The following is a 72,089-nucleotide window of genomic DNA, read 5'->3' on the forward strand; positions in this document are numbered from 1 at the left end:
CTTCCCCAGGGCTCCAGAAGGCTTCAGGGACAATTTAAAGAGCCCGGGGCAGTAGTGGCGGCCGGAGCCCTGCTGCCGGAGCCCTGGGGAAGCGGTGGTGGGCCTCTGGGGACGATTTAAAGGGCCCAGGGCTCCGGCCGCCACTACCACCCAGGGCCCTTTAAACCACTACCAGAGGCCCCGGCTGCCACTGTTACCCTGGGGCGGGGGAAGGAGGCACTTGCCGGTACTGGGTGGGCCGGGGCTGGCTCTGACCTCCCCAGCCCCGCCCCTTCCAGGGGCCAGAGCCGGCCCCAGCCCAGCCCCGTACCGGTAAGTCCCTAGACTTACTTTCACCCCTGCCTGAGACCAAAATTTTCAAGGGTTCACCCAGGCCTCAATTCCGTAATGTGTAGAGTAGGCAGATTGTTGTGCCCACGCAGAGTCCCATTGACATCTGTGAGGCTCTGTGTGGATGGAGCAGTCAGCCCGATGTTACAGATTGGCCTAGTAGCAGATGCTTCAGTTTTGGGTGCCCAACTTTGGACACCTCAGACCTAACTTTCAGAGGTGCTAAGCACTTGCATCACCCTTTGATTTCACTTCACCACAGGTAAAAAGTAACCAAAACATCTGCTTTAATCACTTCTGATTTTGCATTGTCTTAGCACCGTCCCGTCCCCCCCAAACTCCACCAGGCAAAAGGGAAAGTCAATATGAATTGACAACTAACTTTGGTTTCCCAGCACTCTCCATAGACTCACATTCCGGGCTGGCATTCTGTACTGTTCACATGGGCCTCCCCTTCGGGTTATGTAATCACCGATTAGTCACGTAAAGCATTCATTCTCGTCAGTGTGAGTTGGCCTTGTTTCATCTCCAAGAAAAAAAAAAGAGCAACAAAAATGTGGCCACGCGAGTTATCACATAATTGCACCAGTGTCTGACTATGACTCAACAACAAAGCCTGGAGAAAATAACTCGGCAGGCTTGGTCTACCAGCAGGGCTCTTCATTCCTGAGCTCCCATTGTTTGAAATTCAACACTGCTGGTTCCCACCCCCATCCCCACCCTCTCCTGCTGGACTTCCAGTAACATTCCATTGACGTCTCAGGACATACCGGGTACCTAGTACGTTCAGCAATACGGCAGGTGTATTCTACCTCGACCTCCCTGAAAAAGTTCAGCAGGGGGCAGGCAGCCAAATGGCTTAGTTGGTGACATCTGTGAATGAAAAATGTGTTTGTGGCTACATTCATTGCGTTATATGCTCTCTCGTGGAAAAGGGATTGTGAACTTGTAACTAAACTACCCCATCTGAACGGCAATGTGTAAAATGACGCAGGAATATTCCACTGGGCCTTGCAAATCTTTGAGGAACAAAATCCATTTCCTATACTCACGCTAATGTCTTGTTGCAGCTCATGAAGCGCTGGGTGGATCATTGGTATTGACACTCATCTTTTGTAAGAACCAATGTAGAAAAAAAATGGAAGTGTCTTTATACTGTTTTGCATTCTTTCCTGCATATGCATGGAAATGATTTAGATAGACTGATCATTCTTTTTCTTTCTAGGCTGAAATCGTGACCCCAGTGAAGTCAATCCGAAAACTATTATTGACTTCAATGCGCCATGATTTCACCCATGATATAAGGTGATCACTATATGCCACCATTTTATCCTAGGAGCACTTTATAGGCAATACTTATGCAGCTTCGTAACATACTTTGGAGGTACATAAAGGATCAGAAAGAATCACATTACCCACCATGAAATGCAGCCACTTCTGATGTGGAAGATGGCAACTGTTTTGAATGCAAAGCAGTTGTATCTCTCATGTGTCCATGTCCCAAAGCTTCTTAAGTACGTTGTTGTAATATATCATCTCACATTTAATAGAATACAGGTTAATACAGGTTCAATAAGGATAAGTGCAGGGTCCTGCACTTAGGACGGAAGAACCCAATGCACAGTTACAGACTAGGGACCGAATGGCTAGGCAGCAGTTCTGCGGAAAAGGACCTAGGGGTGACAGTGGACGAGAAGCTGGATATGAGTCAGCAGTGTGCCCTTGTTGCCAAGAAGGCCAATGGCATTTTGGGATGTATAAGTAGGGGCATAGCGAGCAGATCGAGGGACGTGATCGTTCCCCTCTATTCGACATTGGTGAGGCCTCATCTGGAGTACTGTGTCCAGTTTTGGGCCCCACACTTCAAGAAGGATGTGGATAAATTGGAGAGAGTCCAGTGAAGGGCAACAAAAATGATTAGGGGACTGGAACACATGACTTATGAGGAGAGGCTGAGGGAGCTGGGATTGTTTAGCCTGCAGAAGAGAAGAATGAGGGGGGATTTGATAGCTGCTTTCAACTACCTGAAAGGGGGTTCCAAAGAGGATGGCTCTAGACTGTTCTCAATGGTAGCAGATGACAGAACGAGGAGTAATGGTCTCAAGTTGCAGTGGGGGAGGTTTAGATTGGATATTAGGAAAAACTTTTTCACTAAGAGGGTGGTGAAACACTGGAATGCGTTACCTAGGGAGGTGGTAGAATCTCCTTCCTTAGAGGTTTTTAAGGTCAGGCTTGACAAAGCCCTGGCTGGGATGATTTAACTGGGAATTGGTCCTGCTTTGAGCAGGGGGTTGGACTAGATGACCTTCTGGGGTCCCTTCCAACCCTGATATTCTATGATTCTAATAAAGGTTGGATAAAGGGCAGAAAGTAATCTGTGGAAAAAACTTCATATATCAACTAATAAAGCATTTGTCCAGCGTCCTTCAGACAATGTGTTTGGCTCTACTATTAACTTAATCTGTCTGTCATAATTATATACAGCTTGTATCACGGTAGCCTCTAAATGGTTATTGATCTGAACTGAATCCTAGAGAGAACTGATGGAACAGAACCCCTGGTTAATCAGGTTGGCCAACGTGCACTTTATGGAGTTTTCAGCTTTTCTCTGCTATAGGAAACTCTGCTTTGTGGGAGGAGAGGGATAGATTCTTCCCCCCCCCCCCCTTCTGTACCATTCTGGTGGGAAAGCTTTTTCCAAAAGGAATGACTTGCAGCTAAATTGGTCAGACTGGGTTATTTAAATCACCTTTGGAAATTCAGTCAGGGTGTTCCAAGAATATTTTTTAGTTTCTAGTATCTCCTGCAGCAGTTTCTTTTCTCCATCAGAAAGATTATGCACGTGAATCTATGACTTGGCTTTTGTGACCACAAACTCTCCCATGCTACAGGGGCCAGGTGGGTGACACATGCCTTGGCCTATTAGTGATAATCATTAGCATTTGGTTTTAACTGAATTAAAAACAAAAACGCCTCTTGTGCATAACTGACATATAAAAAAATAGTGGAGTGAGTTATCCATATCACCTGTAATGTGATACTTACAACAATGGGAATTTTCTCCTCTCTCTCTCATGATGTCTGAAGCAAAGCCCATGAATTTATTCCTAGGGTATACAGTATCAACACATACTCTTCACTCCACAGAACATATTCCAAGCTCAGTCTCACTAGAAAATCTCTCCTATCATAAATGGCAAATTAAACCTAATCAGGTTTAAACCCATTTAGGAAGACAGGAAATATCCAGATATAATTAAATTTGTCAGAAAGCCTAAGGACCATGCTGATGATCCAGTTTTCTTCCTCCCTGCCCTGGCAGCAACTTGTGTATTGGAAATAGAAATGTGCTGACAACTATTTCCTAATAATTTCCCTCTTGCTGTGACAGCTTCTATGAAATACTCCTGTTCCTTTCTGTCTCATTCCACTTCAGAAACATCAGGTGGTTTATCTGCATTGCCCAATCAGGATAAACAACTCACTCCTTTGATAGCCTGGTCACATGGGAGCCCAAATTTTCAGGTTGCTGTTTCCTCCTAAGCAGGCAGTAAATAATAAAGGTTAGAGAGAGTTAAATATTAGAGAGAAAGGATAGTCCAGTGTTAAGGGACTTGGGAGACCACGGTTCAGCTCTGTTCCACAGACTTCCTATGGGTCCTTCGGCAAGTCACTTTCTACCTTAGGTCCCCATAGGCCTCAATTTTCCATCTGTAAAATGGGGCTAACAGCACTGCCTGGCCTACCAGGGTTGTTGCATATAAATGCATTAAGGATTGTGAGGTGCTCAGATACTAAGTAATAGGGAGCCATATAAGCATCTTAGTTAAATAAAACTTACAAAAGCGTCTACTTTATGAGGTTCTCAAAGTACTTTAGAACATAACTTCAGCCACCCAAAGCCTTAGGTAGGAAACAAAGTATCTCCATTTTACAGATGGGAAAACTGAGGCATGGAGTGGTTAAGTGACTTGCCCAAAGTTGCACAGGAAATCAGTGGCAGAGCTGAGAGCAGGGCTAGGACTGTATTAGCCCATGCTGTCACTGTACTTAGGGAAAACCATCATTCAGTTAGATTTGATGCCCTGACCTGCTGTTATAGCCCCATTGGCTTCTTGCAAGAAGTTGATGTCTCTAAAATGAGAGGATGAGACAAACTAAGAAAAATAATGCCCTCTTATTTCATGCCTCCTATGCTGTTGATGTGTACTTCAGTGTCATTCATTCCGGGGTGGGTCATGCCATTTGAAGGTCAGCAGAGCATGTTAGCCCCCTGGAGGGCAAACACAAGTGCTTGTGGGACCCACAAATTGTGTGGTGGCGGAGTTGCTAAACTGAGGCCTCCTTAGGAACAATGGGAGCACTGTATTACGTGTGGGAATCAGAAGGTAAGAGCCTGGAAGGAATCGGTGGGGAGGGTACCACTGAAATGAACTGTGGCCTAACAAGCTTCTTGCTTGTCAATATTCCAGCTAAATTGAGATGTTCGATAACAGCATGTGGTGTCTTGGTGTTGCTTGCTGCCTGCATGGGTAGAAACTGGCACTCACTGATTGATCAAATCCACAGAGGCCAATCTTCACAAATCAAATACAGACATGCTTTTAGTAGGGATCTTATATTCTTCTGATGTGGGCCATGCACGTACCCAGTACTAGATGGATTCAGAATTTACTTTCAAATGGGACTTACCCCCACTAAAAAATACCCTTTGTAACATATATTGAGCCTAGCAAGACTAGGTGGGTGAGGTAATATATTTTATTGGACCCACTTCTGCTGGTAAAAGAGACAAGCTTTCAAGCTTACACAGAGTTGGAGAAAAGCTCTGGGTAAGCTTGTAAAGCTTGTCTCTGGCACCAACAGAAGTGGGTCCACTAAAAGATATTACCTCATCCACCTTTTCTCTCTAATATCCTGGGGCCACCATAGCTACAACAACACCGCAAACATACATTGGTCGGACACTAATTGTAGGTCCTCAGTAGACCAGTGCTGTTGTGTCTGTGTGAGCCTGTTCTGTTACCTCAAAAAGTTAAGGTATGAGCACCACTTGACCTTCATCACAGCAAGGACAGAAACAAAACCCGTGGGCCACGGTAAGTGCTCCCTTCACATACTCATGGGTGGCAGGTGAACCGCCCCTCCAGGGAGGCTAGCCCCAGGCCTGGCCCAGCTGCTTCTGTCCAAGACCCCCACAGCCCCGCGGCCGGGGAGCCCTGGCCCACCCGCATCAGCTGCCTCACTGCAGCTGCGCGCTGGCTGGCCCAAGCACCAGCACCGAGCCGCCCTGGGTAGCCCCTGGCCGCCAGATGGAGCAGAGCGCCCACTGGTTTCAGAAGGGAGGGGGAGCGAGGCTGTGTTGTGGCTATTTCAAAACCTACGGTTAACCTTGGTATAGCAAATACCAGGGATAGGAAAGTGAAGCTGGCTGCTCTGTCTAGGCCACCATCCAGGCTCTTACTACTCACAGCATCTGTTTAATCCTCAGCCACCACAGGCTCCTTTCTGCTGCTCTTTATTTTATAGGTAGTAAGTAGGAGGAGGTAGCTGTGATCTGATGGAAAGTCTGAAGACTGGGGCGTAACTGCTGGTCCTATTACCAAAAATAACCTTTCCTTCCAGTTCCCTAGAGGTAAGCACACATCTGACAATTCAGTGAGTGTTCCCCTGGGGCATGCCAGCTGCTGCCTAGGGAAGGCACTTCCTATTTCGGGAGGGGTCACCCTGAGCACGGATGGGAGAGCCCAGTTCTGAGAAATGCTTGACGAATTCCAAGAGGGCACGCACATGAAAGATGAGGTGGTGTTCTGTTTGGCAGGTCCTGGGTCTGAAACCCTCAATGTGAAGAGAGACCTGCCTTACACCAGGGGAAAGAAGGAGAAACTATTCCTATTGGGAGCCAGTTCTGTGATGAAAACACACTAGCACCTATGACTAATCATAGTGTAGGAAATGCTTTAAAAATGAGGCTTTGTCAAGAGTATTAAACAAAGGGCCAAATTCACAGGGGATGTGTGAGGAAATGTAAATTAGACACTCTTGCACTCAGACTTTTTTTAACCAAAATAGTTAAATTAGCACAACCTGGAGAGTGGAGGAATAAGCTATGCCAGTGTGAAATTATACAAACACTAGCTTGACAAGCCCTGAGTAAGTTGGTCTGTCTAAAGTTTAAACAGGTGTAAGTTAAATACTAAGAAGGTGGACATTGTGGCACACTTTAATGCACACTTCCTTGCTGTACTCCTTTCTCCTGTCCGAGGCTCATCAACTTAGGCCTGGGCTACACTTAGAACTAATTGCTATGTCAGTCAGCGGTGTGAAGAAACCCACACTTCCTAGTGACATAGCTATGCCAACAAACCCCCAGCTGTAGGAAGAGAGCTTCTTCTGGCATAGCTAACATCACATGGAAAGGGGGTTTTTACTTCACTGGCAGAATACCACCTTCTTTCATTGGCGTATGCTGCGTCTACATTAAGGGGCTATGCCACCATGGGCTCTGTAGTGTAGACATAGCCTTTGACTCTTACCCTTATAAGGCCTTGTCTACACTGGATGTTTAGTCTCAGTGTAGTTGCACCATTGCAACCTCCTAGCACAGACAAGATTTACATCTGTGCATCATGATCTATGCGGTTCTAAACAGGGTAAGCTGGACTGGTGCCAATAGTGCTGTGCCAGTGTAAACAGCGCCTGTGCTAATGGTTGGCACTAATGCAGCTGCAGCCAGGACTAGAATCCCAACACAGAAAATGTGGACCAAATTCAGGGTAAGGTGAGGCTGTAAGATGCGCATTGGTAAGAGGGAGTGTGTCTAAGGTATTGTAACATACACATTTGGTCTGGCAGAAAGCGTTAAATTACCTCAATCTAGACGCTTTGCTGAACTTGTCCCACAATTTCACATCCCCTACCAACCTATCCCTTCTTTTATAAGCCATTACGTTCAGCACCAAACCACACGTATGGGGTTAGGCTATAAGTCACGAAAAACACAAGGTGTTAGCAAGCCGGGGATGGTGCTGCAGCATGAAATATACTTGAGGATTCCAAAACTAAAAGTTTTTTTTGTAGATGTCGCCAGGGCAGGGCATGAGCAATGGCTCAAAGCAGTTCTTTAGTGCTTCTGACACTTGCTACTCTGTTTGATCTGGGGTAGTGTACTTTCCATGATAGCCTTGTTCTTTTTCTGCCAACAATAATGATGACTTTAATGAGCCAGCCAAGGAATGTGTTTTGCAATTTCTACCTGGGCGAATTCAGTTATGAAACATTTCCAGTTCATCTAGGAGCGCTGCAAATTACAGTCATGCTGTTTGTGCTTCTAGCATCAGAGAGCATCAGACAGAGTTGCTGTGCTGAAAATATCTTCTGCATTTCATTCCTCCTAGAGGGCGAGTGAGGGAAATTCTCAGTGTAGAAAAAAGTTGTGTGTTGTTGAGATAGGAAGACCCCAGTGTATGTGGCTTTCTCTGTCGCCAGTACTGAGGGACTTCATGCATGTACAACAATCATATAGGCAGTTAAGGACATTTAAACTTATTCCTGCTCTGTTTTACCAGGCTCACCTGAGGCTGGGACCATATCTAAGGCCATTTGTGTACAGCACTATAAACATGCATGGTGTTTAGAGCCCCTGATCCTGTAATGAGTTCTGTGCAGATCGACACCCTGAGGTGCAGAGTCCATTAAAATTAATGGGGCTCAGTTGGAGATGCACCCTGCAGGGAACTCATTGCAAGCGCAGAATGAGAGAGAATAAAATTAGTGACAGAGCAATCTCCTGCCTGCCACGTTCTTTCATGGTATACATGATTTCTGTACTTGGCTGCTCTCTTGCTCATAATCAAATCTACCATCTTGATACTATTTATAGGGTATGGTGGGAATAAAATGTTTCAAAGGATGCTGATTAAGCCTCAGTGTGGTCAAACAATACACAGTGTGTGTGTGACATTGAGTCATACTCTTTGTCAGTACATTAAGGTCGCACTGTTCAAAGGTTTTGTTCCATATACGTTCTACATTAATTGCATAACATGAATGTGAACTCCCTTGCTTGAGACATTAAAAACTAATCTGCATATATTCAGTGGCAGATTAATGCACAGGCCCATGGGGCCCTGGCCAATTTGGGGTTCCCCCACAGGAGCACTGGAACCTGTATAGAAGTGGGGGGGCCACCGGTGCCGGAAATGTAGCCCTGTGCTCCAGGCCAGGTAGGAAGCTGGAGCGGGGCTGTGGTAAAAGCCGCTCAGAGAACCTGGGCCACTGTGAGGAGCCCCAGACCCACCACCTGCCCTAGGTGAGGGGGCTGGGATGCCTGAGATCAGCCCCTGGCATGTGTTCCCTCCCCCACCCCTGGGGCGCGGTGCCCAGAGCTGGTCCGTGCATAGGTGTAGATTTGGGGGGCGGGGGCATTGCTCTTTTTCAAGTGGCCGCAGGGCAGGTCTGGCAGTGGCGGGGTCCTGGGTGGAGGAGTGGGGCTGGTCTCCCTGGTGTTACCAACCCCCACACCATGTCTGCACCCGGCCCTGACCCCTTTGCCTGGATAAGGCCCCAGGGCTCGTGCAGAGCCACCCCAGGTGGGTAGCGCAGGTGCTGGCCGGTTGTGGGCAGTGGGAGCTGGGGCACTGTCCAGCAGAGCCTGCACTGCGGGGAGCCTTGCTATGGGCCAACTCAGGGCACATCCCACTCCAGCGGGTCACGGTGGCCACGCTTGAGCAGAGGGGTAACTGAAGGCCTTGGGCTCCCCTGTTGAGCCCGCTTATCCCCTCCTCACATCACCAGCAGCTCAGGTACCACTCCAGGCAGGGGGAGCGAGCCAATGAGCCAGGGGAACCAGCTTCAGAACATGCATCTGTGTGTGCACAGGCCTGCCTCACCATGCGCCCCGCCCCTGGCCAAATATAGCAGTGAAACTACACCTATGGGTCTGGGGCTACCCACAATGGCCCAGGCTCCCTGGGTGGCTCTTACCATGGTCCAACTTCTGGTCTGGCTGGGGCAGGGCCTGGGGGAAGGGAAGGAGAAGGGGGCAGGGCCCCACAGTAAGAGGTGTTTGTGGGGGCCCAAATGTTCTTTGGGCCCAGGACCCCAATAAATCGTAATCTGCTGCTGCATACGCTACTAAAAAGAGTGCAGGGACTAGGCCGGGGTGGCAGGTTTGTATAATTTTTGGTGATGCCCAGAATGGGTCCAAGGCCCCCCAACCCCTGCCTTGTAAGCCGCCCCCCACCCCTGACTTGTAAGATATATATATATATTAATAACGTAAAAATGGACTTGAAACAGTAAGTGTTTAACAGTTTCCCTATACTCCACAATGTGGGTGGTGGGATGGGGCAGGGGCTGTGGGGTGGGGCTGGGGATGAGGGGTTCAGGATGGTGCGCAGGGCTGGGGCAGAGGGTTGGGATGCGGGGTGTGTGTGTGTGAGGGCTCTGGCTGGGGGTGTGGGCTCTGGGATGGGGCTGAGGATGAGGCCTTTGGGGTGCAGGCAGGTGTGGGGCCAGCGAGGAGGACCCCCCGGTAGCACACTCACCCCGCACCACTGTCACTGCACGTGCTCCTAGGGCCCCTCTTAGGTCCAGGGGGTTACACTTCCCCAGAGCAAGAAATCCTCATTCAAAAAACAAGAAAGACAAGAGTTCAGAGGGAAAACTGACAATCAAGAAACTTTTCCCCACCCTCAACTCCGCAGAGAGATTACGGGGAATGGGGGCGGAGACTTCACCCAGGGAGACAGAGAGGAAAGAAGCTGGCTCAATTTGGGGGTGGGGGGGGCGGGCACGATGCAGCGTTGTTGTTTGCAGCACACCAAAACAGCCCGCTTTTCTACCCAAGTGTAGATGGGGAGGAGGCAGCGTTGGGGGCAATTGGCGTGCCCTGGCTACAGCCACAAAGAAGGGAAACTAGCAAAAGAAAAGCGGAAGCGAGGAAGGGAAGGAAAAAGCCCAAAGCAGGCTGAGCAGCCAACCAGGGGCTCCCTGAGCTGCTGCAGTCACTCACTCACTCCTCTGACCCTCCACCCAAACCCCTCAGCAGCGGCTGGCGAGGGAGCACAGCATGGCGAGGCAGGGCTGTCGCCCGCTGCCCCAGGCCCAAGCCCAGACACTTGGGGGAGGTGCACGGGGCAGCAGGCGGGCCGGGGGAGAGACCCAGCCCCAAACATTGGTGGAGCCGGGCCTCCGGACCCTGACTATTGCTGGAGCACGGGCACCATGGGCTCATATAACTTGCCGCCCCTTGCTTGGTTGGTAAAATGGGTCTGATAACCACCTGTGTTGTTCCCATCCTTCATTGCCTCCGTTAATTGAGGGTCTAAGGCAATACTTGAAGGCAATACTTTAATTCCCATTGGCCATAGGGGTGCAGGCTAGAGCCATTACACCATAGCAGCACTGTGCATGACTCTTCATGGGCCCCCGCCCCCTCCCCCCACAAAAATGCAGGCCCTTGTCTGGAGTTGCTTTCGCTGTGAAGTCAACATAAGCAAAGTGGGACAGGGTAGGAGCGCAAGTACATGTCACTGCTGAAATCCTTATTATGGCTATAATGCGCTGCTTTCTCTCTGCATTTCTTTACTATGCTAGGGTGTGTTTGAAATGACAACTGGGGTGGAAGTCAGCCATGGAGGACTCAGTCTAGTGAGGAAGATCATTTGGATCATACTGATATAAAGAGTGTAGAGCTCAAAATTACCCTAGGCAGTTGTTATAAAGCAGCATAAGTGCCCTGGAGTTCAGTGGGGCTCTGGTAGTTGCAACAGCTGAATGCCCAGCTCATAATTTCCTTGATATTTGTCTGCTAGGGATGAGGGAAGGAGGAAGCTAGTTCCACCGATTGTTGCTGTTTGTTTTTCTCAGTATCTATCCTGCCATTGAATTTTTCTACTTTAAATGAAAAGTCACTTTTTTCCCATGGGCTGGCAACTGCTTCGCTAGGAAGAAGCAAACGTGATTAATTGATTTCTAAGCGCTCTCTTTTGGGAAGGTGTGGGAGGGAAGAGTTGACATGGGAGAGCATGATTTTCTTTATGGCAGATATTAATTGTTGTTGCCCTTTTTGACCCAAACACCTATGCAAAGTTCAGGGCCTGAGGGGTATTTCAGCTGGAAGTAGACATAGATGGAAGCTGGTATGCAGCATATCTTGGATGCCAGCTTGTTGGTTGTAAGTTCCTTATGAAGTAGGATCACGAATTTTGGTTACAGGTATTCCTGGAGGTTTCATCACATGAATTTAATTTAATTTTTAATTTAATTTTTAATTAAAGAGTAATCTTTAATTCCTGAAGACTCCAAGACAATCCTGGAGCAGTGGCAACCTTGTAAAGTCTTGCTCATCTGAGCACACAAGGAACCAAGAACAAAATAAGCCATTTAAACATAACAACAGCCCCAGGGCTCATTAGCAAACAGATCCAAAAGCTCTCTCTCGCTAGCTTTGCCAGGGTCACGCTGTGCTCAAAGGCTAGTGCTTGGCTTTTTTGCCTCTGTCACTTTCTATGGGTGTGTTTGCTCTCTTTCTCATAACACCCCACTCTTGGTCACAGTACCCATGGGAAGCCCCCACCCCCTTGGTCCTAGTTTCTGGGCAGACTCTACTAGACTGTGTGTATGCATGCACACACGGGTGCATCCATTTAACTATCTTAAATGAAGGGCATGTTCACCTCTCAATTTGAGCAATGTTTTAACTCAACCCCAACAAGATTTCATCCAGCTCATAACAGTAAATTTCATCTGTGCACCAGAAAGATCAGGCTATAATGCCACTCTCAGCTGAAAATTAAGGTAGGAATCTTTATCAACTTTCAGTGCCCACAGAACTCTGAGCTGCTGCTGTTGACAACAGCCCAGTGCCCCTAGTGAATTAGATACAACGGTGCTGGGAAAGGGAGGTGAGGTAAAGAGAATTAACTCTGAGATGGGCTAGTACTCAACATTAAAACTAAGCTCTGATTTAAAATGGTTCAAGAAAAAATGTCAATGATTTGGGCAAAAAAAGTGTATTTAAACGGGTCATAAAGTGACAGTAGACTGTGGAAAAATGATGTCTTCATTCATGCTTCATCAGCCACTAGATCCCAAACACGGTCGTTAAATATGGTCTCACAGCTGCATCCATGCCACTGTAGTATTTCTAGCGTAGACATAGAATAGGCAGGTTGGAAGGGATCTCAAGAGGTCATCTAGTCCAACCCCCTGCTAAAGCAGGGCCAACCCTAACTAAATCATTCCAGCCAGGGCTTTGTCAAGCCTGACCTTAAAAACCTCTAAGGAAGGAGATTCCATGGCCTCCGTAGGTAACCCATTCCAGTGCTTCACCACCCTCCTAGTGAAAACGTTTTTCCTAACATCCAATCTAAACCTCCCACATTGCAACTGGAGACCATTACTCCTTGTTCGCTCATCTGCTACCACTGAGAACAGTCTAGATCCATCCTCTTTGGAGACCTCCTTTCAGGTAGTTGAAAGCAGCTATCAAATCCCCCCCCTCATTCTTCTCTTCTGCAGACTAAACAATCCCAGTTCCCTCAGCCTCTCCTCAGAAGTCATGTGTTCCAGTCCCCTAATCATTTTTGTTGCCCTTCTCTGGACTCTTTCCAATTTTTCCACATCCTTCTTGTAGTGTGGGGCCCAAAACTGGACACAGTACTCCAGATGAGGCCTCACCAATGTCAAATAGAGGGGAACGATCACGTCCCTCAATTAACTCGACATAGCCTGAGTTAAACTGATGCTAGTTATAAAGCCCCATGACGCTGCTGGAACATAAAGTGGGAGTTAGGCCTTGTCAACATACAAAAGTTGTATCACTGTAATGAAGCTTATAGCAGTAGAGCTATTCCCACACAGGAAGAGGAATAAGCTATTCCGCTGTAACCATTTTTATACTAGTATAATTGCATGCACTCCAGGGGTTGTACCAGTGTAACTTTAAAGAAAAAAAAAAACACCCTTGACAAAAATAGTTATACCTATACAAAATCTGTGTGCAGGCCAGGCCTTAGACCAGGGGTTTGCGAGCTGTCAGCCTCCACCCTAAAGCCCACTTTGCATCCAGTATTTATAATGGTGTTAAATATATAAAAAAACCTATTTTTAATTTATAACGGGAAGGGGGCACACTCAGAGGTTTGCTATGTGAAAGGGGTCACCAGTACAAAAGTTTGAGAACCACTGCCTTAAAGCATAAGTGAGGCTTGCTTTACATCTAAAACTTAAGTTGACCGAGCTCCCTTGCTCAGGGTTTGAAAAATTCACAGCCTGAGACCCCCAGCTAAGCCCCACTGTAGAGACTGCTGGGTTGACGGAAGAACTCTTCTGTCCACCTAGCTACTGCCTCTTGGAGAGGTGGATTTACTGCAGTACCAGAAGACCTCCTTCCATCGCTGTAGTGAGGGCCTACAGTACAGCCGCACAGCTGCAGCGTTTCTAGCATGAACACACCCGAAGGATTAGCCCCTTTAACACAGACACTTGGTGCATAGCCTGGGTTTTCAATAAGCCCCTATAACCATACAATTAAAATGTCAAGGCCAAAATAAATGTACCAGCCACTCTGCATAGACTGAATCACACAAATAAGTGACCTGATTTTCAGTCGTGCTATAAACCAGCAGTTCCCACAAGCTTTGATGTGAGCCTAGGGTGACCAGATGTCCCGATTTTATAGGGACAGTCTGGATATTTGGGGCTTTTTCTTATATAGGTTTCTATTATCCCCCACCTCCTGTCCCGATTTTTCACACTTGCTGTCTGGTCACCCTGTGTGAGCAGCAGATGCATGGCACCTGTGTAAATGAGACAACTGGTTTAGGCATCTAAACACAGAGATGGGGGCCTCACTTTAGGCATGCATATTTGACATTCTTGGCTACGGCATCAATCTGAAAAGCGATTTCAAATGAAACACAAATAGAACCTCACTTTTTAAAGAAGTTGACTTTAACCCTTTTATTCAACCACAGAGATGCTAACCCGGCGTGGAGATGCAACTTTAAAGTTTCCTCAGAAAATTGTCATTCCTACATTTATTGATATACAAGTATCCCAGGGAAAGGAAAGAGAAACAGTAAAAAAAAAATAAAAAGCAATTAGGAAGAGCACTGAGCATATTACTGTACAAATCTTCCTTACAGGAACTCTGTGCTGCATGAGGAGAAAAACGAAGACACCCTCGTCTAGGTATACTCCTCCAGGGTTATGCTTGCTTCCTACAATGCAGGCAGCACATCCCTGCAGACATGGAGATGTTGTGAGGAGTTTATACAGGAACCACCACCACCACCCCCCTTTAGGACGTTTTTACAATAGCAAAGTGGTAGGGAAAGGTGATGATTTCTTCTTGCTCACTACAGTACACAAAGGGTGCTGGTCTGGCCCAAAGGATATTACCCCAAAGGCAAGGATGCAAATATCGCCTTATGAAATGAGTGCTACATTTTGAATGCACAACACTGTTTTCTTTACATTTGTGCATCTCCGAGTACTAGAACTGGGATGAGACAGGGAAGGCTTAATTCATGTCAGCAGTTTAAGGAAACAACCCATGCCTGCCAATTGTGCGGCAGTGAAGGTATATAAGAGTGAAGTGGGAGTGAAGGCAGCCGGCTTCAGCCCCAGGGTCAATATGTGTGAGCATGCTCAGTACCAGCCAAGCAGCAAATCGGGGAAGGGGGGGGTACATGACCCTGGAGGCCCCTCCACGCATCCCCCACCGCACTTAAAGTTTAGATCAACCTAGCTCCTTAGCCCTGTGGTAGTTATAGCTAACTCAACAGAAGAATTCCTCTGTCAACCTAACTACCACCCCATGGAGAGGTGGATTAACTTCAGTGACAGAGAAACCCCTTCCATTGCTTTAGGCTGCATCTCCAGCACAGGTAACAGAGCTGAAGCCGTGCCATTGTAGCCCCTGTAGGATAGGCATGGCCTCAGTCATTTCATCTTAGAAAGAAAGGAAAGGAGTCACGTGCTGCTGGATGATAAAAGAAGCATTTGCAAGGAAAAAAAAAAAAAACAACTCCTCCACTTTTCATCCACTACTGGTTTTATCCTAGTTAGTTTAATCAGCTGATTCATTATGGTTTTCAGAGCACATTTATGTAAGACAAATTACCACCTTAAAATAAAACCTCCAACATTTACACACACAGTGACATGATATACAACATAGTTTGTATTAATATACAAGTTATTTCATTAGCAGCTATAATAATTTCACATATAGAACATGGCTTTACTTTCTACAGTTTTAGGCACACTGGAAAGGTTTTATCAATGGGGTAACGGGTATGTTAGCATACCCAAATAAATACACTGGCCCACACACCCTCAGTTGCTGTATTTTTAGAATTATGCCAGTTCACACCAGCTGAGGATTCAACCCTAATTGAAGAATGAAAGGACAAGGTAACACTGAAGATTTTGCGATCTCTTATATACCTTCTAGATAAGAAAAACCTTATCAACTTTTAAATGTTATGATTTTACTAATATATGAAATTCAGCTTCACTCAAAGAAATATTTGGGTAAAACAAAAGGTTTTTTTTGTTTTTTTTTTTAATTGTTAAGAGGGTGATCTCACCTGTAGAAAAAAAAATTGAAGCACAAGATCAATACTTGTTACTGTTGAGAGAAATGTGATAAAATGTAAAGATGGTTTATACAGGTTTGGCATTTGTAGTGTTTCTTTACTAGGATTCAAAAAAGTTTGATGCATAAAAGCTGTGAAACACTTCAATTTGATTTGCTTGTAGAAAAAGTAGTGTTTGAAATAAAAAATGTTTAAGATGATACGTTTAATGCATTAGCAATGCATTACCCTCACTTAACTGCTGTCCTGAACATGAGCCTAAGTCCCAAGCACATGCTTAAATACAGTCCTGAATTGGGACCAGATTCTCAGGTCCAGCAAAGCACTTAAATACATGCTGAAAGTTCAGCATGCAAGTAGTCTTATTTGCTTCAGTGGATCTAGTCATGTATTGAACTAAACACATGCTTAAGTGCTTTGCTTGCTTGAAGAATAGTCAGTCTATTTCAAAATTACTTACAACATCTGCTACAACAGGGAACATGATTTCAAATCAAAGTATTAAAAGCCTGAAGAAATAATCCCTCATTTAAATAATAAAACCAGCCAGATTCCATAACATATGCAATCAATTATAAAAACTGATTAAATACTATTTTTTAAAAAAAATGTTTATAACTTATGAGGCAGGTAAACGATTATGAAAAGATTTTCCTTCACAAAAGCTTCATTTATAAATTCTACTCAGAAAGTGTTGCTTAAAACTTTCTATCAAGGAAATACAGAAATATATTTATCACAGTTGTCAGAACTTTATAATACAGGGTGTGTCAGTCTCTATTGTAACCACTCCTCTTATTTTCCAAGATTTATAACTCAACCATTTAAAAAAGGAAAGGGAAAAAAAATGCTACAGGCGACATAAAAAAAAAAAGTGTGTGAGAGAGGGAGACTGGGTTTATCTTTCCCTTTAGGAGAAATTAAAAGTTTTGGGCCTCTTACAAATGTACAAAAATAAAGATGAGTAAATAGATTCAGATACTTTGCCATTAGATTCTAAACTAGCTTCTAGTCTTAAAGTATTTTGGGATACTTCTGGAAGGAGAAAATGAGTTATTTTGTTTAGGAAGAGTAACTGTGCCATATGGGATATAAATCCCTTCTAAAATTTAAAAAATAAGTATTTTCACACCACTTTTAAACTCTGTCTGCTGGGCACAGGAAAGTGGCAACTGGACAGAGTTTTGGAAGTCTTCATGTGTTGGAAAATACAAGTGCCTTTAATTCTGTTTAATGTACAGGGATTTTGGTTATAACTTTGGTGGTGTGTTAGCAGGATAAGCTGACGTTTGCAAAGAAACGTACATTTCTGAATTGGGAATTATTAGGGCTCTCACACTATAGGGATGAGCATAGGAAAGACTTAGAAAAAACAGTTGTCAGTTAATAAAAGTAACAGTACTGAGCCACAGCTGCTCAGTGGAGTAGAACTATGGTTTCCTCCGCTGAACTCTTGTTTAAAGTAAGACATTAAACACAAGGCTCTCATTCTGGGTACAAAGTTAACTTGTTCCTATGGCTTCTCTGGTCATCATTTCTGGTAGGAAACTAAACCTTTATACGATTGTCAAGTTACTCTTTGGTTGTCAGGGGAACACGATGAACACATTGCACGTATCCTTGAGAGCTAGCAGGTGCCTTTTACTGTACACCCAGTAGGTCGCTAGATGCTCAGGAAGCACCTGCTTAGGAGGAGAGGTGACGTTCAAATAGAGTGGCAGAACAATGCAGTTACCCACTGCAAGCCTGGGCCTCTATGTCCAAGAGAAGGCCAAACAGGAAGCCACCATCTGTGCAGAGGCACAAGTCAGAGACGTGCTTGAGCTGAGATTTTGGGCAGAGTGAGGATTAGGAAGATTCCAACACCTGTTATGTATCGATGTGGGCAGAGCTGGGTAATAAAATATGATAGGAAAGAAAGAAAGAAGTCATAGAATTGTGTCACATAGGTTGAAGACTTCAGTTATATATCATACACACACCCCCACCCCTATCTGTTTTTTGGCTTCAGAATGGTACAGCATAAGGAAAATCCTCCATTTGATTTGTCATCTACATACAATAAAAAAAAAAAATACTGCACACAACACTTCATTAACGCAATGCCCTCTGCTACAGCCAGGACTTTTTCTTTCTAAAGTCTTCACGAGTCACTGAACATCAGACAGGTAACTTGGTAGGATGTAGTGTTGAACCCACTGCTGACTCTCTGGGGTGCCACTCTTGGTGCGAAGATAGTGAGTCCCTGCGATTTCACAGTGTTTAGTTCCTCCTTGGGTTGCAGGAGCAGAGAACTGCCCTTTGTTCTCCCAGTTTCCTTTTAAACCTGATTCTGTTTGACTACTCCAACACAAAGCCAATCCATTCGCTTGCCCCCAGGTGTCAGGATTGTCCCCTCAGATTTTCACATAGTCTCTTTCAGCAGCCCCAGTTTCCGAAGAGCCTCTTTCCTGGCTTCTTCTGTTGAGCCTCGGCCAGAAAACTGTACTGTTATGCCCTGGGGTCGAAATCCTGAAGGTCTAGGCAGTGAGCCTGATCTCTTTCTCATATCCAGATTTAAGTCAGACTGCCCATGGTCAAAAAAGCTTTTGGCAACATTCTGTCGAGCAACCTTGTCACTGGTGAGAGTTGTGTCTGGTTTGATCTTCACGGTCTTGCCCATAGGAAGGAGAGGGCTGGGATCGCATTTTAAGGTTGTGTGGATATTTTGATACCCATTAGGAACAGTCTCTCCCTGTTCTTCCTGCAAGTCCTGTATCTTCTGTGTGTTTGGGGCATGATATTGTTGGACCAGACTTGGCCTTCCTTTCACCAGGCCTAGTTTAGTCAGAGCGTCATATCGTATTTGCTCAGAAGTTAGATCTCTTAAGGAGGAGCTTCTGTTGCGAACCAAGAGCTCATTCTTCTGCCACCTCTCTTCTATTTCAGCTGTCCCAAAGGCTGCTCCGTTCATGTTGGCCAGCACCTGGGCCTTGCGCACCTGCACATTGACTGCTGCCTTAGAGATAGTTTGGTTGAATTCTTTCCCACCTGCATTGGTTATGTTGATATTACTTGGAAACCGGTAGGATTTGGGTCCAGGCAGTGGAGGGTGCTTAGGGGCTGGGAAACAGTCTCCATTCTGCACTGGGGCTTTCCTTGTCTCCACAGGCTTCTCCTCCTTGGGGGAAGTGGGAGAGCTTGTCTTGGTCTCATCTTGCTTCTCGGACATTTTCTGAGCCAAGATAAGTGGAGTGGGGATGGCATGATGAAGCTTGGGGTGCTGCACTGGGCATGGAGCAAGAACTCTCTCATCGCTCATCAATGGAGGAGCTGAAGGGTGGCTTGGGGGAGCATCGGGAGGTGGAATCTTCTCAGGCAGCTCACTGCCCTCTGATTTAGGACCATCTGTTCTCCTGGCAGCTTCTGACACTTAAAACAAATGGAATCTCATTAGGTCCTTGCAGAGAGTAGAACACAAGGCTTCCTTTCACGAGTATTGGCCTCTCCCCCCCAAACTCCCCCTAGTCCCCCAATTTTTCACTTGAATAAAAAGTTGGAACTTGAGTAGCTTAATGTCTCCTCTGGCAACAAACTAACACCTCCACTTAGACACTGTCTGTGATGGGTTTGATACAATCCTTCCTTCTGCTAATCCATTATTCCCATACCTGCTAGATGTATGTGCAGTGTTTCAACAGCCTTCTCCTTTTCCTCTATTTCTGGCATTTGGGCCCTTTCTTGGTTACTGTGACCAGAGGGGAAAGAAACATGTTTAAGACCCAAGTAGCTCATTTGCTAATGGGCAAGTCCTCCTCTTCTGCAGAGAGTCTGAGGAACCTGGCTGTGTGTAGGCATCAGGAGGCCACGCTCCATGGGTGCCACCTACCCATGTGGTGGGGTTTGGTCAGTGAAGCCACATTCCTCTAAGCCCTCATGGTGGCTCCACTACCATCAATGCACAAGAGGACTGTCCACAGAAGAGTGGGCTAGAGGTGGGTAAAGGAACGGGTGCATGAACAAGTAAACTTGTTACAGTCGTGGTCATAGAATCATAGAAGATCAGGGTTGGAAGGGATCCCAGAAGGTCATCTAGTCCAACCCCCTGCTCGAAGCAGGACCAATTCCCAGTTAAATCATCCCAGCCAGGGCTTTGTCAAGCCTGACCTTAAAAACCTCTAAGGAAAGAGATTCTACCACCTCCCTAGGTAACGCATTCCAGTGTTTCACCACCCTCTTAGTGAAAAAGTTTTTCCTAATATCCAATCTAAACCTCCCCCACTGCAACTTGAGACCATTACTCCTCGTTCTGTCATCTGCTACCATTGAGAACAGTCTAGAGCCATCCTCTTTGGAACCCCCTTTCAGGTAGTTGAAAGCAGCTATCAAATCCCCCCTCATTCTTCTCTTCTGCAGACTAAACAATCCCAGCTCCCTCAGCCTCTCCTCATAAGTCATGTGTTCCAGTCCCCTAATCATTTTTGTTGCCCTTCGCTGGACTCTCTCCAATTTATCCACATCCTTCTTGAAGTGTGGGGCCCAAAACTGGACACAGTACTCCAGATGAGGCCTCACCAATGTCGAATAGAGGGGAACGATCACGTCCCTCGATCTGCTCGCTATGCCCCTACTTATACATCCCAAAATGCCATTGGCCTTCTTGGCAACAAGGGCACACTGCTGACTCATATCCAGCTTCTCGTCCACTGTCACCCCTAGGTCCTTTTCTGCAGAACTGCTGCCTAGCCATTCGGTCCCTAGTCTGTAACTGTGCATTGGGTTCTTCCGTCCTAAGTGCAGGACCCTGCACTTATCCTTATTGAGCCTCAGATTTCTTTTGGCCCAATCCTCCAATTTGTCTAGGTCCTTCTGTATCCTATCCCTCCCCTCCAGCGTATCTACCACTCCTCCCAGTTTAGTATCATTTCACTCCTATTGCTCATTGGAACAACTTCATGATACTTTTATTTTGTTAATGCTCTGGTGTTTTGGGGCAGGGGGGCAGAAATTAATAATGTTGAGCTACTAAGCCACGTGGGTGGTACTCAGACAACCTGTGCCTGCTGGGGGGAGGGAGGCGGGAGCAACCCCGGAACAGCTCGAGTCACGCCCCCTCAAGGAGTCCCCCCCTCGGAATGTAGTGCACCCCCTCCCTCCTCCTGGAAAGCAGAGGCCCCTCCCTGCAGCTGATTCTCCTGCCTCTGTCTCTCCCGCTGGCTCAGCTGCCTCTCAGGAAGGGGGGCCAGGCTGCACCATGTGACCGAGCAATCTTTGGGGGGGGGGGGGTGACCCTGCATGTCCCACTCCATGCGTCACCTCTGGTGTAGGGGAAGTTTGTGTGCCAGTACCAACAGGGAGGGACATGGCGAAAAATCTGCTTTTTAAGAAGTACGATTCAACAAATTCAGAACAAGAGGTATGTTGGTACTGAAAAGACTTAGAACTTCTGTATCCTGAGTAATAACAGATTTGCTTCAATGTACATATACTAGAAGCAGTCACATTTTACCTGGTGTTACTTCTCTGTTCAGAGTACACTTGTGATCACTGCTCTCAAGGGTTGATTGCACCAAGTCAATGATATCTTCAGATTCTGAATGGCTGGAAACATTTTTGTCCGTTGATCTTGGGGAGTGACAGTGGATACCGCTACCATGTAGGACCTGTTCTTCCAAGTCATCATCTAAAGAATCAATCGTTTCTTCAAAAAACCGGAGAACATCCTTCTCCTCATGGGTCAGGTATTGGAGACTCTCATCATCCTACAGTTAGAGAAAAGAGTCTTAAAGTGAAAACAACAACAAATGCTAGTTGTCTAGGATTTTGCAAAGACTGGCTAACTGAAAATAGAACACAAATGCAGCACCTGTTTTAAAGAAAAAAAGCATGATCCTAACAATTACTATCAGAAAGAAAAGGAGTACTTGTGGCACCTTAGAGACTAACCAATTTATTTGAGCATAAGCTTTCATGAGCTACAGTTCACTTCATCCGATGAAGCGAGCTGTAGCTCACGAAAGCTTATGCTCAAATAAATTGGTTAGTCTCTAAGGTGCCACAAGTACTCCTTTTCTTTTTGCAAATACAGACTAACACAGCTGTTACTCTGAAACCTATCTTATCAGAAACTTCCAACCTTAATAAACTATTAAATACTAAGGGGGGGGGGGAAAGCTTAAATAGCTACAACACCATGATTTAGGCAGTACGGCTTGATAGAGCCTAAGTCTTGACTGGAAAGTTTGATTTTTTGGTAGAACTACAAAACTATTAGAAACAAAGGATGAAATAGCCACTGCTGTGATACCCTATTTTAGCAGAGTGTATTAAACAAAATAAATTTCACTTGCTCTGGTTGAGAATGGATACTACAGAGTATAGGTTTATGTTTTCACAAATGTTCAGTGTTTGAGCGTCCGATGCAAGACAGACTAAAGTGTCTGATTTTCAGAAGTGCTAAGTACCTGACCCTTTCTTGTGTCATATTGGGCTTCCAAAATAGTCGTTTTGGTCACTATCAAGTTGGGGGGAAACAAGAAGATTGGGGTACAGCAATGTGCAAAGACAGATATCCATGATAAACCAACTATCTACAAATTGTAAATACCAAGGATGAAGGAGAATTTGAGAATTAAAAAAAAAAATCAAAGAAATAGGGAAATTTAGAATAAATATCAGGAAATGCTTCCTGACAGTATCCTGACAGCAGAGGGGCCAGCTAGGCAGGTTTTGTCCAAAAGGGAATAATCCTGCATGAGTGGGGAAATAGACTGGATGATCCATGAAGTCACTTAGTCTTCCCTGATTCACCGCTCTCGACTAACCTGATCCTGATAACATGGGAACGAGTAGCAATGCATGAACCCTTCTCACACTCCTACCTCATGGGAAGCACCCTCTTTTCCACAAGTAGAAGGATGACAAATAGTGACTAGTAAGGAGTTTTGTTATGAGACAATGGGTGTGGGAAAGACATTTCCCAACAGCTTTGCAGACAGTGTATGCAAGCACCCTGTTCTAGCAGCAATGAGAGGCAAGCGTAGGTTTGCTTCTTTTTCTAGATTACACTTCTCTCATCCAGTGTGTTAACGCAAGAATGGCTAGCAGCTGCTGCCTGCAAACGGGGAAACCAGGCAGGGAATCAAGATACAAGTTCCATTTCCATCTCTGCTTTTAGCTTGTTGCATGGCCTGACAAGCCAGACATGTGTAGCTCTACCAGTGCAAAACCCAAGAGGAAACGCAGTTTACACCAAGGCAATGTAACCTGTGCCAAACCAGAGTAAGCTGTGCTGATCAAGCTGTGCTGGGGTAAAGAAGGGTTTGACAAAAGTGTGCACTGGTGCAGATACACCAGTGGCTAAAATCCTGGTGCAGGCAAAGCCTTTGCCTCTGTGCTCCAGTCATTAAAATGGGGACAGTGCTGCTGACCTACCTTCGCAGAACACTATCATCTATAGATGAAAAGCACAAGGTGACTGGCAATAAGCCTTAAAGCACTCAGTGGTGTGGATGGGTCTGAGATTTAAATAACCACCATGTGGGTGTGAAGGTAAATACTTTAGGGCTCACAATTAGCTTTATAATCCCAAGCAGCCAATGGAATTCCCCTCCCCCCCCACTGGTTACATTTCAGCTTCGAAGCCACCTTTGGGTCTTCAGAGCAAAAAACCTACTTGTAAACCAGCCCGGTCAGTACTGGTTGAGCTCCAATCAATGCAAGCTTTCTAATAAATACGAGAGAAGTCTTGGGTTGTTTTTTCCAACACAAGAAGTTTGCGATGTTGATGCATTCCCTGAGAGCCAGCTGTATTGCTGGCAGAGTAAATGTTGCCAGACGGGTACGAGCAAAGCACTGTGGCTCTGGCACCCATACGCCACGCATTAATTGTGTAACCTGAAGCGTACCCCGGCAGACTGGGTGAAATGATCTGGTGACAGCAACTACTGTGTGTCACACTGTATGGAGTGGCTCACAACCGTGACTACCTACCTCAGGGTGGACTGTCAAAAAGAGCAGGCACCCCAAACTGGTGGTAAGTTCTATAATTAGATTTCACCAAGCCAGTAACAAACGTGAACTCCTCGATCACTATAACAGTCTTACCAGGGTGTCACAGACAGTCCCCTTAGACTCTCCTATCTTGGCACCCAGGCAAGCTGAACTTAGTGATAAATGGTCACCAGAAAATTCAAACCATATTCACAAAAAGAAAAAGGAGGACTTGTGGCACCTTAGAGACTAACCAATTTATTTGAGCATAAGCTTTCGTGAGCTACAGCTCACTTCATTGGATGCATCCGATGAAGTGAGCTGTAGCTCACGAAAGCTTATGCTCAAATAAATTGGTTAGTCTCTAAGGTGCCACAAGTACGCCTTTTCTTTTTGAATACAGACTAACACGGCTGCTACTCTGACACCATATTCAGGTTGCTTCCAGTCGCAAGGGACCAGTCACTTACCCCAGATCAATTGGTACCCTAGATCTTACACCAAAGACAATACCTGTAGCCAAACCTATAATAAGCTAACTCATTTATTTTCCCTAGTTAATAAATCTTTACAGGTTAAAGCAAGCCAACATATAGCGAGTTGCAATCTAAATCCTAAGAGTGACAGAATTGTAGTGATCTGTCAATTCAAAGTGTCTTTCAGGGCAGACCCAGGAGGTGACCCCTGGGGATCTCTGGCTTTAGTTTGGGGTCTCTGGCCTGGTGACAGTTCAAGCAGCAAAAAGAAGGACAATTTTCCTTTGTCTTATTGCCTTCATTCAGCTTCCCAATCCATACAGAATGAGCTTCCTTGCACACAGCATTGCCAGGGTGCGACAGGGCCATTAACCAATCCTTTGTACTGCAATGTTCCTTTATGGCCTGATTTTGCTATTTCTTCTGAATGGGCAGTGGAAAAAACCCAACCCCATACACTTCCCATCTGAGTTCATAAGTTCAGAGCAGACCTTTTCAAAGTTATAAAGCAAAACTTACATATTTCTTTATAGCATGGACTATAGACATTATGAATAAGACTATAGAATGTTTGTAAGTTGCTGCATGAATTAGAGTCTAATATCTATTGAGCAACTAACACAAGTGAACTGATCTGGTCTCCAGCTACGAGTTTGTCAGTTCTTAGCGAATGCCTGCAGCCTTGGCAAGAGCTGGCACCTGCATTACACTGTAGTTAAGTATTTCCATTCTAGCCCCATTTTTAGTTGCTTGTCTAAAGCACCGATTTCTTGGGCTGATGTTTTCAAAGGGTGGTTTCTGGCCTTATGGCAGGATTGGGTTTTAAGTGAGCAAAATTTTTCAACTACAGTTTAAAAAAAGAAAAAAAGAAAAAAAGTCTCCCATTTAAAAACAAAATCCACCCCCCCACACACACACCCCAACAAAAAAACCCCACTACTGTGCCCTCCCCTTCCCCCTGCAAAAAGCCCCCATCCATTGAGTTGAAATACCTGGCTGGGGGGTGAACAGGGAAATAGCCCTCACTGTGCAATATGTTAACCCTGCAATGCAGGATCAAGGCCTTAGCATATGAACATTGGTTTGCTTTTGACAGAGGCCAGGTCTACACTAAAATGTAGAGACAACTCAGCTACATCGCTCAGGGGTGTGAAAAATCCACCCTGAGTGACATGGTTAAAGTGACCTAATCCCCACTGTAGACAGAGTTCTCTGTCAACCTAGCTACCGCCTCTCTCAGCAAGTGGTACTGAGCACAGTCAGCCAGCGTGAGACGTGGCTCAGCCCCGCCCAGGCCTGGCTACCAGGGCCCAGAGAGCTTCAAGTGCTGGGGGATGGGAAGAAAGGTGCAGCAGAAGTACACAGGGGCCCATGCAGCAGCCCTGGGCCAGGCCCAGGGCGGGAAGGTCACTGGGGAAGGGGCTGGGAGCAAGGTCCTTCTGCTCAGCCGGAGGCAGGAGCCTTGCCCATGCCCCTCCCCCTGTTGCGATGCCCACGAGCGTGTGGGAACTCCAGAGAGACACTGATGCTGTGAGTTGGGCTGAGGCCAGCCAGCCCAGCCCAGCGGCACGTGCTCCCAGTCCTGTGGCCCCAGCCCCCAGCAGGATTGGATGCCCTGGCCCAGGGAGGTGGGGCTGGAAGGTTCCTCCCAGAAGCAACAGGTGGGGCAGTCACATGGCCCTCCCTTCACATTGTGCCCTCCCAGTATCATCAGGCACAAGTCTACGTTCACAGCCATTTTTTTTCCTTTCCTCAGCCAAAAGTTTCTCTCTGCAACGGTCACCCAAGTAGTCAGTTTCTCATGGGAGTGGCAAGAAAGCAGCTGCGGCGGAACAATGGTCTTTTGGTTCGGGCACTGAGATGGGGGTCAGGAGACCCTAACGTCCAGATTCCAGCCCTGCCACAGGTTTATGCCATCTATAAAATGGGGATATTTCCCTGCCACAGAGGTGTCATGAGAATAAATCCATTGGTGTTCAAGCTGCTCAGATACTATGGGGATAATATGCATTTGTCAATACGGTGGGACAATACTGCTCTGAGAGCTTGTGAATGGCTATTGCTTACATTAGCGGTCTCTGTACTTCCACGGTGTAATTTGAGGAATTACAAGCTATCACTGCTCTAAGAGCACTGCTGTCTTACCAAATGCTCTTCTGCATTCCTCAAATTATACTGAAAGCTTCAGAAAAAGGGGAGGAATTTTATTACAGGAAGTGCTGGTCGTGCCAACTATAACTAAGGTTACAAAACCTGTTCCCATTATAGCCCTATTTTCCACATAGTCAAAACATTCACCTCTTTTGGGGCTTATTTCCCCACTCTCTCTTGCTGCCCAAAAAATAATTTGTTTTTGGAAAGTTTAAGCAGAACCCCTGCAACTCCTTTTCATGCTGGAAAGCAGAAAGGGCAGGGAGGGAAGTGGATTTTCTTGCTCTAAGAAAAAGCTACTGTCAAAGGACAGCTGAAGTTTGAAAACTGAAATATTTAGAGTTTTAAAGCTGTTGCCTATGGGGAAGAAATTTGGATTATAAGCAAAAAAGATGGGTATGTTCAGTTGGCATCGAATATATTAGAACTTAATGCACATTTGCCCTGTTTGGCATGAGCAGTGTGCATGCAACTGGAATATTTTTTGTAAAGGAAAGTTTGTGTTCAAAATTTGTGAGCAAATTCTCTTCTACCCTGTCCAGAAAAGTTACTTTAATATTAAGGACTGGCAAATATATTACAGCCATGGACCCAGTATTGCATATCCCATGATTTTATTAAATCTGAAAATTTTGCTACATTGTAAGTTTAAGTGAAGTTAAGCTCTATAAATGGATTGGGGGTGAGGGTAAAATTCTGTGTTTACGGTGCTTGATTTCTGTTCAAATTTTAAGTACACTTAAGTAACAGTGTTGAAAGCCATCCCTACAATCACAGCATTGGATCTGTAAAGTTCTCTGGTTGGTCTTTTTTTGCGTCAGTAACTAAGGCCCACAATGACTTGTGCAACCCTTGTCTTTTAAATTGGGTAGTAAGGTCTGATCTACTGGCCCTTTAATATAAGGGATTTATTTTCATTTTTATTGCTTAGCATTAACTCTTAGTAGAATTAAAGAGGTGCTTCAGAACAAGAAGGGTTCTAAGGGTCATACATTTCCATGTATGATTGCGTGAAGAGATTCTAATTCTACATATACATTTAGGACTATAGACCATAAACAGGTATTTTACAAAGAACAGAAACACTGGAAAAATTCAGTGATTGAGGATCATCTCAGTAGACTAGAAATAGTGTCATTATAGGACCACTTAATCTTATCTAACTTACTACCTACATTCAGCATGGTGGAGTCAAGAGTCATGGGGTATTATTGTGATCAGTCCACTGTAAATTCACATTAACAAGGGAATAGTTGTAGTAGAATCAAGTCTGCAATTCCTGACTAACACCCTTATCTTCTAAAACCTTACTGCCGTGCAACCTCCTGGGTTTATTGGAGAAGTTGGAGGAGCCTGGGTGCAACTAAGGTTAAGTGGGTACTTGTGCAAAGGGAAGGCCTGAGATTGGCATGTATGGAATTGCTTCACACAATCTGATGTTACAATGCAAGAATAGGAATGGGGAGGAATGCAGCTGCTCACTACCCAGTGCCTGATGCAGCTGTGCATTCCTGATTCCAGTTGGCTTGTTCTGAGCAAGGAGGCCTCCACCACATGCGTCTGCGTGATGGCAGGGCCAACAGCTACCACAGGGGGAACAGCGCAACTGTGCAAATTGTCCTTGTCCTGCTGCCATAGTGCACCGGTCATTGTTTAGGTAGCACGTCTGCCATTGGCGGTGGGTGAATCATGAGCTTGGGGAGGATAGCCCCTGGCCGGCCTGCCCCTCATGGAGCCCAGAGGGGTCTGCCAGGCCGCCAGAGTTCCCCCCGCCAGCCCTGGAGTGCTGGGCAGCGTGGTCCCCAGTCCAAGACCCAGAACGGCAGGTGGGTGGGCGGGCAGGCAGCGTGGCGCCCCACCCCAGGCCTAGAGCGCCAGGCATGCAGGCAGCTGAGCATGGCCCCCAGCCCCAACACGAGGGGGCAGGCAGCATGGTGCCCAGCACCGGAGCACCGGCCAGCGCGGACCCCAGCCCCCGAGTGCCAGGCAGCGTGAGCATTTGGTTAAAACCTATTTCCAAAAATAGCAGCTAACATGAAGGCTACACACCATGCCCAAGAGCAGTAAGTATTTAACAGCACACAGGGTAATCAGCACAGGAAGGAGGTCCTCTCAGTAGCTGTTACTAGTACAATCTCAATGCCATAATTCAGTGCCAGCACAACTCACCTGAGACATGCTCGAGCGCGCTGTATGGTTTCAGGAAATGACACTATTGCACTGATATGCTATTCCCACCTAGAAATGACTTCAGTTACTCACGGCTGGATTTAGAAACAGCACAATCTTGGGAAGCGGGTATAACAGGCCAGAGGCGGCTCTGCCCACCCTGGTGCTGCCACTGCCGACGGACCCCATTGTGGGTTTTCGTGAGGGGGAAGTTTGGGCTTTATTATGCCTCATGCAGGTTCCAGGGTGGCTGAGGCGGCAGTAGGTGCTAAGCAGTTTACCAGGTTCATCAGTAATCTCCCTGGACTCCTGAACCCAGGAAGCTGAGTAACAAATACCACCTCCTCAGCCACCTCAGAACCTGCGTGGGGCATATCAAAAGCGTCTTTGGGACGAGAGGTTTTTACCCAGGGCAGCTTGGGGTCTGGGGAGGCATGGCAGGGCCGAGGCTCGCGGCCTGGGACTCCTCCGAGCAGGATGCGGGGAGGGCTCGGGGCTTTGGCCAGTCCAGGGCTCCTTTGGCCAACATGGGGAGCGCTCAGGGTTCCTCTGGGCGGGGGTGTGTCTTGAGGCTCCAGCCATGGAGGGGGGGGCAGACAAAAGGGGCTAGCCTCCCTAAAGTGGGGGCTCCACCTGTCACCTATGAATACAATTACAGAATTAAAGCACTGAAAAAGGAAGCCTTGCTGCTTCAGCCCACAAACCTTTGTTTTTGGTCTTAAACTGCTGATGCGTAAACGGACGCCTGAAAAAGTCCAGGGCCTCATTTTATCCCCAGCGAGATTCAAATATACAGTCTTAAACTGCTCAGCCTGGATTCAACTGCACTTGTTTCATCAGCTGTGTAAAAAAGATGACCAAGAACAGGAGCCCTTGCCCCAAATGAAAGGGAGCATGCTCTAAATTTAAAGCATGGGATGAGGAATGGAGATTCTTGAGAAGAATGGAGTATTTCAGTTTACCCACCCTTTTAGAGCCATGCAAGTGATTCCATGCATGGGGAAGGCGCAGTCATCTTTCACTCCGCTGAGAATGTTTTAGCTGATCAGAGACTATCAGGCTTGGAAGGGACCTCAGGAGGTCATCTAGTCCAACCCCCTGCTCAAAGCAGGGCCAATCCCCAATTAAATCATCCCAGCCAGGGCTTTGTCAAGCCTGACCTTAAAAACCTCAAAGGAAGGAGATTCTGATCTGAATATTCAACTTTTGCTCAGACAAGGAGATATGTTTAGATATTGGCAGAATGTCACTTTTCATGCTCACAGATCTGTAGGCAAACTTACCTCCTTGAATAATGTGACCTTGTACAGTTCTGAAATAAATGGACATGGGCTAGATCACTTTTAAATGAAACTTACATTTTGGTTTGTGATGCTAACCCTTAAGTGTCTGTTATTAAGTGGTTAGGCAAATTCCACTCCAAACACACAGCATGGATACAGGTACCGTTAAAAATAGCTCTCTCTAGTCAACATAAGAGTATGCTGTGCTTTAAAGAATGCACTGTATCTACATGGATTAGATCAAAGCATTAAAATGCAGACAGCTGCATCACATTTCCAAGCCTTCCTCTACATAATATGCAAAAGTGACAATAGGCTGCTGGCAAGAATTAGTTCTTACACAGGGGCCTTGTGTACATTGAGAATTTAAGCTTCTCCCCCAAATGCGAGCAGCGGTACAGTTTCACAGTTGCAGCACGGGGGTAGACAGTTTGCAGTTGTGTTTAAGCGACCACGTCAGCCAGACTGGCTCTGAGCAGCGAGCATATGCTAGAGTTAGTTCAACTGTTTGCACATGCTATTGTTTTTCTGTGTTTGTCTGAAGTCCATAGAGATCTCTCATCCAAAGGTTGCACCTGGTAACTGGATGGAGTTTAGACACCTAGAGATATGGAGGGCCCTTTTCTTGTAACCAGCTGGGGAAAAAAAATAATAATCTCAAGCAATACTTTCGCTTTGAATCCTCTGAAGCCCCGCAAAGCAAAAGTGACGCTGACTCCCTGTGTTATGTATCTGGATAAACAAACTCATTAATGCAGATAAAGGTAAGTTCTTCGAAACCTTTGAACTGAATGATCGGTCTACCTTGTAGTGGCTAAAGAGTGCGATGCCAGCTGAAAAGCAGGTAGGGGTAACTTATATTTGCTGAGAGATGTTAAGATGTAGTGATGAAATGTTTTAACAGCGTGGACCATAAGGGAAGTCTAACATGCTGTCAGGGCTTCTCTCTCTCTCTCTCCCCCTGCCCACCCCTCCCCAAAAAACTCCACACCTTTACAAACAGCACATGTAAGGTAAGTACTATTTATCCTCGCTTTGTAAATGAGGAAGCAAAGACAAGAAGTTTAAGTGACTGGCTTAAAGGACACAAAAGGAATTGGCGTTGCCTGGGAGGAAGAGCATTGCTGAAGGCAGTGGCGGGCAACCTGTGGCCCATCAGGGTAATCTGCTGGCAGGCCGCCAGACAGTTCATTTACATTTGCACAGCCACCCGCAGCTCCCAGTGGCCATGGTTTGCCGTTCCTGGACAATGGGAGCTGCAACTTGTCCTTAGTTGTTAGCTGCTTTATCTGCTATGCCAACCATGTAACAACATCTATTTAATATTGATGTCATTTAAGAGACTTGTCACACTAGAATTAATCTTTCCTACTGCATATGGATAAAAAAGCCACACAAACTACACAGCATGGCCTACTGAAAAGGCATGAATGTCTTCCTGAGCTTGGTCAGCTGAGAGATGCATGACACTGGTGGAAGTCCTCCATCAATAGCCAGCTTGTTATCCCTGCTGGGTTTGGTACAAAAAAACAAAAAAAAAACAAAAAACCCCTCCTCTTGTTACATACAGGAAACACCACAACAGCAGAGGATTCCAACCCTATCATGTAGGCATATGGCATGCTGATGCCCACTTAGATGAAGGTCATTCAAGAGGTGGCCCACGTCACTTCTTGATGCTGAGGAGTAGACAGGTGATGATGTGAACACCTGTTGTGTTTCATTTCCCAAAACCTGCCACTGACTTTGGGGGCCCAGCCTGAGACCTGCCGCTGTGGATGCTCAGTGCTTTTGAGAGACAGACATTGCCTGTGTCATTCCCTTCTCAGTGGCAATGACTGCATGGCTAGCGTGTGAGACCTCTCCCCCCGCTTCAGGGGAACTAACCACATGGCCCCACTCTTTGCACCTAAGGCCCTGTTCCTGCCCCCCATCCACTGGAGCCCCAAGTGCCCACTATGCCTCCCCTCCCAGCCACCCCCCAGCGCCAGGCCACCAGCTGGGTGGCAGCAGAACTGAGCTCCTGCAGACTTGGGCACCAGCATGGGGGAAGAGGATGCAGTATGGGCGGGGCCAGGGCTGGTCTTTGGGAAGGTTTAGCCTCCCCGGTCCTGTTATACCCACCACCCATGAATGAATCATTGACTCAAGTGTGAAAGGACCCCATCACTTCCCTGGCCCCTCCAGCAACAATGCTTGAATAGTGAAGTGAACAGTCTGAGTCAGTCATTCTAATTGGAGGATGCAAGGCTCATGCCTCACACTCAGCGATTACTCATGTGCCATTTTAATGGCCACACACATGCATTTATATGAAGACAACTGTGTTTATGGTGATGTATTCATTACACACCAAATTATATTACGGCTGAGTGAGCGGCAGAGCCTTTATGCAGCTAGTGACAACTAAGGGCCTAATCTAATAGGAAACCGAACACAAGAGATGTCTACAATCAAGCACTAAGCACTACCTTACTAATGGTTATTCTCAAAGCTGCCCCGCTTTGGGAAGAGGGTAAACATCTCCAATTTCTTTTGTTCAAAGGACTTGTCTGTGTCTGGAACGAGTCAATGGTGATTCCAAATCCGTGGTGGTAAAATGCATGCGAACAGAATAGGGAAGTTTACAACGTGATTTGATCTAGCAACGTAGTCTTGGTTATTCCAGCTTTGTGAAGGAAATAAAATAAGGCATTCCACAAGCTATGGCCTGCGTCATAGGCAGAAAGTCATACTAAAGTCATAGGCAGAAAGTCATAGGAGCAAAATGGTTACTTTCGGCCTTAACATTTATGTAGCGCTATAATCAAAATCAATAATACAGGACTCAAGTCAGTTGAGCTTAACATTTAAAAAAACAAAAACGAACTACACGATGCAAAGAAAGCTAAGGTAGGTCAGGTCATTTAGCTAGACTGAGCACTTACCAAGGTAAAATTTCTGCACCTAGAGTTGCTGCTTCGACTCTCCAAGCTCCCACTTCTTTCAAAGCTCTCGAGTCTGCACTTTGGTGAGATTTCAGATGCCATTTCTGAAAAGTCCAACATCAAATTTCTAGGCATCCCACCCAAAAGAAAGATCGTTCCAAAGCAAGTTTGTTAGGCAGTGTAGAAAGTGGTCAATGCCTTATGTGCAGCTGCTCACCACGTTCATCTCTGAAAGTAGAAGAGAATTGTGTTGTTAGTTTAGGTTTGATTTTTAATCTATTTAAATGGCAAGGAGGGTAAACTGAAGATCTCGAAGTCTGTAATCAGGAAAAATCTTTTAATCACTTTGCAGGAGACCAGGGTATTTCCATCAACCAACTACATCTTAAAGTGCAGTTCTAATCTAAAAGGGGACTTTAAAACACATGGAATAGAGGGGCTACATGTCCATCTCAGTGACTTCCAGATCAGATGGGCTCTGTTTATCAGTGTGGACGTTACATAACTACCATACATAACTCGGTCTGGGATCTGACAATCAGGCTGGGTTTTCTGTTATTAGTATTATCACACATCACTACTACTGGTAATGACAGGTTTCAGAGTAACAGCCGTGTTAGTCTGCATTCGCAAAAAGAAAAGGAGTACTTGTGGCACCTTAGAGACTAACCAATTTATTTGAGCATGAGCTTTCGTGAGCTACAGCTCACTTCATCGGATGCATGAAGTGAGCTGTAGCTCACGAAAGCTCATGCTCAAATAAATTGGTTAGTCTCTAAGGTGCCACAAGTACTCCTTTTCTTTTTGCGACTACTGGTAATGAGATTCTGCATGCCAAATTATTAAGCCTTCAGTGACCTCTGTGCAACCCCATTACCGCCAATGGGCTTGATGGGAACAATTTTTTTTTATTAAGATGCATAAGAGGAATGAAATCCAGTTCCATCTCTTAGCTCTGCAGGGTTGACTCATTTGTCACTCATGTGAACAGATCCAATCTCGATTACATTCAAGGAACCCATCTGTGGAATAAGCAGGTACCATTTTTATAGTCACATTTCAGAGTGAAATTGCACTTTAAACCTTAAAGCGCCTCTGGCTCTAACTCAATTTCATTCACTGTCATGCAGAAAGATGTTTATTCCTTTGGAGAAACCAAGCTTATTGGAATAAAAACCCAATAAACAAGTATTTACTGATGCATAAGAGCTTTCAAACAATCACAGGTTTCAGTTCCGCAGTATCTGGCTGATAAGCATTAGAACTAGTTGTAATGTTTTGAAGGAAGCGAACCCCTTTGCCCCAGTGTTTTCTTCAGTCCCAGACATTAACGTGAAGATAAGAGCATCCTCTCGAGACAGTGCTCACTAACAGCATGAGACACTTCCCCACCCTACCTGCCAATCTCCTCTCAAACATCCAGAGGCATCGACTAGCATGATGTACTGAGAAGTAACACCACGCACTTTTCTGATGCACTGTCTTTTTCCACTACACGTTTCCCAGTCACAGGCAATATTTAAATATTCGGGAGAGCAGTGTTTCCCAAACGTGGGACGCTGCTGGTGCAGGGAAAGCCCCTGGCGGGCCGGTTTGTTTACCTGCCACGTCTGCAGGTTCGGCTGATCGCTGCTCCCACTGGCTGCGGTTCGTGGCCCCTGGGGGCTGCAGGAAGCAGCAGCCAGTAAGTCCCTCAGCCCACGCCGCTTCCCGCAGCCCCCATTGGCTTGGAGCAGGGAACCGCGGCCAGTGGGAGCCGCGATCGGCCAAACCTGCAGACGCGGCAGGGAAACAAACCGGAGCGGCCCACCAGGGGCTTTCCCCGCACAAGTGGTCCCAAGTTTGGGAAACACTGCTGTAGAGTGGTAGCAATTCCTCAGTACACTGGGGTCATGGGCTGGTGTTTAGTGCCACCAGCCATCACATTTGCTACGTTAGAGCCCAGGGGACCATTGAGAATGGGGTCCTACTGTGCCGGGCTCAGTACAAACAAAAAATGAGACAGTCCCTGACCCGAAGAACTTACAGTCTCATAATTTGACTCCTTAGGGGCAACACAAGTGGGAGGTGGGGTTCCCTATTTGCATTTCCAGTTCAACTGGATTATTTCTCCTGTCTCACCCCACCTCCACCCCACCTCTCAGAAACCACTGACTATTTTTGCTTCTTAAGTCAGCTGATTGGCATGTCACATCAGTGCAACAGCATCTATTGATACTCCGTAACAATTCCATTCTCCTGGTCACTTCATCCTGGCAGAATGCTACGATATACTAAAAAGGGATGTATGAATGTCGTCTTAGCTGTGCCATCACTCCAATATTTGTCTTCTGGGAAGACTCCCATACAACGTAGCTAGGCTGCAATCCAGCAAATTCTAGGAATACAATCCAAAGTAAACTGAGCCGTGGATTTCCACCCCACTGAACCATGCTAAAATAGGAAAGAGCTGCTCTTGCAAGCAACAATAAATCTAACAGTTATGATTTCCTTTGGAAACTTTAATAAAAGCCACCTATCCATTGGAATGAACACTACCTACTTGGCCCTCTTCTTGTGCCCACCTCTTGCTGTAATTTGCAAGAGTAAGTAAGTATAGTAACACCTATGTAAGTACATGCCCAGAATTACTGTTTCATACATGTATACTATGAAAACTATGGCAAAGGTTACGAGGCAGGCACGTTTGTAATACTGCTGCAGCTGCCAGTGTTCTCATTTCTGCTTCTGCAGGCACTAGAGATATGCAATGGCAGAAGGATGTCAAATTCAAACAAGCAGCATGAAGGAAGAATGCATCCTGTGTTATTACCTGGATTCCTCAGCTTTATCTTCAGAGTAAGCACTGGGACACAGCACTAGACTGTTCACATGGCAGCAGCATTTGGTGAAAGGTAACACCACTATGGGTTAAAAGCTTGGCTTTGCTGAAGTTCATTGGGGAACTCTCATTGACTTCAATAGGGCAAGGATTTAATCCACGGTCTTTAAAGACACTGCTTACAAGTAAGGGAGGTCGTCAAAGGCACAAATAACCAACTCTTACCACAACTCCATGAAAGCGGAATGCTTACCTCCCATTTGTGCCTTTCAATATCTCCTTGTAACGCTCATGTAGGAATCTTGGGTTGAATGTACTGAAACACCACATTTGTTCCCTAGTGTCTTTCAGTGAGCCCCAGGTTTTTTTTAAGGTTTGGTGTCCTAACCCTAAAGCTTCTTGCTGAACTTTTCACACATATACCCCCAATTTTCACAATGGTGCCCCATTTGTGACAACAGGTCACCAAGTTCATTGTCTATCTAAGAATTTTCATGGCTCACATTACCAGGGCATCTTACCAAAGATCGCCTCCACAAGTTTAAACAAACCTAACCTAACCAGGTGGAGGAGGGAGAACTATTTGACCCAAGAGTCCTGTCCTGCTCCCACTGAAGTCAACTGCAAAACTGCAAGGGGGTCCAGGACTGAGCCCTCAGTGGGGTACTCTTTGCACCTGAAAAAGAACACTCAGATCCAATGCTAATAAGAACTCTGTGTAACAACAGTAGTGAGCAGCTTCACTTCCAACAACTCCATGTTATAATTCATACTGCATTCCAGGCTCAAAAGGGCTTCATCAAGCTCCAAGGAATGATTAAACTACAGAGAAGAAGAAATCTTCACCCTCTTGAACCCAACAACTGGCAGCATGTGTTATGGTAGCCATTATTCCTCTCTCTTGTAGGCCCTGGCTACCCTATAGATTTTGCTCATGCGAGGAAAGTTTGTGAGCCAGGTTTATCAGTTAGTATGTTCAGCTGCTGATGTGGGCAGGGCAGAAGGGTATTTTTTTAAAATTGTCTTAGATTTGATCTTTTAGGTTATGTTTAACAGAATTATGGCCCAATTATGGCACCTAACCAGGGAATTAGAAGAGATTCCTAACTGAGTAGGAAATGTAATTCAGACAGAGGTCTTTAGCAAAGCGATAATCCAAAATGGCAATTTATTGATAAATTTGGTGCTACACAGCTTTGGCCTAGGCTAGAGGGCAGTGCAAGTGGGTATTGTAGAGGCACTAGACTGGGACTCAGGAGACCTGAGTTCAACACTCAGCTCTACCACAGACTGTGTGTGATCTTGGACAAGTCATTTAGTCTCTCTGGGCCTCATATCCACATCTATAAAAGAAGGATAACACTGCCTTTCTCCTCACCTGGCCTCCACTGTGTGTGTCAGTCTATTTAGACTTTATGCTTGTCAGGGCAGGGATTGTCTCCTGCTATGTGTTTGTACAGTGCCTAGCACCCTGGAGCCTGATCTCGACTGAGGCCTCCAAACATTACTATAATACTAGTATAAATTTACAGACAAATTCCCTTCTTGGACTTGAATAATGCAGAAGTCTCCCCATGTCTTTGTATGCCCCCATCACTAGCAAGAGATAGAGATTTTATGACTGTAGCCATCTCTATTCTAACCTCCTAATGAGCTTCAAAACAACCCAGCCCAACCCAACCGCCCCCCCCAATGGTATGGTCCAACAGGATTGTCAAGGTAACCAGACAGGCTCAAAATAAAATAAATCCTCAGAGAGATGAAACAGCAGGTTAGTAGGAAGCTGCTCTTCTTGACCTTCAAAATGCATTAAAAATGGAAGCTGTTCACAACAGGATTTATTTCTTGTCTACACAACACACTCATGGACACATTGCAGGTGTTTAAATGCAATGCCCTTACTAGAATCAATTGTGGTAGACTGTCCCCATCACTCATCAGTGGCCCAAATATTGCACTTCAGGCCAGGCAGCAAAAAAGTACATCTGACAGCACTGACAGTTTTCCTAAGAGCAAATTCCAAGTCCCCAATAACAGTGTTCTAATTTTTACTTTAGGGTTATTTGAAAGCCTCACAATTCTTACATTTAACTGCAACTAACCATGTTCAGTCAGTGGAGGGGATTTCATCAATAATATTTTGTAACTGGCACTGATCATTTTAATCTGAGTTCAGTTTTAATCTTCCCAAGATTCAAAGACTCAGCAGACAGACTACAGAAAATTGCTGTAGATTAAGGAGTGGTCTTTCATTCCAGGAAGCCAAATTTTTAGAGCCTGTGGACTCAGATTATTCCTCTACCTTGTTTCCAGTTTAGCAACAAGAAGATACAGAATTTTTATACTAGGGGAGCTAAGTGATGTACTTGGTAGCAAACCACAAAAGCAATTTCGTTTGAGAGCTTAATAGGCAAGATTGATCCTTCCAAAATGGAAAGCATCCAAATGCAGAGAGCACCATTCCACTTACAGGACCAGCAAGATATATTGAAGGAAATATGGTCATGATTCTCGGAAAGTTATTAAAATTTTAAAAAACAAAATGTTGCTGAACTGTCCCCCTCCTTGTACTATATATAAATGTTTTGGAGATAAACAAAGAAATTAAATTTCCCACCAAGTCAGGATAGTATTCTAGACCCCTGCAGAGTTCTAAGCCCAAATTCTGTTCCTATTCTTTAAGGAAAAGAGCACCATATACAAATCATTTTAAGAGTACAATTGGAATACCCCCAAAACCCCACAATATATTTCCAGTAAAACTATTTTGGTGAAGAATGACAGCCAAGTCCCTGACCTGCATGTGTCCACACACGCACACACCATTTAGCTCAATGGCACTTCTTCTATATCTACATGAATAAGCATGTGCAAGGTTATGGCCTGATCTGCAGCTCAGTGAAATTAATGAAAAGACTCCCATTTCCTTCAATGGGCTTTGGATCAGCCCCTTAGGGTAGGCTGGGGTTGAAGGCTACCAAAACAAATCTAATCTCAAAAGTCTAAACAAGATTTGATCAGGCAGCATGACAAAACCAAATCATTTTATGACCTGTTTCAGTCACAGCCATGTTTAAATCAGAAGAGTGCATGTTTGCTTTGATGATGTGGATGGCTCTATGCACAGGGATGGAAGATGCATACTGACTGTGGTTGCCTTCCTTAGCTCCTCTGGTGTCCACACAAGAGATTAAATCCTTGAATTTTAGAAGAACACCACACTCTCCTACTCTGGTGATAAAATGAATAAGGAGACAGAGGCATCCCAGATAAAGGTAAAGAGAAAACAGCAATGGTATCTGGACAGAATGAAAAAGTTATGGCTATGTCTACACTGGGGACATGTATAATAAGAGTGTTAATTTAGACCTTCTCTACATTAGGAAAAAGGTCTAACACCCACTGGGGTGCTGAAACATTTTTTCTAATGGGGTCCCGAGAGCCACTGAACCAAACTGTAAATCCTGGACATGATGGAATCCACTTCAAGATGGGGGGGGCAGCTGCACCCCTAGTTCCAGCACCTAAGCTAACACCATGCACTAATTGACGTGTTTTAATCCTAGCAGAGAAAGGGCAAGTTCTAGAAGCACCTCAATTTAGTTGCCCCCTCTTCCCCAGGGTTCACCATGACCAGCTAAACCAATGGAAAACTAAATCTTGCCCTACCTATGCTAGGATTTTAAACTGTGTTAGGCGTGTTTTTTAAACATGGTAGGGTATGTCTACACTAAGAAAAAGCTAACTCTGTTCAAGTAATATGTTTTATACAACTTGGCACCAAGTGGAGACAGGGATAGGTTGTATTTAAACACGGGTTACCTGAACCAGGTAATGTTTTAAAAGCATGACTAGGGGCACACTACGTGCAAAATAGTGGTGAACTTCATGCTAGTTAAAAGTGCGTTAATGCAAATATCAAAGGGCTTGTCTAGTGAACAATTAGACTGTGGCAAACTGGGATGTGGGTCTACACCGCACTAGTCTGCTGCTCAAATTAGAGCACTTTGATCTAGTCCTCTTTGAAGTGGGACTAACTGTTAATGCATTTCAGCAGGGTCCAAGTGGACAGACTGTAACCGGCTAGGGCGAGGTAGATTCACACCCCAGTTTGCCACAATCTCATTGTTAGGGCTCGTTTACAATACATTTTTCATCTGCACTGGGAAAGTGGGCTTAACCTAATTTTGGTCAGCCCCTCAGACAGGGTCAAATCAGATTATGACCAAGTAACCAAGAAATGCTCTAACCTACATACTATGGTGAATGCTGCTTCCTAAATACTCAAAGACAGACAGAAGTGGTAGTGCATAGCTTTTTATTAAAAATGCTCTTCTATCACGGCATGATCCCACCCACACAAACCAGGTGAGTAGAGTATTTAGCCAAAAAGACTGTTTTAGCTGTTCTAAAAACACAGCTGTTAGGCGCCGTAAGCTTACGGTCGGTATACAGTGAAAACTAATATCAGCCTAGCTGTGTCAGTCAGGGGTATGAAAAGAATCCACACCCCCTAATGACACAGCTATGCTAACAAACCCCCAGCACAGATGCAGCTGTGCAGACAGAAGTGTTTCTGTCAGTGTAGCTAACATTTGGGATGTGGTGTTCATGCACTGGCAGAAAAAAAATCCTTCTATTGGCACACGTTGCATCTACATTAGGCGGCTCTGCTGGTATAGGCTCTGTGGCATAGACAGCTTTAGACTGCAAGATCCCCCATGGGAGAAACCAGGATTTCGTTGGCCCAGGGTTGAAAGACACTACATATGCCGACGGGAGGAGTTCTCCCATCAGCATAGATAATCCACCTACCCAAGAAGCGCTAGGTAGGAAGGTAGGTATTGACCTAGCGCTGTCTACACGAGAGATTAGGTCAGCTTAACGATACTATTCGGAGGTATGGAGTTTTCAGACCTCTGAGCAACATAGTTGGGTCAACCTAACTTTTTAGTGTAGGCCAGGCCTTTCACTTAACTCAATGACGTTTGTCAGCCTTTAGCACGGTAACTTTTGAACACTGCACCCGATCCATTAAAAAAAAAAAAAAAAAAAGAGTCACAGGGAACATTCTAGGCATCAATGACCAGAACATTACTGATTCCCCCCCACAAAAAAAATAAAAAAAACCAAGGGGAAATGGGAGACAGAGAGCCCTTGTCATCCAATTAGCACAGCCACAGCTTCAAGCATCCCTTCAATTGTCTATAGATCAAACAACTGGTTGATGGCATCCATTAATGCCTTCCAGCATAATACCTTTACCTCATCTATGTTCATTCTCCCAATAGAGGAGGAGTATTTGTGGCACCTTAGAGACAAACAAATGCGCTGTAGCTCACGAAAGCTTATGCTCAAATAAATTTGTTTGTCTCTAAGGTGTCACAAATCCTCCTTTTCTTTTTGTGAATACAGACTAACATGGCTGCTACTCTGAAATCTCCCAGTAGAGTTTAACATGTTGACCTCTTGAATGGTTTCTCTCCCAGACAGACAAGAGAAATAATGACGGGGGGCTGAAGGAAGAATGGATGGAACCGGAAAGGGGTATGCACACAGCACCTGATGTGGAGGAAAGTGGAGAAAGGGAGACAGACAGAGCCCCTGGCATGGAGGAATGGGGTGCACAGAGAACCTCGGGCAGGGGGAGATTGAGGGACCCGAAGTGGGGGGAAATCCCACACAGTATCTGGCAGGGGGAGTTTGGGGGAAGAGATGCAAGGACCCTTTGGTGTGTGCAATGAGCTTGGCGTACAGAAGCAACAAAGCATGTGACCCCTGTAGATAAATCTCTGCATTAGCATCTTCGCATAAAACTTTCATATGACTTTGTATTATACCTCTTCATACAACCTTGTATTGAGTCTATCCACATGTGACCTCTGTTTTCATGCAACTTTGTGTCAAGTCCTTTGGTATATGGGAACTTTGTATCAAGTCCTTATACAGAAACTTTGTATTGAGCCTTGGTATAATGTTATAGCCCCTAAGGATAGTTAAGGTAGAAGAAAAGTGTCTTTTTGCTAGGAGTAGAATAAGATCTCCCGCCTTTTAATCACTTGCCCTGTTGAATGAATGAGGTGAGAATGAGCACAGTGTGCAAGGCAAGCACCTCCAGACAGCTGCAACCTTTGGAGACGGGATGGAAGCCAAACTCAAGAACAATAAAAAGTGGGCCTATTGAAGAAGATCAGACATATTGACGGCCTTGGGAGTTAGAAGCGAGCACCTTCTTTTAAAAATACCCTCTTTGAAAATAAGTGTGGTAGCATTAAGACAACACCCAGAAGGAAGCGGCACAGGTGACTAACTGAAACAGATACAGATTTTGAATCTGGTACAGATTTGCACGAGAGGGAACTGCTAAAAATGTGAGGTGTCTTACAGGGGACCCTGGGTCTCATCTTGTCCGGATTGATGCTCCGATGTTGATCGACAGAAGCCCGGCTCCACCCCTCCCCCATCTAACTCACCTGGCCAGTGAAATTAAGGGGAGCAACTAGTTGGTAACAATAACAAATAAATTGGTTAGTCTCTAAGGTGCCACAAATCCTCCTGTTCTTTTTGCGAATACAGACTAACACGGCTGCCACTCTGAAACCAATAACAAGACCGAGTGTGTTTGTGCGTGTCTGCGAGTGCCTGAGTGTAATCTATATCATATGCCCATGATGCAGCGTTGATTGATACATGTATTACCAAAAAATGTGATGCTTTGCCTTATCACCCCTGAAAAGATCCTGTGTAGTACTTTAAGTACAACACCCTTTCATACAAGAACCTAGAATAATGAGGCTCTTCTGATCCTGACTAGGAACTCTGGGCGCTACCTTAATGTACATAACAGCAGTGCCAACCCTGAATAATCCAATATCAAGAACCAGCCCCCCCAAATTAATGACATTTTTTAAAAAATGCAATATGGGTTCTTTGTATTAAGTTTTTGGTTTCTGAGCCATTAAGATGCATTCAGGTCACATTTAAGCTTTTCTTTGCAATTGAGTGCTGGAAATTTCTTATTTTTGTAAATGAAAGCTGAGATTCTCACAGAACCACATTAATCTCCATGCTGGGCTTCAGAAACACCAAGCATCCTGAGATTTGTGATTAAAAAAAAATCCACAGGAGTTGACAACACTATAATAATTAATCCTGTGTACATAAGGCCCTAAAACAGCCAGGCAAGTGAAGCACCAATTCAGCAAAGCACTTAATACATGTGCTTGAATCCAATTGACTTCACAGGGATTTCAAGCATGTGTCCTAGTGCTAAAATCAGAGCCTAAATTAAATGGAGAAAGGAGCCTAATTAAAAAAAAAAAAAAGCAACTGTTAATTTGTGATTGCCTCTAACATACCTCTCCAAATAATAGTTAACTTCAGCATGTACAGTACTTTGTCATCTTGCTTTGTTTAATATCGATGGTTAAGGTTACATCTTTGACCAAATTAATCTCTCAGTCTGAGGATGCCAGCTCGATGTTGTCTTTATTTCTTAACTGGTCTTTCTGGATTTTCAAGAGCAGGCTATTTTTGTGGTTGTTGAAAGAAACTTTTGAAAATATTTGCCAAACAATAGGAGACTGTTAAACCACCTAGTTCTAAGGCAAGGTAACCAAACCACCCCCAAGATGAGAAACCTTTACTGCATTCCATGCCATTACTGTTTTGGAAATATCACCCCAAGACCCTCAGGTAATAGCGCCCCAAGACCCCCAGGTGTTCAGAATGCGGTAAAATCCTGGTTACAGACTTAATCCTCACTTCAGCAGGAGTCAGGGGTGCTCAGCACCTTCTAGATTAGGCACAGGTTCAAGAGAATTGATAAGAACAACGTTGAGAAGCGAGTTGGTTTGAGTCTTTGCCTTACTAGTTGTGAATAACTGCAGCTTTAACTTACAGAATCAATATGTTTTAGCCACATCATGCCATATGAAAGCACCTTTATCTACCCTAAGACAAACAAAACAACTGGGAAAGGCCTAGATGCAACATACCAGGTTAAACAACCAGAGAAAGATCTCTAAATAGTGCTGTTACCTCCCATGAGTTTGCAGAAATAAAATCCCTCTCTACCACGCCTAAAAATAAAACCTCAGCCAGTGGCAAGCAGTTACTTTTCTTTAGATTAACTTCTTACAGGAGGATAAGGATAAGGCTCTCACTGCTCAGCTATGGTTGAGATTTGATGGACTGTGACTACTTAAGGAAGAACTAGATACAACACCAATGGCTGTCTAGACCTATTTTATATTAGGTATTAAATACGCCATAGGACTGAAGTCTCCCAAGACTTTAAACATTCTTATGCAAATTGCCAGGAGGGGAATTTTAAAGGACTTTAAAAGTTAATTAGTTTGCATTTCTCCTCTTGATAACTTGGTGCTTAGTAGAGTCACTTATGCTTTGGAACTGCACAGAATACAAACAATTCAAGGTACAGGTTTTCTTTAATTAGTGGGCTTCTGTCTTGTCACAAGTGTAACATCATTGGGGTTCAGGGTCCCATAACTTTGATCCCACTGCTGTACAGATCATAGGTGAATAACTTTCTACCATACTTAGGAAGGCATGAGAATTTTTGTCCCCAACACCCATGAAGCCCACTACAGCATCGCTACGTCACAGTCTAACAACGGAGTTTGCGATCTCCTGTGAATGTTGCAACTTAGTAGAGAGGGTGTAGGAAGAGATGTGCAGTGCAAAGAAGTCAGAGTGCTGCTTTGCCTCAGAAAGAGCTATGGCAAATGGCAGGAGACATGCAAAGGATCATCTGCCGGAGGCAACAGGCTGTGTTAAGGATTTGTTCCTGTTTTGTGAGCTTTTCTGCCATAAGGATCAACAGTGATTATTAAGGAGAAGATGTCACAGAGATCACAGAAGTTACGGATTCCATGACTTAGAGACCTCAGGGACATTTTCTGCTTCATCCCCGGGGTGGCAGTGCAGAGCTCTCTGCCACTATGGGTGTCAGGGGACCCTCGCAGCTCCGAGCCCCCAGAAGAGGCGGGGGGACCCCAGAGCCCTAAGCCCCCTGAGGGCAGCGGGTGCTGGCTTCCCCTCCTTCCATTGAGAGCAGGGCTCAGGCTCTCAATCCCTCCAGGCTTCAGTTATCCCCTATCAGTCCCTCCCACCACTGTTATTTTTACTAGAAAGTCACAGACAGGTTGTGGGCTTCCGTGAATTTTTGTCTATTGCCTGCGACCTGTCCCTGAATTTTACTAAAAATAGTCATGACAAAAATCTTAACCTTAGTGATTATTTAAGCAAAATACAACCTAGCTGGGAGCTGAAGCCAGTGGTAAACAAGAATTCCAAATTGTCAAATACATTCTGATAACAGAATAGTTTTGACAGGTTTCAGAGTAGCAGCCGTGTTAGTCTGTATCTGCAAAAAGAAGAGGAGGACTTGTGGCACCTTGGAGACTAAATAAATTGGTCCTCCTTTTCTTTTTGCGAATAGTTTTGGTAGAATGTGATACTGCAGCTGGCTTCTTAAGGCTCCCTCCTATTAACATTTATTCACATGCTCCCGTCCTTAGAGGGACGCTGTCAGCTTCAAATAGTCCATTTAAAAAAGGTTTCAGATAACTATACCCACCCAGCTCACCACACTGCCTGTGTTCCTGGTTAATATTTTTCTCCGCAGCGCCCACACAAGCAAGAAGGGAAAACACACGGACTATACAGGGAGAACAGTGAAACTGACTATTCAGAGATACAAAGGAAGAATACCCCCCTCCCCACTCAAATGTTACTTGTAAAGCTTGTCAGTACTATATCTATTTTGTCTATTACTGACCAGTGATCTGAACCTAGTATTGGTTTCAGATTCATCCGTGCGTAATAATAAATAAGACATTTTCACAAGTGTTTGACTACTAACGTAGTTCCATTTTACATAACAAGATTTGCGAAGTGATTATTCTACATAGAAATTGCTGCATTTCTCCAGTAGCACCCATCTGCAGTCCTGCATTAGCCAGGGATCTGTACAAGAGTCTTAAAATAATGCTGTTTAATAGCCCAAGTCAGAAAATACACAAGCTTTTAAGACCAAGACTTATTCTCTCTTAAGCCGGTTTGAGGGAAAAGAAAAAATAAAATCTTTCCCTCACTTTCCCTTCCTTGCACAAAAAAGCTGCTATGCATTTTTGGTACCTAACTGCTATTGCTTTGCAATTGTGTGTGTGGGGGGGGTGGACACCCAAAAAAACCCTAAGTGAAGAATTTGATCTTGGGCAAGTCACTTCACCTTTCTCCGCCTCAGTTTCCCTTTTCAGCTGTCTCATCTAATTAGACTGTAAACTGTTCGTACATGTACAGCACCTAGCACAATGGGGCCCTGATCTTAGTTCTGGCCTCTAGATGCGATACAAATGATAAATACTATAAAGAGAATTCCATGTTTGCCATGGACTTTTAAAATATTTGTTAGAAACCAGCAGTTGTGCTTTCTACAACATAAACCCAACCACAAGTAAATGGCTTTTCAGCTTGCTGATATAAAGATACTCCTCCCCTCAAACCATCCTGACTCCCACTAAAGACAAAGGGTACTTGGCACATCAGGGCCTGATTCTCCTCCCTTTAAAGTCAATTGAGATTTTGCCACTGATTCAATGGCTAAAAAAAAAAGTGTGTGTGTGTGGGGGGAAATGAGGAGATGATGTCAGCCTCTCCCCAACACCCACTGGATTAGACTATAATCCTGCCCATCCAAAAATTAATTTCACTGGCACATAGTGTCATTTAACCATTTTTTTTAAATAACGCTGCCACGCGTTGCTTCTGGCAGGACATCAGGGCTTGTCTACACTCACGGTGCTGCTTAGCGAAGACACTACCTATGCTGATGAGAGCAATTCTCTCTTCAACATGGGTACTCCACCTCCCTGAAAGGCAGTAGCCACGTCCACAGGAGAAGCCCTCCCGTCGATGCAGCCCTGTCTACACCAGGCGTTAGGTCAGTATAACTGCATGGCTCAGGGATGTGGGTTTCCATACCCCGAATGATGTAATTATACCGACAGAAGTTTGTCATGTAGACCAGGGCTCAGTTAAGTTTTCCTCACATCTGGACAAAAAAAGGAAAAACTGTTCTTAAGACCAAGCTTTAGCATACTGGGATGAATACATGAATACCACTTAGCTTTCCTGCATCGTTTTCTCCGTGCACGCAAGCACTTACTTCACTTGTATTTGTGCCCTGTTGCATGAGGCTCGCTCATCCCTCCACCCCCATGGCTAACGCTCTTGCACTGAATCACGTCGACCTGTTTTGAGCAAGTTCAGAAGACAGGGCGTTTAAAACCCCAACAGCCACTTCTTGCAGCCTTGTCTATACTAACCACTTGCAGCGATGGGTGGGAAAATTTTCAATACCCCCCCCCAAAAAAGGGGGGAGGGCATGCAAACTGTTAGACACAGCCCCCTTGAGAGATTGGGGAAGCACTCGGAGGATCTTTGGATACACAAGGGCTATATACAAAAAGAAAAGGAGTACCTGTGGCACCTTAGAGACTAACCAATTTATTTGAGCATAAGCTTTCCTGAGCTATAGCTCACTTATAAACATAATTAGGCAAGTAGAAATACAGAGCACACGAGCTTGTCTTCCTGGCTCTGGTTAGCTGCACCTCAATAGCTACATTTCTTAATTCCCCCACCCCAGCTCATTAGGGATAAACAAACCAACCGCATCATCAACGGAGCCGCCTACTGAACAGGAGAAAGAAAGAAAAAAAACCCCGCTCTTTGCAAAGGGTAGCCAGGCGCTTGGCTTTGGAGAGCCGCAGCCTCCCAGGCGGTGCTTAAAGAAACGTGGGCTAGTTTCCTACGAAACCTGCTTGGGGCTGAGCAAAGGCAAAGCCCTCGGCGCGGCAAGCCCAAGGCAGGGGAGACCTCCGGCAGCTCTCACCCCCTCGGATATGGGTCAGTGGGTCAGTCGCACCAGCCGTCGTCCTGTCCCTGCGGTTTGACGCGCGGGGGGAGGCAGATCGCTCGCTGGCCGGCGCGTCAGTCAGCGCTGGGGGCAAGGAAGCCCCTTGGGGCCACCTCTCTCCTCCACGGGCTCCCAAAGCACCCGGGTCAGCGCCACCGACCGAGGCGGCGGGGGTCGGGGGCGGAAAAGAAGATCCAGGGGAAGGCGGTTTTCAGCGGAGATCCGGGATGAGATCGGAGGGGCGACGAGGCAGGGACACAGGGAGGCTAATGGACACACGGGGACCCTTCTCCGCACAGCCCTGCGGGAACCCCAGAGCAGAGCCGCTCGCCAGCCCGTCTTGCTAGCTCCAGACAGCGCCGAGCACCCAGCTGGGGCCGGCCGGCCGCTCCGTCCCGCTCCGACACTAGGGAGCCCAGCCCCGGCCAGCGCCCGCACTCACCTGGCCCGCCCGCCCAGCCCGCTCCGTCCGCCAGCCGAGCAGGTGCAGGCTCCCCGCGCTGGTTACGGAGCCCTCCCGGCTGCCGTGACTCCCGCTCGGGCAGGGACACCCAGCCCAGCAGCCAGGCACTGAACTCATGCGCACTGCGCCCTGCCCACGCCCCAGCCGGCGTTTAAAGGGACAGTCCTCCGCCCGCCCGGCTCTGGGGTGGAGTCCTCTCCCTGCCCCCTCGCCCCCGGGTGTTCCGGCCTCCCAGCCTTCCCCAAGCGCGCTGGGCAGCGGCTCTCCACCTTTCCAGGCTAGTTTACCCCTTTGAGTCCTCTGAAAAATTGGAAAGAGTCCAGCGAAGGGCAACAAAACTGATTAGGGGACTGGAACACATGAGTTATGAGGAGAGGCTGAGGGAGCTGGGATTGTTTAGCCTGCAGAAGAGAAGAATGAGGGGGGATTTGATAGCTGCTTTCAACTACCTGAAAGGGGGTCGCCAAAGAGGAGGGAGTTAGACTGTTCTCAGTGGTAGCAGATGAGCCAACAAGGAGTAATGGTCTCCAGTTGCACTGGGGGAGGGTTAGGTTGGATGTTCAGAAGAACTTTTTCACTAGGAGGGTGGTGAAGCACTGCAGTGGGTCACCTACGGAGGCCATGGAATCTCCTTCCTTAGAGGTTTTTAAGGTCAGGTTTGACAAAGCCCTGGCTGGGATGATGTAGTTGGGGATCGGTTCTGCTTTGAGCAGGGGGTTGGACTAGATGACCTCCTGAGGTCCCTTCCACCCCTGATATTCTATGATTCTATGATTTGTCTTGCCTACCCCCACATTTCACCTCACTTAAAAACTACTTGCTTACACAAGCTGACAATACAAATACAAAAGTGTCACAGCACTGGACAATTGCTGACTTTCTCATTTTAACCATATCATTATAATATAAATCAATTGCAATATAAATATTGTACTTACATTTCAGTGTATAGTATATAGAGCAGGATAAACCAGTCGTCTGTATGAAATTTTAGTTTGTACTGACTTCTCTAGTGGGTTTTTTGTAGCCTGTTGTAAAAGTAGGCAAATCACTAGATGAGTTGATGTACTCCCTGGCAGACCTCTGAGTACCCCCAGGTTGAGAACCCTCTGAGGTGAAGAATAGTATCAGTATTGCAGCAATGCTCACTCTGCAATACAGTAACACCCTGGTAAGCAGAGAGCCCCAATGACTGGCTTGTGACGTAATGTCTCTTTAAACACAAGCGCTCTGTTGCACAGCTGGTTTTGTTTCTGATAGTGACCTGGCAGGGATTTGTAAACCGGTTAAAACATCCCAAACAAATACATAAACGGGTGTGGGGAGGAAGGGAGGTGCGTAATAGCTTGCCGTGCATCACAGTGAGAGTTCGCCAACTCTCATGGCTCATCTTGAACTTATTGGTTTAAGTTTTTAAAGCAACGATCATGTGCAGATCAAAAACGTTGCATGGCACCTTCCAACCCAGGGACTCAAAGCACTTTACAAACCAAGGGCACAAACCAGCAAATGCTTAAAGCGTGTACCTAATTTTACTCTGTGGGACAGCCCCACTGATGTAAAAAATCCATGAACCCTTACAACAACCCTGTGACCAAAGGAGGTAAGTATCTTTATTATATAGATGGGGAAATGTGAGCCTAGAGATGCTCAAGCCCAGATCCTCAAAGGTAGTTAGGTGTCTACCTCCCTAGGTCTAGATGACACTCTAGTTAAAAAGCCAGCACATTGGCCATATTGCCAACCAAAATCATGAGTCAGGCCTCAAAAAATCATGAAATTGGGTTAAAACTCTTGATAGTGTTAAAACAATTAAAACAAAAAATAGTTCTTTTTATTCTCTTGGTTTTTAAACCCATAGAGATCACTTCTTCAAGCTTTTGTCTGCAATCAGCAGGGCTAGAAACTTCTTTTTTTAATGAGAGGTGAGAGTCTCACATAATCACATGACTCCAGGACCTGGGGCCTTAAAGACACCAACTAGCAAGAGACTCATAATCAAATCACAAGAGGTGTCAACACTGCTATAGCCTACTCTAGAGGTCCTGCTGTTTTTCTACCTCCTGCAGAACTGCACTGGTGGGAAATTTTAAGGAAAAAAACACCACCACAATGTCAGAGCTAGGAAAACTAGTGTCAGAGCTGGGAGTCTTGACTTTTTTTTCCAGGTCTTTCTCTTCTAGGGCTTATGCCTGAATGAGGAAAAGAAAGCTGTTCTGTCTCCCACACTTTATCTCCATTGTGTGTTTTATTAAACAGCGCCTCCATCTCAATGACAAATACAATTATCTGTTTGAAGATAATGTTACTGAAACATAGCTGAGAGTTTTTTTCAATGTTAAATGCTGGTGTTTGCCCCGTCTTGCCTTTTTGAAACGGTTTGCTGCAGTTCTTAACTTACCCCTGATTTCTAGTACAGCAAGTGGAGTTGTTATTATTTACAACGTATTATTTTAGCACTTAGAGATCAGGACTAGAACTCAATGTAATTTTCAGGTTGAAACTTTTTTCTGCCAAAAAACGCAGATTTGGGTCAACCAAAACATGTTGTGAATTTGTGTTGGAATTTGTAGAGTTGAGTCCATTGGGGGCAAAAACAAAGAACAAAAAAAAAAATCTAAACTTTTAAAAAACATATTTTCAAAACATAAATATGTTTTTTTATTCAAAACAACTTTTCAGTTCGAATTTTACCTCAGCTTTGTTTTTAAAAAAAGGTTAAAATAACCCAGACAAAGTGAAATGTTTCTGATTGACCAAAACTCATTTTATTCAACTTTTTAAGTTGGTAGAAAATTTTTTGCTTGGGTCAACCCAAAACATTCTCCCCCCCCCACCCCCAGTTTGGTCAGTAAAGAGTTATTCACACAGCTCTAACTGGAACTCTATTGTGCTAGGCACTGCACATACATGTAGTAAGTACGTGCAACCTCAGTAAGAGTTTATAATCAGAGACCTCTTACAAACTTCAGTGGGACTCTGGGTGTAGGTGCTGGAACTTGGGGTGCGGGGGTGCTGCAGCACCAACCCCTGGCTTGAAGTGGTTTCCCTTATATACAAGGTTTACAGGTGGGTTAAATGGCTCTCAGCACCCCCACTATAAAAATTGTTCCAGCACTTCTGACTCTGGGTGGATGCAGGGATCTGCTCACATGGAGCAGCTTGCAGGATTGGGGCCTTAACTGTGATTTATCCAAGCAGCTTGTGTCCGTGTGCGCACGCATGTGCATGCATGTTACTGCTCCACCTCCCGTCACCGGGCATATACGCAGTGTAACAAGCATTTCAAAAGTAGCAATAGCACTTTTGTTCAAATATCATCATGATGGGGGTGATATGAGATCATAAACTGGGTAGAACAGAAGCAGGATCTATTATGAAGCCCCATATATAGTGGTTGCCAAGCCTCCAGGATTGTCCTGGAGTCTCCAGGAATTAAAGATTAATCTTTCATTAAAGATTCTGTCACGTGAGGAAACCTCCAGGAACACAGCCAACCAAAATTGGCAACCCCACCCATATAAAACGAACAAAAGTATTGTGATAATCCAACTATATCGGAAGTATTTATTTATACCACATTTAGGGTGACCAGATGCAAGCATGAAAAATTGGGACAGAGTGTGGGGGGTAATAGGCACTTATATAAGAAAACTCCCCAACCATTGCGACTGTCCTTATGAAATCGGGACCTCTGGTCACCCTAAAGCACATTTGTGGTCCTGCCAGTCATCACATTAATGCTTTTATTTTCCAAACCATTACAGAGATTTCAAACCATTATCTAAACTGGACTTTATACTGTGCTTATGGAAATTAGTACTCTCCACCCATACCCATGACACAGTTTTGATCTGTGGTGCTTCACAAAGAAGCAGAAAGAGACTTGGGGAAAATGGGCTAATCATGGTTAGTCTCTAAGGTGCCACTAGTACTCCTTTTCTTTTTATCAAATAAATGGGATACCTAATCACCAATGTTTGGAGAGTCATGTGAGCTTTGGCCACTGCTGAGTAAAATGATCACCCACATTTCTGGCTATAAAAATGTCTATAGCACCTCACCCCATCACATGTTTAGAATTTTATATAGGAGCAGGAGCAGTTTTAGTGGGAAGAGCAAGCCAGGCATTGGGATTCTGGACTCCTACACTCTATTTCTAGCTCTGGCTGCCAACAATTTACGACTGTACAAGGTCATAGGCCAGTGTCAATCCCACATGCCAATTATTAAACAATTATGATTAAATATGAAATCATTATTCCATTATTTCAATGATTACTAATGAATTATTTGTCGTTACAGGACAGAGATGCCGCCGTCTCTTGCTATATAAAATGGGAAAGATGCCCACCTCACAGGGTGCTTTTAGGCCCTGATTCAGGAAAGCACTTATGATTTAGCCTGTGCTTAAATGCTTTCCTGAATCAGGGCCATAATACGGTATTTGTAAAATGTTTTGAGATCCACAGATGAAAGACATTAGAAAACTGTAAAGTATCATGACTACTGCTTACTAGCAAATATTAACTGCGTGTGTCATGCAGCAGCCACGGGATCTTATTCCTAGCTTTTCCCTTTCAGTGGGTGATCACAGTGAGGGAAACCAGCTGCTTTCCAGACCTTTGTCAGTCCCGTAGGTGTATACAGAGTCTTTGTATTGAATGATTTATACCATGCACTTGATGGTGTTGATGCCTTCTACAACAAAACCTAGGAAGGCATACAGAAAAACTGGTTCTCTCTATGCGTTCTCTCTCCCACCATAGGTCATCTGGAAGGATGTTTTCAAATTATTTTTACTTTATCTTTCACTTTTTTCTTCTTTCCTCATTTTCTACACAATCTGTTAGCTTAATTGCTATATCCAAGGGGGGGATGGTTTTCGGGGAAAGCACTTGCAAGGGGATGTGTTCTATATTCAATACTGAAGGTGGTGAAGTTCATGGTGTATAGTTCCAGCCTATCACCCGTACGTTATATGGGGTAGAGAGCTCCTTCACACAGCACTCCACTAACTTGTTACACCTGTTTGAAAAGAAATGTGAAGCATGCATCTTTTTCCTGTGCCACCGCTTACTGATAAGCACGTGGTATTGACATTTCTGGTCATTGCTCAATAAGCCATTACAGGATTTCATGTGTGCTTATGCTCGCTTGATTTCTGTCCAATAAGAAGCATAACAACAACAAAACATACCTGATGATAGCGTCAGAACAATCATATCGACTTGGAGCCCAATCCTGCATTTCCTCTATGAGTTTTGCCTGCACCAGGGCTGCAGGGTTGGGCTTATATCTGTGAGCTCACATTGGGAGGGAGGTCATGTATCGGACAGACCAAAAATCCACCTCCATCCCACGCAGTGTTGTTAGTCTGCTTTTACTGTTACAAATGCCTGAGTCTACAAGTAGTGAATTGGGAAATTTAGGGTCAAAGAGAACCTAATTTGTTCTCCAACATTCCATCCCACACTATTTTAAACTTCCTGAACTACTAGCTTTCATTTTTGGGTCTTTTTCTCCATATTTGGGCTGGTCTGGTCTGATCTGATTGAGTGGGTGGTATTGAGCAATTGGAAAGAACTAATAAAATGAAGGGTAGTTATAATTTATTATTACTCACTTTTATTGTGGTAGCCTCTAGGAAGCCTGATCAAAGACCGGATCCCCATTGTACTAGGCGCTGTTCAAACAAATAACAAAGACTGTCCCCCTACCCCAGAGAGCTCACAGTCTACATGTCAGGCAGGATGCAACAGATGGGAAGAACAGACAGATAGGGCAGATGCTGTGAGAGGATGAAATAATTATAACATGGACAGATTTAGCAGCAGAAAAGCCTGAGTTACATTTTATTACTATTACTATTGACTTATTGTTAAGATTACTGTGACTATTACTCTGATTTATCATTTATATGACAGTAGCACTTAGACGGTCCAGATAAGACTGGGGCCCCACTGTGCTTAACACTGTACCAACACAGCGTATTAAGACAGTCACTTTTGCTGCTGTGTGTAATCATGAGGTGTAATACACAAGAAGTATGATGGAGCTGCTCAACGTTTCATGACAATGTAACTGCACATGTGGACTGATTAAACAATCTCTGATTACAGTTGCCCATGGAAGTGCAAAGAGATACTTTGTGGAGGGGAGAAGCCAAAGAAATATCCATCTATTAATTATTTAGAGAGGAAGGATGGTCTTGTGGCTAAGGCAGTGGACTGATGCTCAGAAGATCTGGATTCAGTGTCCAACTCTGCCACAGACTGCCTGGGTGACCTTGGGCTAGTCACTTAGGGCCAGATACTTAAAGGTATTTAGGTGCCTGAATCCAGCTGATTTCAGTGGGAGTTAGGTGCCTGAATGCCTTTGAGGATCTGGATTTAGCCTCTCTGTGCATCAGTTCTCCAGCTGTAAAATAGGCATAATGCTTCCTTTCCCCATGGTTTGTCTAGTTAGATTGTAATCTCTTTGGAAAGGGATCAGAGTAACAGCCGTGTTAGTCTGTATTTGCAAAAAGAAAAGGAGGACTTGTGGCACCTTAGAGACTAACCAATTTATTTGAGCATAAGCTTTCGTGAGCTACAGCTCACTTCATTGGATGCATACTGTGGAAACTGCAGAAGACATTATACATTAGACATCAACCCTAACGCCCCTACTCTACTTGCGCTATATTGATGACATCTTCATCATCTGGCCCCATGGAAAAGAAGCCCTTGAGGAATTCCACCATGATTTCAACAAGTTCCATCCCACCATCAACCTCAGCCTGGTCCAGTCCACACAAGAGATCCACTTCCTGGACACTACAGTGCTAAACAATGGTCACATAAACACCACCCTATACCGGAAACCTACTGACCGCTATTCCTACTTACATGCCTCCAGCTTTCACCCTGACCACACCACACGATCCATCGTCTACAGCCAAGCTCTGCGATACAACCGCATTTGCTCCAACCACTCAGACAGAGACAAACACCTACAAGATCTCTGTCAAGCTTTCTTACAACTACAATACCCACCTGTGGAAGTGAAGAAACAGATTGATAGAGCCAGAAGAGTTCCCAGAAGTCACCTACTACAGGACAGGCCTAACAAAGAAAATAACAGAACGCCACTAGCCGTCTGCTTCATCCCCCAGCTAAAACCCCTCCAACGCATTATTAAGGATCTACAACCTATCCTGAAGGATGACCCAACACTCTCACAAATCTTGGGAGACAGGCCAGTCCTTGCCTACAGACAGCCCCGCAACCTGAAGCAAATACTCACCAACAACCACATACCACACAACAGAACCACTAACCCAGGAACCTATCCTTGCAACAAAGCCCGTTGCCAACTGTGCCCACATATCTATTCAGGGGACACCGTCACAGGGCCTAATAACATCAGCCACACTATCACACCATCAGCCACACTATTAGAGGCTCGTTCACCTGCACATCCACCAATGTGATATATGCCATCATGTGCCAGCAATGCCCCTCTGCCATGTACATTGGTCAAACTGGACAGTCTCTACGTAAAAGAATAAATGGACACAAATCAGATGTCAAGAATTATAACATTCATAAACCAGTCGGAGAACACTTCAATCTCTCTGGTCACGCAATCACAGACATGAAGGTCGCTATCTTACAACAAAAAAACTTCAAATGCAGACTCCAGCGAGAAACTGCTGAATTGGAATTCATTTGCAAATTGGATACTATTAATTTAGGCTTAAATAGAGACTGGGAGTGGCTAAGTCATTATGCAAGGTAGCCTATTTCCCCTTGTTTTTTCCTACCCCCCCGCCCCCCAGACATTCTGGTTAAACTTGGATTTATGCTGGAAATGGCCCACCTTGATTATCATACACATTGTAAAGAGAGTGGTCAGTTTGGATGAGCTATTACCAGCAGGAGAGTGAGTTTGTGTGGGGGGGAGGGGGTGAGAAGACCTGGATTTGTGCTGGAAATGGCCCACTTTGATTATCGTGCACATTGTGGGGAGAGTGATCGCTTTGGATGGGCTGTTACCAGCAGGAGAGTGAGTTTGTATGTGTGTGTTTTGGTGGGGGTGGGGTGAGAAAACTTGGATTTGTGCTGGAAATGGCCCACCTTGATTGTCATACACATTGTAAGGAGAGTGGTCACTTTGGATAAGCTATTACCAGCAGGAGAGTGAGTTTGTGTGTGTGGGTTTCGGAAAGCGGGGGGTGAGAAAACCTGGATTTGTGCTGGAAATGGCCCACCTTGATTATCATACACATTGTAAGGAGAGTGATCACTTTAGATAAGCTATTACCAGCAGGAGAGTGGGGTGGGAGGAGGTATTGTTTCATGGTCTCTGTGTATATAATGTCTTCTGCAGTTTCCACAGTATGCATCCGATGAAGTGAGCTGTAGCTCACGAAAGCTTATGCTCAAATAAATTGGTTAGTCTCTAAGGTGCCACAAGTACTCCTTTTCTTTTTGGAAAGGGAATGGCACTTATTAACTGTACAGCATCTGGCATAATGGTGCCCCAGTCTTAGTTGGTGCCTCAAGGCACTAAATTTCATTCAAATACAGAGTTAGTTGTTCCCTGGCTTTTAACATTCAATAGCTATGTTTTCTGAGGTTTGTATTATCATTTTCTCTCTCTGTCTTTCTCATTATTATTATTTATTTGTGTTACTTTAGCTCCTAGGAACCTGAGTCATGGACCAGGACCCCTTTGTGCCAGGTGCGGTACAAACACAGAACAAAAAGACAGTCGCTGCCTATAGGTCCTGTAACTATGGGTGCTGGGGGTGCTGCCACACCCCTGCTTGAAGTGGTTTCCATTATATACAGGGTTACAGTTTGGTCCAATGGCTGTTAGCACCTCTACTATAGAAATTGTTCCGGCATCCCTGTCCCTGCCCCGAGAAGCTCACAATCCTATGATTTACCTCAGCACTTTTTAAATGTATGTGGCTTTCTTCCCTATAAGAATTTCACAGATAATCACTATATTCAAGTAAGTGTTAATCATATTAGTCCCACAAGGGAAGGAATGAAAGAACAATAAATGGCCTATGGTGTTTTCTACTAGATGAAGTAAAATAAATACACCCATAAATAAGCTTGTCTCTTTTTATTCCTAGGCTCCTGGTTCAACTCCTGCTCTGATCAGTAGGGGCTGAAAGTCGTTGCCATCTGATGGCTGTTTGGTGGCCTGTGTGAAACGGATTTGGGAGACTCAATCCTGAATCCAATGGACAGGAATCTCTGTCACAAAAATCACAACTGGCAGTGATTTGCACTCTCATTGGCAATCTCGGAAGATGTGGATGGGCTGTGGAGGCTGATGTGCACGTAGATGGAATCCTTTTAGGTGCGGTTTGAGGACAGCTTGCCCGGTTGCAACCCAGGCCATTCTATAGCAGTTTTGTGGACAAACAGAGGGCCGCAGTCTCCAGACGTGTCAAAATGACACCAAAGGTCCATTTCTACTCCCACTGAAAGTCAACTGGAAGAATCCTATTGATGTCAGTGGAAGCTGGATCAGGCCCTAAATTAATAAACCTAAAGAAATCAAGGGTGAAATCCTGGCCCCACTGAAATCCATGGTTGATTTGCCTTTCCCGTCAGTGTGGGCAGGATATCACTTTCCATTTTATTTTTATGAATCCATTAAAATGTCCCACTCACAACTTCTGGGATTTTTGCTTTGTTTTGTTTATTAACAAATAAAACAGAAGACAATACCATGCCAGCAATACTTTATTGCCAGCGGCCAAGACTCTTAGAGGCTAATCCCAGCCTAGGAATCTATAGCACTGTGCTTGAACCTCCTCTCTCCTAATTCTCTAGCCTACAATTACAGACTAAACCATGGAAACAGCAGTCTTTGTTGTGCCTTATTGTTTAATGAGGTATGCACATGGTCTAAGTGGGTGCACTGTAATTTTGTAGCTGCTGTGGCAATAAACCCAGAGCTGCCTTTTAGGCAGAAGGATTTTACATGTTTTCATGCTAAAATAAGACACTATTAAAATAAACATCCACTTCCACTAATAATTAAATCTAGGGCTATCTCCAATGCATTAAGGTAGGGGAAAATAGCTTGCAACCTCCTACCCCCTTTGATGTTATTTTATTTTTAATGCTGTAAAAAGACAGCCTGAACTTCAGTGCCTAACGTTTTGGAGACAAAGTCTTTGCTAAAGACTCAGCTCCTTCACCCCTCCAGCGAAGGTAAGAGACCCAGCATTAGCCCTCCTGTGAGATATCCAAGAGGTGCTCCAGCAAACCCAGACCACATGGCTCATATTTCTAATGGCAAAAAAACAAAAACAAACAAACAAACAAGCAGGATAAAAACCAAACAACTCGTTATACATCAGACAGAAGCTAAAAGGCTCAAACAACCCAGTTTATTTAAAAAGCTGTTGATCTTTAGATAAGAAAGCCCCAAGCAGGAGGCACTCCAAAGAGTGAAAAGTTTTTAACATAATGCAATCATTGTAATGAAAATTCTGGATCTGGATCTACCCATGTGCCCCTCTGTGTTACAAGGGCATGAACAAAATACAATTCTTGTCTATTAGACATAGATGAACAAAATATATACATAATAAACTACTGAAAGATAATGCTCCAGACTTGTCAATAAGTCCATTCTCTGAAGAACCTAGTTTGCAAATACAATTGGGCAATAAAATAATGAAAGACCAGGGCAGGAATGCATTATTGCCAACCCCCAGCATTCAAAAATCAATGGTCAGGCCCCCAAAAGTCACGATTGGCTTAAAAATCATGGAAATTAAAAATGAAAACCAACCAAACACTAGGTTTGGAGTTTGCTGTTGCCTTCTGGCTTTTGCACCTTTATGGGTCACATTTTCCAGCATTTTTCCATAATTATGAGGGATTGGAATTTACTTTTGGGGGTGGTGGAGGAGAAGCTGAGATTCTGGTGGTGTATGCACATGACTCCAGCAGCTAGGGCTTAAAGAAAAATATCAAGTATCACAAACCTTGCAATACAATCACGAGAGTAGGCAGGGGTAAGGGAAGAGGCCCATTATAGGCCCAATGGCCTGTGATGGGATATTAGATGGGGTGGAATCTGAGTTACCCAGGAAATAATTTTCTGTAGTATCTGGCTGGTGAATCTTGCCCACATGGTCAGGGTTTAGCTGACCACCATATTTGGGGTCGGGAAGGAATTTTCCTCCAGGGCACATTGGAAGAGGCCCTGGGGGGTTTTTGCCTTCCTCTGTAGCATGGGGCACGGGTCACTTGCTGGAGGATTCTCTGCTCCTTGAAGTCTTTAAACCATGATTTGAGGCCTTCAATAGCTCAGACATAGGTGAGAGGTTTTTCGCAGGAGTGGATGGGTGAAATTCTGTGGCCTGCGTTGTGCAGGAGATCAGACTAGATGATCATAATGGTCCCTTCTGACCTAAATATCTATGAATCTAAGAGATTTTGAAGAGTGTTTTGAGTTTTAACGTATACAGAGTAAAAGTCTGCTATGCTGATAACCTAGCATTATACTCCATAAGTAGTAGAAGTAACAATAATAAGACCTAGCACCTATATAGTGCTTTTCATTGGTACTTCTCAAAGCCCTTTATAAAGGAGGTCAGTATCATTAGCTCCATTTTACAGATTGAGAAACTGAGGCATGGAGAGGCGCTGTGATTTGCTCTCCTAGCAGCCTTAAGGGAAGAGTCTCCCTAGTCACAATCTAATGCATTATCCACTAGGCAATACTGCCTCCCTAAGTAGTCCTATTGACTTCATGGAGTCCATACTAAAGTATTACAGACCACGAATAAGGGTATTAGACTCTGGCCCATCACAAAAGTCCTTAGGCAGCTGCTTCACTGATGCCATATTTTTAAAGGAAGCTGGTAAGGGGGGAAGTGAGCAGTGGATGGTTCAAGGATTGCTCTCCATTCAGATTCTGCCAGATCCATTACTGTACACCCAGGCAACGGCCCTGACCGCACTGGTGATGAAGAAGGGGCTGTGCAAGCGTATGTGCAGCATCAACAGTCAAACAATATAGTGAATGTCAACAATAAAACATAGTGGCCTATGTTCATACCTGGCATGAAGAGTATATGGTGAGCAATTTATTACTTCTAGTAACATGTTATTCTTTTTTTAAAGGAACTGCAATGTACACGCCCTCCTTGTAATGTTGCTTACTGCGTTGCTTCTGCTAGCGATAACATTTTCAACATTGTTTAATGAGCTGTTCCAGGCTTTTGCCGGATTTCACAGGATTTCAGTCAATGAGATTATGTAGGGTCACGGAGGGCAGAAGTTAACTCAAGCTGTGGAGACTTTCACCTCTAGGAGGGAAGGCCCAGATCCTTAAAAGTTTTTTGGCATCTTACTCCTTTTGATATCAATGGGAGTTTGGGTCCTAAATACCTTTAAGGATCTGGGCTGAAAGGTCAGTTTCACCTGCATGTGCAAGAGCTGAGCTCAGTATAGGGGCTGAGCAGGGAAAAACTGGCTGCCCACCACCTTTGTACCTTCCCTGTGCTGGTCGGGTCGTACTTGTGCAAAGTTTAGAACAACTTCAAGGGATTGCTTATCTTATGCCTAATTGCCAACAGCCCGTATGTGCCATTCTGGTAGCTGGGATTAGCTGGGGCATAAGAAACCTCTAGCCATGCCACTTTAAGCTGCAAGAATGCCCCTAGCATGCCACCTGCACTGGAGGTTTCTGCAGAGGATGGCACAGAGCCAGCTATCCACCCAGCATGAAGCTGCCAAGCGGCTGCCATATCTGTGGATTTCTCTCTTATTATGTTACCAGCCATGTTTATATTGCATGTGAAATTCCACTCTGCTGAGATCTTGAGAATGATGTGGAATTATTGATCCAGGCCTTTGTTATTCAAACTATTGACTTACAGGAGTTCCCAATTAAACCATGTCCAGAATGGAGCCACTCCTACCCAACAAAGCTCTCTGTGTCCTTACTAGGGCTGCTTGAAAATGTTCAATCCACACAAAAATAGAGTTTCAACTGTGAATTACAATTGGGAATCATTTAAGAACACTTTACTAGGTGTGACGGGTTCCCCCCATGGTGCCACCTCTGACCCACCAGCATGGGTATCCTCTCACCCTGTGCTGCTACGGCCCTCCAAAGTTGCAAAGCCCTTCTGCTTTAGTGTTCTGCCAGGAAGAGCTATAGTGAGCTTAAGTTAAATATGTGACATGTTGCCACCTAGGGGCTGAATAGCATAATACAGTTTATCATTCCATTACGTCTCTCTCCCTTTATATTCGACATTCCTACCGTTTACAAAATTTACACTATCATGCGACCTTTGACGTTCAATACAGATCAGTCTGTTAAATGTCTCTGAATCTTATTTGTTTTCTAATTACATGACTCAAATGCGTAACAACTTGGTCCTTCTTGCTGACTGTTAGTTGCAGTGACTGGCTGTGGTCAGTTTGGAATCTCTGAGTATTCTTGTTCTGCATCTACCATCGGTAGAATTTGCTATGTTGATTGTTCTCTGAGGAACAAAATGTAGATGTTGATGGTTTCTGTTGTACTCTTCACTGTCACTCTCAATCACATCTGATCTGGGTACTGAATTCTTTTTCTTTACAACAGCTGAAGTTCTCCATCCTTTTTCTCCATCGAGTCTGACACAGCAAACGTGGTCACCAAATTCTAGACCTGGCAGTTCTCTGAGTGATGTCTGTTGTAAAACTGTTTATAGGCTTTATTTTTGTTTTTGCTTTTTTATCCAATGTGGCTACTATCTTCATGTCTGGCCATTTTGAAGATAGATTCTTTTCCAAAGTTGGAACAAGGAATGGATCTTCTTGCTGTAGGATTTTTCTTGTCTGTCTGTACAGCTCTCTCTGCTTCTCTATTCGTTGTGGGTAATGTGGGCTGCTAATAATATGATCAATATCCTATTCCATTTGCAATGACTTAAATTCTGCTTCTGGGAATTGTGGTCCATTATCTGTCACTAGTTGTTCTGGAATACTGAAGTGAGCAAAAGTGCACTTCAATTTCTCGATAATACTGCAATATGGTATGTCTTTCAAGTATATTATTTATATATCTAGAAAAATAGTCCACAACCACCAGGTAATGATAGCCCCTGCATGTGCATAAATGTGCATAAATCTGCGGCTAGTCTCTTCCAAGGTCTGTCTGGTAGAGACGTTGTTCTGTGTGATTCTGCATAGTCTCTTAAGGTTATTTTTATAGGATCTCTTTTCAAAAGTCCAATATTATCAAATCCTCCATAGAGTTCTTCCACCTTTCTCACTAAGCCCATCATGGTTGCCATGCGGCAGCAGAGAAGGTTCTTTTGTCTTTGATCACATGCACTCTGAATGCAAAGCTTTTGTCTTTGTAAGTTATTTCTGTGGTGAACTGGGCTGTGCAGTTTAGAATACCTGCAGAGCTAGTCAGAGCTGTGTTAGGGGACTTCAGCTGTGGGAGGGGTTGAAGGTGATTGTTAGTCCCTTCTGAGATGGTTGTGATGGCTGCTTTTGAGTCAATTTTCAAAGTCAAAAGTCTATCTATGAACATTCAGTTTCACTCTCCAGGCAGGCTCAGTGTCATCACATGTGATAGATCTCAGAAAGAATGGCTCTTGATTGTAATATTAGTCAACTCCCTGACTGCCTCGGTACAGTGAACAGGTGGGAAAATGTTCATATTTTGTGCATTTATTATACCATGAACCTTTGGCTGGACATGCACCATCTCTTGGGATATTAATTTTTCCACATCTTGTGCATTTAGTCTGAAAGGCTTTGGTATGTGCCAGGAATTTCTTAATAGCCTCAGGGCTTTTATGGTAATGACTTTTAGTACTCATGTGTCTGTTTACTAAACTAGATTTAGGTTTTCAAGTTTGGCAAATTGCTCTAGGTTCTAGCTCAGACTGATTTGCTATTTGAATAGCTGTGTGTAGGGTTAAATCTGTTTTGAATTGAAGCTGCTGTAAAAGGTTATTGTCTGTTGGCCAAATATCCAGCCTGTTTCTGATATTTTCATGCTTTGCAGTCCCAAAATCAGTTTTCAGACAAAGCATGCAAAGCTCTTTGTGACCCTGGAACTGCCTCAGTGCCAGCTAGAAGAGGGCCCTCCATACTGCCCCAACACTCTATTGTCATAATACATATCCCAAAGGTGTCATGTAAGGCATCATGTTTAAACTGGTGACACTGTGTGATGTATGTACGTGTTGTTCACAATGAGTTATATATGTATGCTAAAAGGCAGATGTATGTTTGGAAGGCAGAGCATGAACCCAGACAAAGGACATGGACCCAGATGTCTTAGACAAAGGAGTGTGTATTTACCTGTCTTGCCAGCTTGTCTACAATAGATGTTCATTTCCATATAAGGTAAACAAAGCCATAAAACTAAACGAGTGGAGGAGAAGACCATTTATCAATCACGTCGAGGGACAGAATCTGCACCCTTGAAAGCCTTCCTGGCTCTTGAAAGAGAGACAACAGACTTTGGGCAATATAAGGGGGAGTGGGGGAGGTGACATTTTAGGTATCCATCACCAAGGGGACTTAAAGTTAAGTGCCCTCTGAGCCTACAAAAGCTGGATCCTCATGGTCTGGAAAGCAAAGGTAGCTGGAAACTGACTGTAGGTGAGAAATATGCTTATACAAAGATGGCAAACTTGCTGACATTAAGTTTTAGTCACCAGAATGTGTGTTTTGTTTTGTTTTATTTGTAACCACAGCTGTTTATTTTACTTTTACTTATTATCACTGTGATGGGTGATCACCCCAGATTAACCTAGAAATGGTTAAAGAGTCTGAGAAGGGGCCAGTTAACTGGATAGGCCACAGCTGAGGGGAACTAGGTGGCCTAAGTAAGTCCAGATCGATGATGCAGCCCAGCTGAGAAGGAACAGGTGGTGCTATTATAAAGCTAGCAGTGGAAGATGGCTGCAGTAAGGGATATTAGAAAAGGAAGGAAAGTGAGAGTAGAGGGTGTAGGAAAAGGCTCAGGGACACGGCAGCAAGGTTTAAGATGGTATAGACCTTGGCTACTGATTACTCTGGGTTCCAGTTCAGTGACCCTCCAGAGGGTGGGCCCAGATTCCCCTACCAGCAACTGGGGAAGTGGCACAGTCTGGGCAGTAAATGGAAAGACTGCCTGAGACAGTTTGTATGGAGAAATTTTGATACCCCAGAAGGGGAAAACATGTAGTGATCTGGCTGGAGGGCCAAGCTACAAAAGAGGGAGCACCCCAAGTGACTGAGAGAGGCTATAGGGTGTGCAAATGAGTAATGGAAGGGGGTGTCAGCCCTGGAAGGTGCTAATCCCCAGAGCATCTAGGAGGAGGTGCCCTAGTGGTAAGTGAGCCCTGTTACAACCACTTAAATCTCTATTCTTTGTTGTTAAACTTATTCTTGTTTTATTGCAAAACCAGCTCAATGCTGTGTATTGAAGTGGAAATCTTCAGCTAAACTAACAGGCTGCTGTGTGCTCTGTCTCTAGGCCAGGTCTACAGTACCCATTCAAAAAAATCCACACCCACCCTGAGCAACACAGTTATATTGACCTAACCCCTGGTATAGACAGTACTATGCCACTAGGAGAGCTTCTCCTGCTGACATAGCTACCATCTCTTGCAGAGGTGGATTAACTGCACTGACAGCAGAAGCTTGCCTGTCAGTATAGTAATATCTTCACTAAAGTGCTATAGCAACGCATCTGGACTACGGCAGCTTTAAGTGAACACCTGCCCTTAGTAACTTGTGTGAGTGGCCAGTGAGAAGGACTGGACGCTGCAGAGAAATGTCTCTGGGGAACTCAGGAGCAGTGGTTCACTGATATCTGCTAGGTAAGGTTTGGACTGGCAGAGTCCTGAAGAGTTTTCTGGCAAGGCAGACAGGCTGGTTTGTCAGGGAGTTGTTACGCAGTTTAATTGTAGCAAAATTCTCACTTGTTGAGGCTGAGAGAGGTCACACAGGGCTCACAGTTTTGGGTACTTGTGCAGGACATCACATGCTTATACAAGATTCAGCATTTTCTCTTAGTTCCTCAATTCTCTGATGAAAACATGCTCTTTCATAGACCACATTTATCTGAGGTTAAAAGGATGCCTCAAACAGCCAAAACCCTTGTATAGTTATCTTTGTGACTGTCTTCAGTACAGTCAAAGTATTTAAAAAGGTATGATCTGCCTGTTTCCCATAGAATAAGTTAAAGAGCACACCTGACTGTCTCCAATTTCCTTGGGTTAGTTTGCAAAATATTGTTTCCAATTCATTCATTTTGTAGGTCTATCAAAACTGAAGTTCTCTGGAGCACTGAAGAATGGCATGTTGATGAGATCAGCCCTGCATCCTTTGTTCCTTCTGTTTACAACCTTTATTATTGCTTCCCTTCTGTTTTGGTTCTCCTCTGGGGCTAGTTTACTTCTGACACCATGTCATGTACACCTTGTACACAGTAGGTTGCAGGACTGCTACTTAGCAAGTCGGGCTTCTCTATCTGATATGGACTGACTAAAGAGCTTCCTTCTCAGAGATACACCAAAGGTGTGTTTTCCATAAGATCCTTTAATATATGGCTAGGAATATCTGAACGTTATAATAGTTTTGGATTCCCTTGCAAACTGAGTGCAAGCAAACAATATGCATTTTTAATATAGAAATGTGTGCATCTAAGAATAGAGTATAGGCCATATTTATGGAATGAGGCACCATATTCTGGGAAGCAGTGACTCTGAAACACCCAGATTTGGGGGTCATGGTGGATAATCAGCTGAACATTAGCTCTTTTGGCCACAGCATTACACGGGGAGCTCATGTGATCCTAGGATGCATAAACAGGGACATCTCAAGGAGGAATGGAGAGGTTCTTTTACCTCTGTATTTAGCTCTGGTGCATCCGCAGCTTGAATATTGTTCCCAGTTCTGGTGCCACAATTCAAGAAGGATGTTGATGATAAATTGGAGAGGATTCACAGAAGAGCCATGAGAACAATCAAAGGATTAAAAACCTGCCTTTCAGTAACAGTCTCAAGGAGTTCAATCTATTTATCTTAACAGAGAAGTTTAAGGGGTGATTTGATTATCATCTGTAAGTACCTTTGTGGGGAACAAATATTTAATAATGGGCTCTTCCATCTAGTAGAGAAAGGTAGAACACAATCCAATGGGTGGAAGTAAGGTATAAAATGTTGACCATGACGGTAATTAACCATTGGAACAATTTATCAAGGAGCATGCTGGATTCTCCAATGCTGACAATTTTTAAATCAAGATTGGCTATTTTTCTAAAATCTGTCTAGGAATTATTCTGGGGAAGTTCTATGGCCTGTGTTACACAGGCGGTCAGACAAGATGATTGCAATGTTCCCTTCTGGCTTTGGCATCTATGAAACTAAATGGAAACTTGTGCAAAAATATTTTTGATTTTCATTTTAAAAAAATTCAGTTTTTAAATTAAGTAAAATCAGTTTTTTGGTTGCCAAAAACTGAAATGTTTGGTATCCCTTTGCCCCAAAAAAAGCAAGATTTGGTTTTCAGGTGTGTGGTTTTTTTTTAATGGTGTCAAGGTTCCTTCCCCACTCAGAACTCTAGGGTACAGATGTGGGGACCTGCATGAAAACCACCTAAGCTTACTTTTACCAGCTTAGGTTAAAACTTCCCCAAGGTACAAACTATTTTACCTTTTGCCCTTGGACTTTCGCTGCCACCAAATGTCTAACCGGGATTTTATAGGGAAAGTTCGTTTGGAAACGTCTTCTCCCCCCCCCAAAATACTCACCAAAACCTGCCTGGGGAAGGTTTGATAAAAATCCTCACCAATTTGCATAGGTGACCACAGACCCAAACCCTTGGATCTTAAGAACAATGAAAAAGCATGCAGTTTCTCACAAGAATTTTAATAGAAGAAAAAGTAAAAAAGAATCTCCTCTGTAAAATCAGGATGGTAAATACCTTACAGGGTAATTAGATTCAAAACATAGAGAATCCCTCTAGGCAAAACCTTAAGTTACAAAAAGACACAGACAGGAATATCCACTCCATTCAGCACAGCTTATTTTCTCAGCCATTTAAACAAACAGAATCTAATGCATCTCTAGCTAGATTACTTACTAAGTTCTAAGACTCCATTTCTGTTCTGTCCCCAGCAAAAGCATCACAGAGACAGACCCAGACCCTTTGTTTCTCTCTTCCTCCCCCCTCCGCTTTGAAAGTATCTTGTCTCCTCATTGGTCATTTTGGTCAGGTGCCAGCGAGGTTATCTTAGCTTCTTAACCCTTTACAGGTGAAAAGGTTTTTCCTCTGGTCCGGAGGGATTTTAAAGGTGTTTACCCTTCCCTTTATATTTACGACAAATGGAAACTCAAGTTTTGAAGAAGCTACAAAAATGTTTATTATTGACATTTTTGGTGGGGGGAAAAATAGTTTCCCAGCCAGCTCCAGTTGTTACAGGTGCCCTGCTATTTGAAATGGTTAATCTTTCCCTATTAAATTCTGTCTGTTTCAAGGTTTTTACTGCTTGCTTTTAAATAACTCTTTGGTTGTGTCACAATATTTCAGAGAGGTCTTTTGGTCCTCTTCATATCGTGGAATCTGAAATGGAAGCTTTCTTTGTCTGAACACCTGCCTTAGGGAACAGCGTTTTAATGGCTCTGCAGCTGCGGATGTCACTTCTGACTCCGTTCTGAACTGTGCAGTAATGCTGGCATTTCAAGCTGAACAAAATGTGCATTTGCTTGCTGCTTTTAGTCAAAATGTATTTGGATAAACTTTACCATTGCCTTTGCAAAGTGCCCTGGCATAAGAGAGACCATATAAATAGATGTTCTATCACTGCTATTTATATGGCCTCCATTACCAGAGTGCTTCACAATCTTGAATGAATCTTCCTAGCACTCCTGTGCAGTAGGCAAATACTATTATCCCCATTTTACAGATGGGGAAAGGAGGCATTTTTAGATTAAGACTCAGATCTGCAAAGGTATTTAGGCACCTAGCTTCCAGGAGATCCATGGAAGCTAGAAGCCTAAATATCATTGAGGATCTGGGTCTAAGTAACTTGCCTAAAGTCACATGGAAAGTCTGTTGCAGAACTGGGAGCTGAACCCAGAACTACTAAATACCAAGCTAATGGCCTCACCACTAGACCATGCTTCCTCTCTTGTTATAGGTGATGCTGGTTTCAGAGCATCTCTTTGAAGGGTGGATAGGATGCATCTGAAGAACAAAGTCTAAACAGAGGTTGCATTGGGGGCGGGGGGGGGGAATGCCAATGGTTTCATCACTGACCCAGTGTCCGACACGCACAGAACAAATGTCACCACCTTTTCCACTGTGCAGCTTCCACCATATGTCGTTAGTGGAGCCACACTACGCAGCCTCTGGAGCAGCCCAGGACCTGCAAGGTGGCATAACCATCTCTGCCCCCATTTCCTCATGGCTCCTGGAGGTCTGGTACAGCATCAGACCCCATATGTCACCTTCCATACTTATATGCAGTTGAAGCCTTGACCTGTAGAAGAGCTCTCCATAAGCTTGAAAGCTTGTCTCCAACCCACAGAAGTTGGTCCAGTGAAAAATATGACCTCCCCCCACCTTGCTGCTCTACCTTCCATGCTGGTTAGAGAGTTCATTGATCCAGGTGTGTTTGCCACATTCCAAAGGGGAGAGGGGTTACTGAATGTTTACCTAAATTCCTCTACAGTTTGAATTGGATCCAGTATTTTTCTTCCCTTCTTGTTCTAGCTGCTGTTTCTGTACATTAAGCTGCTTTGGAGTTCATCCTGGGAGTTAGGTGAACCCTACATCAGAGTGAGGTTTATTAGTAGTTTTTTTGTAAAGCAACAAAAGTTCCAAGTAGTATTTATTCTATCACGACTTTGTACTGAATACTTCATTGTTGTATTTGTCATTGAGGCTGGGCATAAAAATTCAAGCCCAGATGAAGAAACACCTGGCACTGGGATACTTTAATATTTACAATAGTCTAATGATTACAGAAACAGACTATTACAAAGTGCCCACCTGCCCCAAGGGATCAGAATGACTCTGCAGGAAAGCTGTGTCACAAATAGAACATTCGCAAAAAGAAAAGGAGGACTTGTGGCACCTTAGAGACTAACCAATTTATTAGAGCATAAGCTTTCGTGAGCTACAGCTCACTTCCTCAGATGCATATCGTGGAAACTGCAGCAGGCTTTATATATACACAGAGAATATGAAACAATACCTATTCCCACCCCACTGTCCTGCTGGTAATAGCTTATCTAAAGTGATTTCCAGCACAAATCCAGGTTTTCTCACCCTCCACCCCCCCACACAAATTCACTCTCCTGCTGCTATCACCAGCAGGAGAGTGAATTTGTGTGGGGGGGTGGAGGGTGAGAAAACCTGGATTTGTGCTGGAAATCACTTTAGATAAGCTATTACCAGCAGGACAGTGGGGTGGGAATAGGTATTGTTTCATATTCTCTGTGTATATATAAAGCCTGCTGCAGTTTCCACGATATGCATCTGAGGAAGTGAGCTGTACACGAAAGCTTATGCTCTAATAAATTGGTTAGTCTCTAAGGTGCCACAAGTCCTCCTTTTCTTTTTGCGAATACAGACTAACACGGCTGTTACTCTGAAATAGAACATTGTTCCTGCTGGGATGGGACTCTACAGATTTTTTTTTTTTATTTTTCAGTAGTTCCTGCTGTGCCATGGCATTTGCTGCCTATTTGGAGTAACACCTTAAATACCTGTATGCAGTGTTGCTGTAGCCATGCTGGTCCCAGGAGATTAGAGATCAGGTGGGGGAGGTACTCTTTTATTGGACCCACTTCCGTTGGGGGCAGAGATGAGCTTACACGGAGCTCTTCTTCAGGTCTGGGAAACTATTCTGAGTGTCACAGCTAAATACAAGGTGGAACAGATTGTTTAGCATAAGTAGTTAACCCATTTCAAGGGACCATTCAAGGTGAAGTGGATGGTTAACACCCCTCCAGTCATAGGGGAGGGAAGGGGAAGACAGATGAGGCAAGGGGTTGTTAGTTCTCTATAGATTGAATAGAGAGACTGGATTTATGGCTTATTACAACAATCCGTGATTTTTAATGTTCAGCAAAGTTAGGAAGTTTAAATTCATAGCTTTGCTAGACACTAGAAATCATGGATTGAATGGAGACACTGGATTTATGGCTTACTACAACAATCTATAACCCACTACCAACACCCCACCCAGCTGCCTTCTACCTTGCCCTCCTGTTATGACTGGAGGGGTGTTAATCATAAATCATCAGGATTGGAAGGGACCTCAGGAGGTCATCTAGTCCAACCCCCTGCTCAAAGCAGGACCAATCCCCATTTTTGCCCAAGATCCCTAAATGGCCCTCTCAAGGATTGAACTCACAACCCTGGGTTTAGCAGGCCAACGCTCAAACCACTGAGCTATCCCTCCCCTCACTTCACATTGAATGGTCCCTTGAAATACGTATGAACTACTTAATCTTTCCCACCTTGTATTTAGCTCTGACATGGAGTAAGTTTCCCAGACCTGGAGAAGAGCTCTGCGTAGCTTGAAAGTTTTTGTCTCTCACCAGCAGAAGTTGGTCCAATCAAAGCTATTAGCTCACCCATGTTGTCGCCTTAAATACCTTTCACCTGTACCTTGTAGGCCATGTCTGTATGTGCAGCGCTGCACATACCAGATGCACCAACACAGCTGTGCCACTGCAGTGCGTCTGGTGTAGAAGCTCTACGCTAATGGGAGAGCGCTCTCTCAGAGGTGTAATAAGACCACCTCTGAGCAGCAGAAGCTATGTTGGCAGGAGATGCTCTCCCACCGATAGCCTTGCGCACACAAGCACTTATGTCGGTGTAGCTTGTCTCTCAGGGAGTGGTTTATTCAGCCCCTTGAGCAACATAAATTATGTTGACATAGGCTGTAATGTAGACACAGCCTTAGACTCCAGACAAGTGTAACAAGCATGTTAGTTAATAACTGACCAGTAACTACCACTGACAAACAGTAGTAACACTATGTTGTAGGTTTTTTAGCTGGTTTTTATCACCCACAGATCTCAAAGTTCTTTACAAAGATGGTAAGGATTATCCCCAATTTACCAGTGGGGAAACTGAGGCTCAGAGCTGTAAAGTGACTTGCAAAAGATCACACAGCAGGCCAGTTAAAGAGCCAGGACTAAAATCAGGTCGTCCAAGTCTACAACTAGTGCTTTATCTGTTAGGCTACACTGCCTCCCTTAAGGTGGAGGGCTTAACTCTTTACAAACACTAATGAATCTCCTTCATTTTACAGATGGGTAACTGAGACACCTATTGGTTTTTAGGGCAAAATTTTCCAGTGTCTACTAATTTTGGGTGGCTCAGTGTCCTGCAACTTCCTTTCCACTTGCCATCTGTATACTAACCAGCCTCACTGCTGCACCAGATCACTGGTCTTTAAGGGTCTGGCTACACTGCAGTTAAAAACCCACAGCTAGCCTGTGTCAGCTGACTCTGGCTTGCAGGGAACAGGCTAAAGGGCTGTTTAATTGCAGTGTAGATGTTCAGACTTAGGCTTCAGCCTGAGACCTCTGGGACCCCCGCAGCACCCTAGAGCCTGGGCTCTATTCCGAGCTAGAATGTCTACCCTGTAATTGAACAGTCTCTTAGCCCTGGTCTACACTAGGACTTTAGGTTGAATTTAGCAGCATTAAATCGATGTAAACCTGCACCCGTCCACACAATGAGGCCCTTTATTTTGACTTAAAGGGCTCTTAAAATCGATTTCCTTACTCCACCCCTGACAAGTGGATTAGCGCTTAAATCGGCCTTGCCGGCTCGAATTTGGGGTACTGTGGACACAATTTGACGGTATTGGCCTCCGGGAGCTATCCCAGAGTGCTCCATTGTGACTGCTCTGGACAGCACTCGCAACTCAGATGCACTGGCCAGGTAG

The 72,089-nt window shown here is 44.7% G+C and overlaps 1 protein-coding gene across 4 annotated transcripts; it reads right to left on the bottom strand.

Moving 5' to 3' along the window:
• Positions 1 to 14,283: 14,283 nt before the first annotated feature.
• PROSER2 (proline and serine rich 2) lies at positions 14,284 to 49,265 on the bottom strand. 4 transcript variants are annotated; one of them, XM_073328769.1, is made up of 4 exons: positions 49,085 to 49,265; positions 32,919 to 33,146; positions 21,430 to 21,682; positions 14,284 to 19,352 (listed from the first exon to the last, which is right to left on the bottom strand). In XM_073328769.1, the coding sequence occupies exons 2-4, from the start codon at positions 33,051 to 33,053 to the stop codon at positions 18,346 to 18,348; spliced, it is 1,395 nt and encodes a 464-aa protein (XP_073184870.1). In that variant the 5' UTR covers positions 33,054 to 33,146; positions 49,085 to 49,265; the 3' UTR covers positions 14,284 to 18,345. The 4 variants fall into 4 exon arrangements, with proteins under 4 accessions (XP_073184870.1, XP_073184871.1, XP_073184872.1 ...); XM_073328770.1 differs by lacking the exon at positions 49,085 to 49,265 and adding an exon at positions 48,126 to 48,258; XM_073328771.1 differs by lacking the exon at positions 49,085 to 49,265 and adding an exon at positions 47,660 to 48,103.
• Between the last annotated feature and the right edge of the window lie 22,824 nt (positions 49,266 to 72,089).

The sequence above is a fragment of the Lepidochelys kempii genome, chromosome 1 (assembly GCF_965140265.1).
Source record: "Lepidochelys kempii isolate rLepKem1 chromosome 1, rLepKem1.hap2, whole genome shotgun sequence".
NCBI classification, from domain to species: domain Eukaryota; kingdom Metazoa; phylum Chordata; order Testudines; family Cheloniidae; genus Lepidochelys; species Lepidochelys kempii.

What these genes read in the sequence shown, in the direction of transcription:
- PROSER2 (XM_073328769.1), bottom strand. Translation starts at nt 33,053, where the DNA reads ATGCCTAGAAATTTGATGTTGGACTTTTCAGAAATGGCATCTGAAATC. An exon ending in GGTGCAGAAATTTTACCTTG is followed by an intron (nt 21,683 to 32,918) that starts GTAAGTGCTCAG and finishes CTCTAACTGTAG; the next exon opens with GATGATGAGAGTCTCCAATA. An exon ending in GAACAGAGAAGTAACACCAG is followed by an intron (nt 19,353 to 21,429) that starts GTAAAATGTGAC and finishes ATTTGTTTTAAG; the next exon opens with TGTCAGAAGCTGCCAGGAGA.